This window comes from Myotis yumanensis, unplaced genomic scaffold (assembly GCF_028538775.1).
Source record: "Myotis yumanensis isolate MYYU_CA2020_CCGP unplaced genomic scaffold, mMyoYum1.0.hap1 SCAF_3, whole genome shotgun sequence".
Classification (NCBI taxonomy): domain Eukaryota; kingdom Metazoa; phylum Chordata; class Mammalia; order Chiroptera; family Vespertilionidae; genus Myotis; species Myotis yumanensis.
Genome location: NW_027223754.1, coordinates 15709253 through 15780992, shown reverse-complemented (window position 1 = coordinate 15780992; position 71740 = coordinate 15709253). Strand labels below are relative to the sequence as shown.

General features: G+C 44.5%; 2 protein-coding genes across 2 annotated transcripts; one reads left to right on the top strand and one right to left on the bottom strand.

Moving 5' to 3' along the window:
- The first annotated feature begins 15282 nt into the window (after nt 1-15282).
- Nucleotides 15283-57482, top strand: LOC139005852 (low-density lipoprotein receptor-related protein 2-like). Its single transcript, XM_070408062.1, has 32 exons — nt 15283-15343; nt 17695-17814; nt 18218-18457; nt 19263-19376; nt 20346-20465; nt 22795-22920; nt 23665-23868; nt 24965-25133; nt 25701-25869; nt 26675-26900; nt 27690-27815; nt 29413-29637; nt 34721-35032; nt 35698-35910; nt 37454-37648; nt 38596-38811; nt 41012-41250; nt 42083-42212; nt 42421-42605; nt 43438-43624; nt 44200-44418; nt 44800-44983; nt 46668-46869; nt 46958-47122; nt 47302-47502; nt 48272-48821; nt 49243-49368; nt 50470-50580; nt 52033-52269; nt 54532-55009; nt 56543-56651; nt 57424-57482. Exons 3-32 carry the CDS (start codon nt 18394-18396, stop codon nt 57451-57453), a joined length of 5832 nt encoding a protein of 1943 aa, XP_070264163.1. The 5' UTR covers nt 15283-15343; nt 17695-17814; nt 18218-18393; the 3' UTR covers nt 57454-57482.
- Nucleotides 57483-66599: 9117 nt separating this feature from the next.
- On the bottom strand, nt 66600-68939 carry CLDN23 (claudin 23). Its single transcript, XM_070407379.1, has one exon. The coding sequence runs from the start codon at nt 68352-68354 to the stop codon at nt 67473-67475; it is 882 nt and encodes a 293-aa protein (XP_070263480.1). The 5' UTR covers nt 68355-68939; the 3' UTR covers nt 66600-67472.
- Between the last annotated feature and the right edge of the window lie 2801 nt (nt 68940-71740).

Sequence of the window (71740 nt, the reverse complement as noted above, 5' to 3'; positions counted from 1 at the left end):
GGGTCCTAACTGCTCACCTGCCTGCCTGCCTGATCACCCCTAACTGCCTCTGCCTGGCAGCCTGATTGCCCCTCACTGCCGCCCCTGCCGGCCTGGTTGCCCCTAACTGCCTCCCCGACCAGCCTGGTTGCCCCTTTCTGCCCCACCTCCCGCCAGCCTGATTGCCCCCAACTTCCCCCCTCTGCCAGCCTGGTCGCCCCCAACTGCTCCCCCACCAGCTTGGTCACCCCATGGAGCCTGCTGTTCAGTCATCTGGTTGTCCCTCACTAACTCCCTGCTGGTCTGGTTGCCCCATGCAGCCTGCTGTTCAGTTGTTTGGTCGTCCCTCACTAACCCCCCTGCCGGCCTTGTCATCCCACACAGCCTGCTGTTTGGTCGTTACTGTTACTGTGACAGTGTCCCAGACAATTTGCATATCCCTCTATTATTAGTATAGATATACACATATATATGTATATATATAGTTTCTTAATTATTATTATATATAAAATGCCCCACAACTCAAACTTTAGAAAATCTTTCTACAAATCTTATTTATTTATTTATTTATTTATTTATTTATTTATTTATTCAAACCTATTTATTGATATCTATTGATATGTATTGATATCTACAGTGCGAGTCACTGGCCCGGGTAATTTAAGTGGACCCAAAATAAATCATGATTAGACAGTGACCTTGAATTTGTGATGTATAAGGGAGTCAGTGCGTTGTGAATAGAAGCTTTGCTTTATTTCACCTTAACAAGGACCCTGTGAAATGGGCAAGGCAGGTGTTACTTTATTGTTCATGACACTTGCCTGAGGCCACACAGAACATGCCTTTAGCCTCACACTTGATTGATAGTTTGGCTGGGTCTTGATTTCTGGTGAAATGTCACTTTCATTCAGAATTTTAAAGGCATTCTTCCTTTGTTTTCTTGTGTCCAGTGTCCCCATTTAAGAAGTCAAACACCATTTGGATTCTTGTTTTTTTAAAAATTATCTGTGTCCTGATTCTTCTAGAAAACTTAGATTTTCTTTGAATCTATAGTTCTGAAGTTTATTGGGGATGTGTCATGTCGTGGGTCTTTGTTGTCACAGGCACTCAGTGGGTCCCAGCCTGGAGGACTGTGTCTTTAGTTTGGGGGAGTTTGCTGCTGTGGGTTGTTTATCATTTCTTTGCACTAATTTGTCCATTCTTCTTTTGGGAATTCTGATTATTTTGCTGTTGCACATCCTGCAGTGATCTTCTCATTTATTTGCCTTTCGCCTCCTGTTATCTTTATCTTTTATCTGGGAGATTATTTTTCAGCACTTTACTGATTTTTACAAAACATTGACTGTCAGATTTTTAATTTTTATAGCTCTTCTTGTTCTTTAAAATACTTTACTGTTCTTGTTTCAGGATGCCATGTTTGCTTATTTCTCTGACCACATTCATTGCTTTTTCTACTCCTCCCTGCATAGTCTCAGTGTCTTCTGATTTTTGGTTCCCATGTGTTTGATGTGATCTCCTTTGTTTTGCTTTTATTTTAGATCGACTCCTCCAATATCTGGCAAGTTGTACCTGACTAAGAAAGAGTGAGGCATCTTTCTGAGCTGGTGGTAAATCATGTGTCTTATGAGGCTAGTGTCAGGTGGGCTCTACTGAAGCATGATTGGAAGGGACCCCATTGCTTTATTGGGCGACTTCTTATGTTCATATCCCCCAGACAAGGAAGCGTGTCTCCCATTTCCTGCCAGAGGGTGCAAGTCTGGCTGCAACTGCACAGAGCTGGGTAGAGGAAGGAGTTGAGTGGGGGGAGTTTCATGGTTTAACATATAGATTTTCACTTACATTTATTTTTTTATTTTTATTTTTAATTGATTTCAGAGAGTGGGAGAGCGAGAGAAACATCAATGATGAGAGATTCTCATCAATAGGCTGCCTCCTGCATGCCCCTACTGAGGATAGAGCCCAAAACCCATGCATATGTCCTGACCAGGAATTGAATCATGACCTCCTGGTTCATGGGTTGACGCTCAACCACTGAGCAACACTGACTGGGCAACTTACTTTTATATTTTGATCTGGCATCTCATTCTACCCATGGGGGGATCTTGATACTCATCTCTAAAGAAACATGTGGCTGTTCTGCAGGGTTCTTGGTGACTTATTCAGATACCAGTCTAAGCTTGTGTGCACCACACCCCGTATTCCCTGGACCCCAGTGCAGGGAAGCATTGGAGGGAGGCTGCTGGGGACCTCACACTAGGGAGCTCATTTAATATTTATACTCAGAGCCACTTAAATTTAGTCATGATATAAAGTAAGAAAAAATCAATAAAGTGCACTGCTCATCAGTATAAACCAGTGATGGCAAACCATGTCATAGGTTTGCCATCACTGGTTTATACTGACGAGCAGTGCACTTTATTGATTTTTTCTTACTTTATATCATGACTAAATTTAAGTGGCTCCAAGTATAATTTACCATCAGCTCAGAAAGATGCCTCTGACATGCGAACTCATTTTTTTTGGTTGATTTTTCCTTGTTAAATGGCATTTAAATATATAAAATAAATATCAAAAATATACATCTTTGTCTTACTATGGTTGCAAATATCAAAAAATTTCTATATGTGACAAGGCACCAGAGTTAAGTTAGGGTTTTTCAAAATGCTGACACGCCGAGCTCAAAAGGTTCGCCATCACTGGTATAAACTGTCAACCGCAATTATTTACACCTGATGAAATAGAAAGTCGCACGTGACAAAAGAGACAAATTTGTTTATAAATCTTTTTGGGGGGACATGATATCAAGAATTGGCCAAATAAAACTAGCCCAGCACCTGCAGGTATTGAAATGGACATCTGAAATGATGATGCCACCACTCCTGGCTTAGTTACTGAAAGTATAGGTTCATAGACCTGCCATGGATCCGAGCCCAGCGGTCTCATGCCTTCTCTTAGTTGAGTTTCCTTAAACTAAAGCTCAGGGTGGTAAACTAATTGGACTTTTCTCCCCAGTTAAACCTTATAGACATTTCACAACATAGGTTACTTTTTAAGTTGGGTATCTCTGCACCATTTACACTTTTGTGTGCCTAGGATTGGCCTTAGATTATGTGGTGCAATGAAATAACTTTCTTGAATACTTGCCAAATCTTAGAATTCATTGGACAGAAGACAAGGTTTTGCATTCCATAGTGCAAGATAAAGCTTGCAGAGCAAAATTCCTGAGCTCCTCCAACCTCTCCCTTTCCCCTGGCAAAAGCCCTCCAAGAGGCCCCTCACCATCTGCCCCCAAAAGCCCAGCCTCTGACCAGGTCTGCAATCTGACCCTGGACTTGAGTGAATGGTCCAGAGCCTTCACCCTTAGCTGCTCTGGGGGGTCATACATGTCTGCAGGACTCATTCCCCTACTGTTAGCCCAGCCACCTCTATTTCCTGCTGGTCCCCAGTCTGACTTCTTCACTGGAGCCATCTATGTCCTTTTGGCTCACGGTGACTGGGATGAAGCATGTTATATTAGTTGGGGTCCTCTGAGAAGTAGACACTAAGTTAGGATTCAATGTGTAGGACTTGCTCGGGGGAATGCCATGAAGGATGAAGAGAGTGGGAATGGGCAGGAGAGCCTGCAGACCAGATGTAGCCCTGGCTCCGGTGGGGAAAGGAAGAGGAGGGAGGGCTGGTGAGGAGGGGCTGGCTTTTGCTAAGTGCTTTGCATATATTATCTCAAGTCTTACAACAAAAAGTCTATGACAGTCACAGAGGCTCAGAGAGGTTAAGTGACTTGCCCAATGCCACACAGCCTGCAAGTTTTGTTTTCTCAAATAAATTTTAAGGATTTCAGGAACAGAGGATCCAATATATATTTATTCTTTAAAATGGGTTTAACTGGCAACTAGAGAGATATTTAGATATAAGGACACATCTTTGTATCTGCTCCAGCAGACAAAACACAGAAATGTTTACTGGCCTGCCCGTAGCCACCCTTAGGCCTTAGATCCAGAAGATCTTTAAGACAAGCATCATGTAACCTAGAGGCTTTGTCCATTGCTTATGCAGAGGCAGAGGTTAAAGCAGATAGGTCTGGACACTTCCAGCCAAAAAGGTCCATGGATGCTGAGTGCATGAAGGAAAACAACAAACAATAACCTGGAAATTTTGATGGGTACACACATAAAGAAGTTTTCCGCCTAAATGTTTACATCTATATATGGGTGCCCCACCCCCCAAAATATATACACAATTTAAATGCTGATAGTTCAATTTTGAAAATGAAATGTATTTTAATAAACACTACCTTTATAATTACTCAAAGTGTATGTATACATTTTGGGGGAACTACACACATACAGATACACCGGGTAGGGCAAAAGTAGGTTTACAGTTGTGAGTACATGAGCCATAAGGTTTATTCTTGTATTATCTATATACTAGAGGCCCAGTGCACAAAATTAGTGCACAGGTAGGGTCCGTAGGCCAGGCCAGTGATCAGGGCCAATCGGAGCCTTCCAGCTGCTGGCCGGGGCCTTCCTTCCTTGGCTGCCTGGTGCCAGCTGTGGCCTCCCTTCCCCGGCTGCTGGCCAGGGCCTTCCTTACCCAGCTGCCAGCTGCTGGCTGGGGCCTTCCTTTGTTCCACACCATCCCCTGGTGGTCAGTGCACATCATAGCGAGCGATCAAACTCCCGGTCTCCTGGTCAAGCTCCCGTGGGGACACTTTGCATATTAACCTTTTTAATATATAGATATAAAAGTCTAAGCAACTGAAAGACCAAACGACCAAATGACTGAATGACCGAATTGACTGGTCGACTGGTCGCTATGACATGCACTGACCACCAGGGGGCAGATGCTCAATGCAGGAGCTGCCCCCTGGTGGTCAGTGCACTCCCACAGCAGGGCCAGGATGAGCGGGAGCCGCAGGCAGGCAGTGTTGGACTGCTGGTTTTGGCCCGATCCCTGCAGGCTGGGCTGAAACGGCAGTCTGACATCCCCTGAGGGGTCCCGGATTGCGAGAGGGCGCAGCCAGGCTGAGGGACCCCACTGGTGCATGAATCCGTGCATCAGGCCTCTAGTTATTTATAAATAATTGTCTTATTTTCCATATGAACAACTGTAAACCTAATTTTGCTCCATTCTATATGTGTGTGTCTGTAGGAAGCAGAAAGGATGAAGCCAAACAAGGGAAAATAGGAAAAAATGCATCAAAAAGTCCCTCACTGTGTGTGACATAATCACATGAACACATTTAACATCGCATCAATTAAATAGAAAAAATAGGAAGACGTAAACTTTGAAGCAAATAGCAATAAACAGAAAGGTGTGCATCGTCTTTGGTATTCTTTGTAGTCTGAGGAAGACATCAGACAAGTTTGGAGAAGACAGGATATGAGGAGGGAAGAGCCGTAACTGACTTCCGATCCGTGTGTTAGATTCTAATGTATCACACTGTGCTTGCGGCGCCCTCACACCACTGTTTACGCAGCCGCTGCACTGCACTGTGGTCTGATTTATGGGGCTAACGCAGCTCCAGGAACATGTTGCCATGAATGAATGAAGCAGGTGTGAAAAACAGCGTTAAGGGGAAAGTGCAGTGCCCAGACAGAGACTGTAGGGGGCAGCAGAAACTCAAGCGTGGAAAGAGGCCGGCGCACAAAGCCTTCTGTGGATCTGGACGGTAGGGGGCCCTCTACTTGCCTTTAGGGACTTAGAAAAGGACCTGGGAGATTTTAGCAGCTATAATTTCAGTGGATTCAACACACCCTTTGAAACCATCCTGTCTGTTCTTCAGCATGAATGAAGCGATCTGAGAGCACGAGTACAAACTCTAAAGAATCATCTGTTCATGTTTCTTTATATATAAAAAAATTATAATGTCTGTCTCAGTATTAGGATGTTATTATTAATCAACATTTCACGACAGAAAGCTTTGAAATTAGGGCCTGTGACAGCCATCATCCATCATGAATGCTATTTACTCTGGAACAAATTTTCCCCTTTTGACCGGGTTGCCAAGGAAACAGTGCAGACCCTCCTAGAGGTAAACAGAAGCTGGGGGAGGGGTATGAAATGATTCTCATCACGGTAAACCCCCAGGCCTCTCCTCTGGATGATGTCAAAATCATTGCTTTTGGATTTCATTCCATCAGATATTAATTGGCTTGCATATGCCTGGCTTATTTTTACCCATCCCTTAATTTCTAACCTTTCTGTGAAAGTTTAAAGATATGTTTCTTGTAGGGAGCATGTAGCTTGATGTTATTTCCCATCCCAGCCTGAGAGTCCCCATCATCTGAGACTGGAAGGAGGCTGTGCATGTTTCTCCTGACAGATCGATGCCCTGCCTCCCTCCTTACTTTATGTTCATGATGGACTGTATCGATTGTTCATGCTCTTCCCTTTTCTAATGTCTTCCAACTAATCAGGATGTTTATTTTCCAAACTCTCCTCTCTGCCCTCCTTCCTCTCAAGCCACACACGTTACTACATCACTCTTCTATTTTAACTCATATTTGAAGTTAGAAGCCTCTATCAATATATTAAAGATCACGTAGTCACTTTGACTCCCTAAAATTTTAACATTCTCAATCCTCCTTCCCACCAAATTGGGACTTAGCACTGCTTTTGCTTTCTTACTTATTCATTCTCCATTCCTAATACCTATGTTTTTTCATAAAATTAGAATTTGTAGTTATGACTTTTAAAAACACTTTTTAAACTTATTTTACAACTAAAAAAATAAAAATAGTACAAGGAACATTTGTAACGCCTGTGACTTGGGTTTACCTATTGTTAACATTTGCCCCCAATTCTAAATTCTATCATTTTCTTTCTCTCTGTGTACGTACACACACACACACACACACACACACACACACAGATGTAATTCTTTTCTGAACCTTTTAAAGGTAAATTGCGTATATGCCCTTATATTTATTCAGATCCTTAAACATGTTAGTGTATGTTTTCTAAGAAGAATGATGTTCTCTTACATGCCCACAGCACAGTTATCAGTTTCACAAGTTTACATTGTTGTATGTTTTATCTAATGTATAATCCACATTCACCTTTTGTCAGTTGACTTAATGCCGTTTGCAACACCCCCACCCCTCTCCAGTGCAGATCCAGTCTCGGGGTGAGTCTCACATTGAGTTGTTTCTTTAGCCTCCTTCGGTCTGGAATGCTCACAGCCTTTCTTGGTATTTTATGACATTAACATTTTTTAACAGTAGCGTCTCCCTGACATTTAAAGAATAGATGTTGCTTGATTTGTGTTTTCGGGTGAGTCCACTGTGCTTAGATTCAGCTCATGGGCGTTCAGCTCACTGCTGGCCAGTGAGGCTGTGCTTCCCTCAGGGTCTCTCCTCTGCCCTCACACGATGCCTACCTGCCCTCCACTGGGGATGCCAGGTCTGAGCACCTCCGCAGGCTGCTGGCTGGCTCTCCACTCTATAATTATGGTTTTGTTTTTCTCCCTGGCAACTAATAAGCATCCGTAGTGATATACCTTGTTGCCATGCAACTATCATGCTCCTTATCAGCACTCCCGCTAGATGTACCATCCACTGATGATTCTTCCCTGATCCAATCATCACTTATGATCTTGCAAAATAGTGATTTTTCAGCTCTATTACTCCCTGCACATTTGCAGGCAGCTCTTGGCATCTTATTGTAAGCAAGAGCCCTCCCTAATCATATCTATCTATCATCTATCTATCTCTATCATCTATCTTTCTACCTATATCTACCTATGTCTATTTTTCATCTATCTACCTACCGATGTCTATCTATCTATCTATCTATCTATCTATCTATCTATCTTCTATCTATCTACCTACCTATCTATCCATCCATTTATATTAACCTACGTCTATATATCATCTATCTACCTACCTATGTCTATATCTATCTATCTATCCATCCATCTATCATCTATCTTTCTATCTATCTATCTATCTATCTATCTATCATCATCATCATCATCATCATCGTATATCTAGTCTATTGGCATGGAGTCATTAATCTGAATTTCAATGGTTTGTAATTCAGTACTGTACTTAATGATTTGGTACTTAAATTGTCACAGATTTGACAGTGAAAGTCACTTTTGTGTGTCCCTCCTTCCACAGTGAGAACTTGGTTCCCAGCAATATCAACATGTGTAGCTATTCGCTCAGTCCTTTAATAAACCTAAAATCAGTTCCAAGTTACTTATCTATGCTGCTAAAATAAGCAAACTACTAAAAAGGGTTCAGGACTTATTTTCAATTCCCCCCAGCCCCAATGGTCCTTACTTTTCTCAAGAGATCTGAAATAGGACCAATGTCCACCTTTCCATTTTATATATAAAGTCCAGAGAGGCTCTAAAGCTTAATAAATGTCATAGAGCTAATAAGTCGGGAGGCAAGAAAAGTAACTCCGGTCTCCTCATTTCTAGAGCCCTGCTTTCCTTCTCCACTTCACTGTTCAGATCTTCCCAGGCAGTGATTTTTGTTATTGCTCTATCAACAAATGAATACTGAGCTTCAAGTATTACCAGGACAAACCTAAACCAGAGCCAAATCAAAACAATAAAAATGACTGCCACAAAAGAGAAAGAGAAGAAGAAAAGAAGAAAAGAAAAGAAGTGGGGTAGTGGGGATGGAGGGAAAAAGACCTGGTAAATAAATGTTTAAACCAGACTTTCCAAACACTTATAAAGTCAGACAGCTCGATCTTTTTCTTAGTCACACTTTTGCAGTATTTGGTAAAAAGAATCAGAGAAAGAAAGTTGCCAAGTAAACCAAGATCTCTCCTTAATTGGGTGAAGTGGGATGTAAGCTGGCTTGTGACCACATCTGAGCCCAGCTACAGAGAAATAAGGGGCTCACAAACCTTTTGGTGCTGAGCACAGACTGCTGAGGTGGGTGTGTGGGAGGCACTGAGGCTGGCCGCTGGGGTGCTGGGGCGCTGGGGCGCTGGGGTGCTGGGGCGGGGCAGTGGGCAAAGCAGGAGGGGCCCTGCGAGGGAGAGAAAGCGGGATTACAAGTGAGCATCCGACTGAACAAAGGATTCCGAGGTTAGTACAGCACAGAGGACACCCACGAAGTGCTGTTTTCCGTGTTAGAAACTTGATATGTAAATACAACACACGGACACAGGCACTGTCCCCAAACATTTGGCTGTGGCTCTGAAGTCTTTCGAGGTCTGCCCCACGTGTGGTCCCTGCTTGTGATGATTTCATGCTGACATCTGCCACTGCTCTTTTAAAAGTCAAGACTAACACTGCGACACATGAAACACTAATAAGGTGCTGACTATTTTTCCTGCTCCATCACTTCAAGATCTTTTACTCTGAACCTCAGGTGAAGTTCCTGGGACACACTCCTTGGAGAAACACACTGAAAAGAGGTAGGATGACTCATTTTTCCCAGTGACAATAACTTTTCAATGGCTCTTGAGAAATGGCAAGTGCAATATTTAAATTGAAATCATAAATGACACCAATTTGGGCAAGGAGTAGAAAGCAAATGGATCCATGAAGTGGAGAGTCCCCCAGACACATGGCTAGTCATTGGTGAAGAAGGGGGCTGTCACTCAGGATGGGACAGGCACAGCAGTTTTCCGAATGTCTCCTGTCGCACCAGATTACATGAGCAATCTGTTCGTCAGATGGCACAGATGGACACCGGCGAGCAGGGCTTGGAAAAGGTGATTCTCTGGTATTTATGCTCAAACAGATGGATTTTTGCAGCACGATTCAGGTGGCCACATTGTCAAAGCAACAGCTAGGAAGTTTAACAGACTTGACTTGCTACGTAAATGACCTTCTGTAGCGTTTTTCTTTTTTCTAATGGCTGCTTACATTTTACCTCTTCTGTGAAATCTTTCCCGGATAATATCTCTTGGCATATCATCATTCAGCGCTTATTCCCTGCAGCTCTTTGGTACACACATGGACACCCACACAGATCTCTGCTATCCAGCCTGACAGAGAATAAGGTGTTGGTGAATCAGCTCACTAATGGAGACTCACGGTGCTTAAACATCCATAAATTAGCAAATTTTACAGAGTAAGAAAATAAAGTGCATATAACACTGAAAAAACAATTTTAGTATGTATCATTGATATAAAGCTTTATAGCAATTTACCCCATCATTTGTTTTTAGCTTATTTATTATTAATTAAACACTTGGGAATTTCTGCCTGACCACAGCATTCACAAAAGCACAATGTTCATTACATTACTGTTTAGATGTAGGTGCTGTGCTAAGTACACGCTCATGTTCTCACGAGTCAATTTTTGTGTGTATTCCATTAACCATGCTCTATTTTTTAGTACAAATTTATGTTTATCACCAAGTGGGATGAATATATCTCAGGAATGCAAGGTTGGTTGCACCGTAAACTCCTGACAATTAACTTTTTTGATTGTTTAAGTGCCTGACATTGAGCTTTTGGTTGCTGAGGTATCCACTTCAAAGACATTTATCTAGAAGAAAAAAAAAAGGAATTTCAAGAAAACTTCAGAGCATATGGCATTCTGCTGCCTTCAGAGGGTGGTTGGATGGGACCCGCAGTGCACATGAAGAGGAGGCATGATTTAAAAGGAAGCTGTTGGAGTAGTGTGTTGCAAATAAAATCTAAGCAGGCACTTTGCAATTCACTTCTCTGTTTCTATTTTTTCCTGGTGCTGTATTGCTGCCTTTCATTCCCAAACACTATAAATGTTCCTTGCCAGCTTTACATTCTAAATCCTAACTCCATCGTGTTCTCTCCAAGAATCTGACACCTATTCTCCTGGTGCATGGGCAAGAAGGTAAGTGAGGGGTGGGAGGGTGGTCTGCGCCTGTGCAAATGTGTCACTCACTCTCATTTGTATCCATCATCTCATCCCCGAATGGCAGCATGGGGATAAAATGACCTCTAAATCCCTCCGGTCCTACTGCGATTGTGTTTGACTCTGGTTTGGACCCATCAGTTTCGACCCATGTCCTTGTCCAATTGTTGATAAAAGCATCCCACTCCAGGCAGTGATTCCGACTGGAATCAGACAACGAATGGATCAGGGCTGCCTGTCACTACTTGTGCCAATTAAGCAGAGACAGGGTTGAGTCATATATGAGAGTTTATTACAATACTGCCAGCAGGATGGGAGAGCAGCAGGTCATCCACAAAAATCTGCTCAACGCCCCACCTCCCCCCAAGCCAGCTACTTATATTGGGTAGAAGGACAAAGATTACATGGGAAAGTAGGAATTACAGATGTAGGGAAGTAGGCAAGGTGTAATGGCTACAGGTTACAGGCAATGTGGGCCTGGAGTCACAAAAGACGGACACCTCTGGGACTGGCAACAAGGTTGTAAACCTTTCCATGATGATGGGCAGTTCTCAGAAAAGGAGAATGGACCGCATTTCTGGGGCTACAGCTCCCAGCCAGCTCAGATGTGCTTTCTCTAATCAGAACAGAACCCTCAGGGTTAACAGCAGGACTAATATTTCTTATAGCTCGTCCCCACTATTCAATTTCTGCCCCAGCAAAAGGAGAATGTGCTTCTCAGGCTGTTGTGATGTTACCCTTATTTAGTGTGCCGATCGCCAAGAGGGCTGATGTCCTAGATCTGTCCCTGCAGACCCAGCTCGGGAAGGCTGCATTCCACCCGGGTGGCTGGGAGGACAGAAGGCAGGGGCGTCCCCAGGGACCCGCAGTCACAGCGGTGCCCTCAGCCTGGAAGTTATTAAATCCTTGGTTTTCAAAGGGAGGTCTGAGGACCAGCAACAAAGTCCTCACTTATGAATATGTTAGCATCTCAGACCTCCTCTCTGTCCCCCAGATCTGCAAGATTAAGTGGAGCCTGCGTATTAGGAAGATTTCTGGGTGGTTCCTGGGCACATAAAAGTTTGAGACGCCTTCAGGTAAGTGTCGCTTCAGGTAAGTGGCCCTGAATTAGCTGAGAGTCTGCTGTCCCATGGCAGGAGGCACTCTCATCTCTGTCCCTCCCTGTCACCAGGAGCCTGGAGAGACAGACGGGAGACTCAGCGCGTCCCGCAGCCCCCGCTCCTTCCCGGCAACGCTCCCCCGGGGCCGCGCGCCAATCCTCCCAGACCCTCACCCGCCCAGCGGTCCCCAGTGAGCGGCGGCAGCGGGAAGGGAGCCCGCCCCGGGCGCCCCCGCGCTCCTCCCGGGCTGGGGTGTCCTCAGACAAGCGCGGCTCCTGCCCGGAGGCAGTGGCGCCCCGCGCGGGGTGCCCGGCGTCCTGTCCCCTCCCCGGCCATGGCCACGGGTCGCCGGGCGCTCCTGCTGCTCCTGCCGCCGGTGCTGGCCGCGCTGGGCGGCCTCGAGGGCTCCCGGGCCGGTGAGTGGGGCCCACGGGGAGGGATCGCACCCCGCTCTGCAGCGGGCAGGGGGCGCGGGCGCGGGGCGCTGCAGGGCAGAGGTGGAGGGGAGCTTGGGGGACCCGTCCCCCCACCCTCATCTGCTGAGACCTTTATCTGGGAGGGCCAGGCTGGCCTTCGGAGGGGCCGCCAGGTGAGTCGCGTGGCCCCCGTTTCTAAGCCCTTGACTCCTTTGCACGCCTGCCCGCGGGTGGGAGGCCGGGGCGGGGGACATAGGGAGGCTCAGGGGACGAACTCGGTGTCATCCCCTCCGTCCTCAAGCGCACACCCCAGTGGGGGCGCACCCTCGCTCTGCCTGTCCCCAACGTCCAGGCGCCTTGGGCGTCGCTCTCTGGCCCTGGTCTCCAATGGGCTCGCCCCAGAGGTTTCCCGGGCAGCACGCTGAAACCAGACCACGAAAGGATCAGGGCGGCCTGTCACTGCTTGTGCCCAAGTCCCTGGAGGCCGGGGCCCCTGGGCGCAGTGCCTCACTCCCCAAAACCCTAGGGGAGAGGTGCTGCTAGAAAGCCACTTCCTGTGGCACTGGGTACTCAGGTGCAGGCAGAGCCCATGCAGGGAGAGCTGAGTCCCAGTCCCAGCGGGATCGAGGCACCCACAGTCCCCAAAGGTCTGGGCTGGCGACTTGGGCCGAGTGGAGGAGATGGCCAGCGCCTGTCAAACCACTTGACCTGCAGACTCGCCCAGCTCTCCTGACAGGGGCCCCTGACCGGCCCCTGGAGGAAGGCAGGCTTGGAATCCTTAGTTTGGAGCAGGTGCCACTTCACTCCTGAGTGGCTTGTTTCCCAGGAGGGGTGTAGCTAACCATTAGACTACTGCCCCGCCTGGCGGGCAGCTCAGCGGTGACAGGAGCCCTGGCTCTGTGGGGTCTGGGGGCACCTCTCCGGAAAAGGGATGAAAGTGAGGAGGTGATGACTGGGCGTGCTTTCCGATGCCTTCCGGTGTGAAGACATCTTTATAATGTCTGATTTGGAGCCGCACCGGACCACTGTGCTTTGTATATTGACAGACTATGAGAAAGCCACCATGAACTCAACACATCAATTACTATGTTTATAAATAAGTTTGTTGTTTTTTTCACAGCAAGCCTCTGCCTAAATGTGGAAAGTAATATTTGAGAGCCATCTGCGGATAATGTGTAGAATCTGTATGCACATTTGGTCTCCAGACTGAAAGTCACCAGGGCAAAATATTGTCCAAGGTGTGACTCACCTAGCAGTGTGAACCTTTGAGGGCTGACTGCAATCCGAATGAGGGTCCTTCTAGAAAGATCTGCTGGAAGAGGGAGCAAAAGAATTAATGCTTTGTCAGGATGTATGTGGTGGAGACTGTGCAAGTGGCTTTGTGTCTGTTTAATCCTTGCATCTTCTTTTTAGGAGTACTTATTGACTAGCCTCATTTTATAGAAAACAAAACAAAACAAAACCAAGGTTCGGAGAGAGGAAGTAACTCACCCAAGGTCCTGGTGTTAGTGAGTGGTCTAACCCCAACCCCAACCTGAGTAGCCTGATGACTGAGCCTGGGCTCCCATATTCGTGGTTGGTATCATCAGCTGCTCTCAGTGTCATGGTCTCGGTCAAGTTAGGTGAGATCGCCTGGATGATATGTGAGTAGCTGGCAAAGTTATCAGCTACCCATTAATAGCCACTACTTCCTGAATCTTTTATTTAAAATGTGTGTTTTTTTATAAACTAGCCTTTAAAAAGTCAAACATTGAGTAACTCTGCTAAAAGCACTGTCTTAGAGGGATACATGCAAGGCTAAGATGGCCTGTTATCCAAGGAGATGTATCTAAGGAATGGCCTCCCATTGTCAATAACTGTTGCATAGCGTTGGGTACCACTTTCCATTCCATGTGCATCAAGTATCCCTGGGAGCAGGACTGCTGGGCTTCACTGCATCTTTCAGACACTCCCACTAGCATGGGGCATGTGGCTCATGTTTTCTGGGGACCAAGGAGTGCCTTTTGCTCTTTGAAAGTTAGGGCAGTGTAGTACATAAGTACAGCCAGGCTTTCCTGGGGCTTTCCGCTGAGGACCACATTCCAGAACAGGCTTATTTGGACCATTAATCATTCAGGGTTGATAAACATAAATTCATGACTCGAATAAAGCTGATAGTGTAAGTCAATCGCAGGCAAATAACTGAAAACTTACAAATTTTGTCACTAGGCTGTTAGAGACATTCTTATAAAGATGGTATGTAAGACCTAAAACTCTAATCTTATTTTAAGATGTACCCACACATATCTAGAAGTAAGCTAGACTGTGGAATCTCAGAGGGAATGTGGGGGGAGGGTGGGTGGGCGGGAAGTGTCAACCAAAGAACTTGTATGCATACACTAGTATGCATAACCCATGGACACAGACAATAGGGTGGTGAAGACCTGGGGTGGGGATTGGGAGCAGGCTAGATAAGGGTCAATGGGGGGAAAAAGGGGACATATGTAATACTTTCAACGATAAAAATTTAATTAAAAAAAAGATATATCTGTACAGGTCTAAAAGTAAGTTAGAGTCAAGTACTTTAAGCCTAGACCTCTAAACTTGCAACTATTCATACTCTGAGTCTTTAAGATGGAACCAGAGCTGGAAATATCCGTATCTCTTTAAATAAGTGTAAATCCACCCCAATCTAATAGGAAAACAGGGAGGCAAATGGCAGTACTCAGCAATAACACCTAAACACCAGAAACATGGTTCCCAAGGATCAACATTGCTGAACTCATGTGGGTTTTAGGGTACCGAACCCCCCTATTGTCCCAAGTATTAGCTGAAGAAAAATCTTCCAAAACCTCCTTTGACTGCAGCTTATCATGAAGAGGTGCTCTTTTGTACCCGAGGAAGCCAGGACCTCATGGCTTTGTTTCTTGGTCACCCAATGCAGATGAAGCACAGTGTAACATGACAAGGCAAGCTGCATGTGGTGACAGATGTATTCCTGTGGCCTGGCTCTGCAATGGAGAGCGAGAGTGCCCCGATGGGACCGATGAGCAGTGTGGTAAGCACCTTCCTCTATTGCAGCGGTTCTCAACCTGTGGGTTGCGACCCATTTGGTGGTCGAACGACCCTTTCACAGGGGTCGCCTAAGACCATCCTGCATATCAGATATTTACATTACGATTCATGACAGTAGCAACATTACAGTTATGAAGTAGCAACAAAAATAATTTTATGGTTGGGTCACAACATGAGGAACTGTATTTAAAGGGCCAGAAGGTTGAGAACCACTGCTCTATTGGGTCATGTACCGTCCATGTCTGGCCCTTACTACTACATACCTGGCCAACAATGACGCTGTCAGTTCTCATAGTTTTGCCCTCTTAGTGGGTATTTGTAAACATTAGGTATTCTGGGTTGTTGCAGGCTTTCAGTGGGTAAAGCCAGGGATGTCTCTTTAAGTGCTGAGACCACTGTTATCAAAATAAATAGAAGGCTAGCTGGGATGGAAAATCCAGCAAAAATCTGGTTCCTTACCTTAAATTCAGGCTTACACAACTGTGGCAGTTACTCAAACTGGAAACCCTTGCCAATCCTAGTGTACACAATTACTTTTAAAAATTATTTTTACATTCAGGGTACATTTATTTGAAGCTGGGGACAGTGAAACAAGGCAGGGCCTAGGAGAGAAGTCGCTACAGGGGAGAGCCTAGGTGGGGCTGCTTGGTTCTCTAAAAATGTTATTGGGAAGAGACCGTAGGCGGGGCTGCCTTAACTCACTGGGAAGTCAGAGAAAAGGGATTCTTGGGAACAAGTTCAGGGGGTTAGCCTGGGATGAGCTGCTACTGCCCATTGCTCCCCTGGTTGCAAGTCTCATGGGGACCCTTAGCATTTAGGAGATGCATGGCTGTGGTGGAAGAACAGTGTGGGTATGTTCCTAGGAGGGAGAGCGTTCACAATTACTTTTATATATGATAAACTAGTTCAACTTTTATGTGCTTAGAAATTTTATACAACTAAAAAACAACTTTGCAAAATAAATACAAAGAAAGCTACAACATCATGGAAGTCCAATTAACCACGTGGTAAATGGCTTGCTGAAATAAGGCCCAAAAACGTCTGTGCTGAAAGTGCTCAGAGCCCCAGAAGGGACACATGCGCACCTGTGTACAAGGAGGGCCTCCTAACAAATGCCTCACAACCTGTGCAGTGAACATGGAGGGAGAAAATTCCTCCTTAAAGGAGCAAACCTCCCCCCAAAGTACTTGGTGAGGGTTACATTCCTTTGCTATTCCCCAAGCACACATTTCTGGTAGTTACTTACTGTAATAATTTAACACAAAACCTTTGATATCAAAATGAGTAATATTACAGGTTAAAATAAAAGTTATACTTATAGAAACGCTCTGTGCTATGCCCCCCATACACTTCACCCAGTTCCCCAAGTTTTTATTTATATTTGTATATATATTTTAGAGGCCCGGTGCACGACATTCATGCACTGGGGGGGGGGGGGGGGGTGTACCTCAGCCCATCCTGCACCCTCTTGCAGTCTGGGACCCCTTGGGGGATGTCTGACTGCCAGTTTAGGTCTGTTCCCCATGGGGACATCCTCCAAGGGGTCCTTAGCGCTGCAGTGGAGGCGGGAGAGGCTCCTACCACCACTGCTGCACTCGCTAGCTTTTGGCTGAGTAGCGCTCCCCCTGTGGGTGCACTGACCACCAGGGGCCAGCTCCTGAGTTGAGCATCTGTCCCCTGGTGGTCAGTGCATGTCATAGTGACTGGTTGTTCCGCCGTTTGGTCGATTTACATATTAGCCTTCTATTATATAGGATATATATATTAGCTTCTGCCAGTAGGCATACTTAGGTGGAAATGTTTAAGGGTCTAATTAAATAAAAAACAAACAGTTCACATGATGTCTTAGATTTTAATATAATCTCAAATGTCAAAGGAGTTCAAAGAAGTCAACCTATAAAAGCTGACCACTAGCCACCTGTGATGATTTACATTTATTTAAATAAATAAAATAAAATTCAGTTCTTTTGTCATCCTAGCCATATTTTAAGTGCTCAATAGCCACATGTGACTAATGGCCATCATTCTGGACAGCACAGATATAAAAGGCTTCCATTGTCACAGAAAGTTATACTGGACATCAGTGTTCTGAAAGAATGATGGGAGGAATGCTTTATTAACCAGCTAGGGGACAGTTCCCTGGTAAGGTAAGGGCTCAGTGACATCATCAAGGGTCACATGACTATGGCAGGAAAGTTTGGGGTTGACTCCAGTGACAAACCAGGAATTGATTTTTCCAGCTGATGGAAATAGTTAAGATGAAGCACAGATTTAGTGTCCTGACAAACACCTCTTCTCTCCTGCCTCTTCTTAAACACCTCCTCGGGCCCACAGAGGAAATATGCCGTGGACATCCCGGAGCTTGGCAGTGTGATGATGGGAAGTGCATATCTCTCAGCTGGCTTTGTGACGGTGTTGGGGACTGCTTAGATGGCTCTGATGAGGTTGACTGTGGTAGGTACAACTAGGTCTTATCTTTAGTCATATTCTTTGTTTATTCACATCATTGATTGATATCCATAGTATTGGGTGGAACAAGCAAGTCACTAAATAGCCTTACACTATATGTGCTAAACCCAGATGTTAATTTGTCTCTAGTGTTACAGGTGACTTTTTACCCACTTCTTCATTTTTCAAAATCACCTAAAATAAAAAATTATTAGACTTATTGTTTTTTTGTCTAACTTCTTTGGGGTGAAACTTCAATATACAAAGCTGTGGCCAAATCTCCAAAGATTAACATCCATTTTGACTCTTGGTTTTCTATAAACAAAGCCCATGAGCAAAGCATAAATCCCTAAATAAACAAGGCCGCAGTGCAGCAGTGCTGTCTCACAGAGCCAACTCCTGCCTTTAGAGAGATTGACAGCATGTCCAGACCAAAAAGTCCGGTGTCCAGGAAGCTCTGAGTGCCGTGATGCTTGGGAACTCTGTGATGGCCCCGAGGACTGTGCAGTTGGGTCTGACAAAGCACACTGCCCCCGGGACCATTGCCTGGCCGGGCAGTGGCAGTGCAAGAACAAGGTGTGTGTCATGGAGACCCAGACATGTGATGGCATCAACGACTGTGGTGACTCTTCGGACGAGGACATCTGCGGTGAGCCTTGCCCTCCCACTTTTGCTTAAAGGGAAGGTTGTTCCAGGGTGGCTGCTTTCTGTAAGTTGTGTTTTAATTCCTGTGACCGAGACTAAAATCCCATATCTAAAAACAGGATGTTTCCTAGCAATAACCTAGATGTAGTTGCCCATAGAAACACACTAGTAGAGCCGTACTTGAACAGTAACTGCAATGGGCACTCAAAGCATTGCCTATGTTTCCATGATTCAATTATGGCCAATTCCCAGAGCCCCTAACAGGTGCCTCACATCCTGTGGAGCAAATTATGGAAGGGAAGAACCCTCTTTAAAGGGGAAAACCCCCAAAGCACTTGGTGAGGGCCATGGTCCTTTTCATAGACCACATGCACAATGTGGTGGAGCCTCCAACTTCTCGAGAAACCTCAATCCCATTCCATCTTTTCTTTCTAGAGCTAAATCTGCAATATTAAATATATTCAGATTCTAAAATTTCTATTATAAAGTATGAACCTGGTTTCTTAAGAGAATATATCTTTTAGGGCTAGTGTTGACTGGCTTTAATTCCGTTTTAATTAGGAGTGTTTACTACTAGTTCAGTTCAGTTTTAATACTATTTTAATCTGATGCCCAGAGGTCTTAACGTCTTTGTTATTGAGTCTTAAGCCCCAATTCCCTGGAAACTTTGCTTAAAAAAGAAAACTTTCTTTTCTACCTAGACTTGCTTTGGGTTTGTAGGCATGTTGCCATCTTACCCAGTGTAAGAGTTCTCTATTTCTACTCCCCCACAATTATCAGTGAACAAGAATGCCTATCTTCCTTCACAGCTTCCTGCCCAGAAGGCATGGTTGGCTGTGATAAAGGGAAATGCATCCTGGAATCCCTGGTGTGTGATGGGGAAGCAGACTGTGCTGACGGAACTGATGAGCCCACTACATGTGGTAAGAAACCAATTGCTTGGCTTTATAAGAGAGAGGAGAGACTGAGATGAAAGGATCAATGCCTTAGTCATCATCGGGGGTCCACTCTCTGAGAGAATGCTGGGGCTGAAACTCCGACACAAGCAATTACCCTTCAGCGATGGATCCCTTACGTTTTACAAGTTCTCCTCCTTGGCTGTGGTCTCCTGAGTGCTACCTGAGTTACTCTCATGTTTCTCTCTCATTGATGACTTTGCTATTGAGAAGCAAGTCATTTGTTCAAGACAAAATGGCCAATTCTCTAAGGATTTAACAAAGAAAAGACTGGGGAAGGCCGTTTCCAGGGGAGGAGGCTACTGAGCACACAGCTCCGGTCGTTAAACTCGTGCTTCTCACTGCAAAAATCACTGCTGCTTTGAGTTGGGCAGAGAGAGAGTGGGCATCTGCCTCCAGGTCACTTTGTCATTTTTCTCATATTCTCCACCCCTCTCCCCAAATCTTGTCTCAGACCTGGACGATGAAACCTCTTTAGTACTGTTAGAGGCTACAAATGAAGCTTTTTACTAAAGGAATAAAGATACTAAGAACATAAACAATGGGACAAATACAGGCTTCTGGTCCTATGTAGACATTCACTGGGGTTAGTCCATTTTTATATCATTCCTAAGGTAAGGGCTTCCAGTTGCCCACAAAGCCTAGAGGAAATAGAGAAGAGGCTGCTGGCCCCTCTGTGGGTGGACGATATACCAACACTTGAAACTGTCCAGCCCATCTGCCTAGAAAGAAACTCTTTGCCCTGATTCCTAACTTTCCCTTTTCTACAGCCTTGCCCCACTGCCTCCGCATTCCTGGGGAAGAGGTCAATGAGAAAAGTTATCCTTAACCAGTCTCCAGTCCTCATACAAGTAGAGGGTCATGACACATGCAGTTTATAAAATGTTTGCTCTTTACCGCGTTCAGCTGTACTGATCACTGTCCTGTCTCCACCAGGTAAAAGCTGCTCCCTGGCCAACGGGGGCTGCGAGGGACAGTGCAGCGATGCCAGCTGGGGTGCCCGCTGTTCCTGTGGAACCGGATGGCAGCTGCAGCCGGATGGTCAGGGCTGTGGAGGTCAGATTCATTCAGCTCATCTTTTTAAAAGAAGTTTTTATTGTTTAAAATATACATAACATAAAATTTATCATTTTAATCATTTTTAAGTGTACAATTCAGTGGTATCAAGTACACTCACAGGGTTGTGTAACCATTCCCAATATCCATTTCCAGAACTTTTCATCATCCCCAATAGAAACTGTACCCATCAAACAATCACTCCTCAAGCTCCCTTTCCAATCCCCTGATAACCTCACTGGACTTTCTGTCTCTATGAATTTGCTTATATTCTAGCACGACATATAAGTGGAATCATACAATATTTTTCCTATTGTGTCTGGCTTATTTCACACAGCATGTCTTTATAGTTCATCCATAATGTAGTATGTATCAGATTTTTTTTTAAGGCCAAATACTCCCTTGTTTGTTTTTATCTACTCATCTGTTCATTGACTCTTGGGTTGTTTCCACCTTTTGGCTGCTGTGGATAATGCTGCTATGAACATTGGTATACAGGTATCTGTTTGAGTCCCTGCTTTCAAATCTCCTTAGTTATACCAGAAATGGAACTGCAGGATTATATGGTAAATTCTGGATTTAATTTCACTTTTGGAGGGACTATCAAATTGTTTTCCACAGTGATTGTACTGTTTGACATTCTCACCAGCAATGCACAAGGGTTTCATTTTCTCTATTCTTGCCAATGCTCGTCATCATCCTCTTTTTGTGGGAATTGTTGACTAATAGAAAAATGTTGAATTTAGTATTTTTCTTTCATGGGACTTAAGGATTTTTGCCATAGAATAGATAATACCTGTCACTCATGGCCATGCCTAAGGTCTATGGCATGGGCAGCAGGACAGAGTCTGAAGTGGGAGCCCATTTGTGTTTATCCTTTCTTGTTCCTCCTAGCTGACCTTCTCTAAGTTACCTAGTCCTTCAAGTCTCATTTTCCCCCTTTGTAAAATGGGATTATGATGCCAGAATGACTAAAATAAATGTCATGTATCTTCACAATTCACTAGTAATCTGAAAAAGTTATGGCTGTTACTTTGCAGCTCTTGCCCATAAAAATATAGGACAATATTTTAGGCTAAAATGTGATGAGGAGGGTCGAAGAGTTATTGTTTTGATGTTTTGTCCAAAAGGGTAGATCAGCCCTGCCACCCTGAACCAGGTCAATGACCCCTGTTCAATAGCTCCCTCTCTCTTCATGGATTCCACCTGCAGTCCTATCCACTTAGGCAGAAAAGATGTAAGAGGAAAGGCCCTGGTTTATTAGACAGCATCAGAGTTATATTCAACAATTACTTGTATATGAAGAATTCATCAAGAATTGCAATGAGCCTATTCTAAATAAGACAACTAAATTTATTAATCTTCCATTAGACGTATGAAGTCTGTATCTGGTCATGACCTTGGAGGGGTCTGGGTTTTGCACACACGCCCAGACTACTGCAGCCTCCTTCTTGGGTTACGGTTCATTGTAGTGATTGGTTAGCCACTGAGCTTGACTTGTAGTCATATATTGATCATTCTTCCTCGGGCTAGGAAGGCATTATTCTACTTTAGGACCCTGTGGTTTTGGAGAAATAATTTTCCCTGGAAATGCACTCAAGGGACCATATTCCTTCCTGCTTAAAAAAAAAAAAAATCTGCCGAAACCGGTTTGGCTCAGTGGATGGAGCGTCGGCCTGCGGACTGAAGGGTCCCGGGTTCGATTCCGGTCAAGGGCATGTGCCTGGGTTGCGGGCACATCCCCGGTGGGGGATGTGCAGGAGGCAGCTGATCGATGTTCCTCTTTCATCGATGTTTCTGGCTCTCTGTTCCTCTCCCTTCCTCTCTGTGAAAAATCAATAAAATATATTTAAAAAAAAAAAAATCTCTCCTAGTCCTATGACTCATACTCTAAAAGGGTCCTGCCATCTGGCTTTGAGGAAATAGTTGTACCTAATTTAAATTCTGCCAGTTATACCTGTGAGGCATAAGCCTTTTCCATCATTTTGGATGAAATGTCCCATGGCACAGTAGGTCCCAACACTTGTCATTCTGAATTAAGTTCTGGCTGGCCTGACAAGTGACACATCTCCAGCCAAGAATGTTGCTAGGGTAACATAGATCTGTATTCTGTACAGACCAAACATCTAGCTCCCTATATTGATGTTTCTGCTGAATTATATTCATATACATGTGAATTCTATAGAGACAGGGACTGTCTATTCCAGCACCTGGCACAGTGACCTCCACATAATACATGTGCAATGAGCATCTGAAAAGTGGCCCAAACGAACAAAAATACTCAAGTGGTTTCATAGGCATTCTCTAACTTTTAGCTCTCTGTCATTAGATATAGATGAGTGCTCTATGGCATACAGTCCTTGTGACCAGCTGTGTCATAATACACCAGGCTCTTACTCCTGTGGGTGTACTCAAGGTTACCAGCTCTACAATGGCACCCGCTGTCAGGTTATAGGTGAGTTCCAATACCCAAAGCAAAGCCTAGTTCCTTCTCTATTCTCAGCAGTAATTATAAATAAAAGGGATATAGTCAGTTCACTTTAAGGTCTAGTGTCAGAGATGACTTCATTCTTTCTATAAAAAGCTGCTATTATAACATTCCTTGGCCAATTTGAGTGTCAGTTGCTATTAGGTGTCTTTAAAATGACTTACTCTATCAGCTATACAGCTAGGTGCTCCAGAAACCTAGTCAATGTAATCTTACTTTGGCCTGTGCTTCTTTAACGATGGGACACTTAATTACTTTGGCTGATATGTACAAAGATTAGAGAGGACTTCAGTCTAGATAAGGAGAATGGCTGAATCTGATTTATTATATTTATTTATTTTTTTAGAGAGAGATCGATTTGTTGTTCCATTTATTTATGCATTCATTGGTTGCTTTGCCCTGACCTGGGATCGAACCCAGCAAGCTTGGCATGTCAGAATGATACTCGAACTGAGCTACCCCACCAGGGCTGAGTCTAAAATCAAATAAGGCAGAAAAGTTCCAAAGATTAGTTTTAATGTGCCAGAGTTCAGAGGAGGAGTTGAGACGTATGATGGTCAACTAGATCTCCTTTGGATATACCTTAGTCCAGACTTCAGGGATAAGTAGATGTTGGCATGGGAAATAGGACAGCATCTTCAGTTAAAGAGAATGGTGTGAAAGAAAGGTGCAAAGTAATGTGTCATTACTTCTCTTCTACTTCTATTGCAGATGGAGCTGTGAGAATTCTCATAGCAGCAGATCGAGAGCTTGGTGTCCTGGATCAAAGAACAGGCATCTATGAGACTCTGATACCTATAAAATCGAGACCTACTTCTGTTGCATATGATCTTGAGAGAAACATGTACTTTTGGGTAGATGAATTCTTAAATATGTTTGTCCTTGGAAAACCAAAGTCTGTTTCTCTCTATCCAGGTATATTTCTTGATGTTAAGAACCTGAACTTCTTAGTGCTACTTAAACAAAGTATAAGAAGCATATGCATCCTATCCAGATACCTTCCCCTGTAATTCACTTACCATGAGTCATGATAGTACATAAAATCCCAATTTGGTATAAGACTCTGTAGTGTGTATGCTCTAAAGGAGCTTTGTATAATTAGACTAAGTTCTGGGACATGGGCGCAGGCCAAGGTTAGTCATAGCTCCCTCTCTAGGTATGTGACCTTGAGTAAGTTGTTAACCCCTTTGAGCCACCCTCCATTAGATGAGGGTAATAGTACATGTTTCACTGTGTAAGCATGGGGAATAAACTAGAGCAGGGGTTCTCAACCTTCTGGCCCTTTAAATACAGTTCCTCATGTTGTGACCCAACCATAAAATTATTTTTGTTGCTACTTCATAACTGTAATGTTGCTACAGTTATGAATCGTAATGTAAATATCTGATATGCAGGATGGTCTTAGGCGACCCCTGTGAAAGGGTCGTTCGACCGCCAAAGGGGTTGCAACCCACAGGTTGAGAACCGCTGAACTAGAGGATGCATGTGAAAAAGAGGTAGAGTTCATGACAATTCACCTGAGACTTCTGATGTAAAAATGGCTCCAAATTGAAATCACATTCTCTTGGATTCCTTGGTTATACTTTTGCTAAGGTCTTTCTCTTTCCCTGCTACCAAGTATTGGAAACACCCTTCAGTCACTTCCTGTATCCTATTTGCCTCATTGTACAGCTTGAAATTAGAAGCTGTAGAAAAGTTATGTCCAAGTCTCTTTTTTAAAGCTAAGATGGGTAGCCCTAGCTGGTTTGGCTCAGTGGATAGAGTGTCGGCCTGTGGACTCAAGGATCCCGGGTTTGATTCCGGTCAAGGGCACATGCCCCAATTGGGGGCTCGGTCTCAGTGGGGGGCATGCAGGAGGCAGCCAATCAATGAGTCTCTCTCATCATTGATGTTTCTAACTCTCTCTCTCCCTCTCCCTTCTTCTCTAAAATCAATAAAAATATATTTTTTAAAAAAGCTAAGATGGGTATAGAAGAATATAGGAACGTAATACTGTCTTCTGTGTCCCCAGAACTCAAAACAGTGAACAGTGTCTCTTTGGACTGGTTCACGGGACAGTTATATTGGGCTAGCAGCTTTGCAAGGGTCATCTGTGCTGGTTTAAGTGATGGCAGAGGCTACGTCAGAATCCTGGAAAAGGATCTTGTGCCAGAGCAGCTAATCGTGTTTCCTGTAAAGAAGTAAGTAGTGTTTCTTTGGGAATATATCCAAAATCATTGCTTACCTTAGATATTTAAGTTGATAAGAGAACATTTCAACTTTATTTGTTTCATGATGACAGGAAGAGAATTTAATCTCTATTTATTTTTTTAAATATGTTTATTTTTAGAGAGAGAGGAAGGGAGATAGATAGAGAGATAGAAACATCTATGAGAGAGAAACATCATGGATCAGCTGCCTCCCGCACTCCCCTCTGCCCACCTCAACAGGGTCATGTGCCCTGACCAGGAATTGAACTGGTGACCTCTTAGTTCGTGGGTTGACACTCAACTGTTGAGCCACATTGGCCAGGCCACTTCAACCTTTTCAATCTAGGTTTCATTTTCTCCAAAAAATGAATCGATTTTGAAGTCTAAATTGAATATATGCAGCCAAACTTTTCAAAGTCTAAGAGCAGAAATCTCTAGCATTCTTAGCAGTGCAATCATATGAGATATGTATGACAGAGCTGAGGGAGCCTGGCTGTTAAGAATAATGTATGTGCAACTGAGGGGGTTCTCTAACACCTGTGCTTCTGCTTTTCTCAGGTACCTGTACTGGGTAAATCGAGGTCAGAAAGGCATGGGGACTATTGACACTGCAGGGATGGATGGCTCTGATAGGAAGGTGCTTGCGGTTGTAAACATGGAGGACCCTATAGGACTGACACTTGACCATGTGACTGGCAGGCTTTACTGGATCAGTGCATATAAAGAGGTATCGTGGAGAGGTCAGGAGGAAGAGGTAAACCCTTTTAGTTGGGACTTGGGATGACTATGGGTAAGTACAAAATTCTCTTAAGTCTCGTATCAACTCAGTGAAGCATCTTCTGGCCATGAAAACTGAGAAAAACAAGTTACAATTGACCAATATCTGGACTGTATCAGCATGGGTTGGGTGATTTAGTGGGACTTTCTTCAACACTCTATAGTCAAACTTAGCACTGGAATCTCCTGGTAGTATAGGTCATGTTCTATGTTGTACCTAGGATACAAAACCTTTAAAGATGGCAAACCACTTCTTAAAAGCATATAGTTACTTAGGTACTTCAGTGCCTTGTACTCATATTTCTAGTTCTTAATATTGCAGTTCACGTTATTTCATTTTTTGGAAGCATCAAACTAAAAGACTTGGTGGCTAAAGCATAGGCTTGGGATTCATGTTTTTAAGCCTATTACTTCTGGCTGTGATTTTGCCTACTTGTGGTGTCTCATTAATCTCTCTGAAAAGAGATAGAATCCCTACTTCAGAAGGCAGTTGGAGAATATAGTGAAAGGATCTGGTACAATGTGTGGATGCGGACAATAAGTTATGGTAGCTTCTTGTACAACATAAATTTGCACAAGAAGCAGTTCAATACACTGGCTTTGACATTCGCCTCCATGAATCTAAGATGAGTTCATCCCTATCATGATATCATGTGAAGATGTTTAATTAGTGTCCAAGAAACTGAGGTGCACTAACATTGTCAGCACCTGTTGCTCATGCTTCCATGCTCTCATGAGACACTCTAATCCTTCAGTCCATAGAGACGGTGAACGTGGATGGCAGTGGCAGGCACACCTTTCCTCAGATCTTCTTGGAAGATGAAGAACCAGTAGGACTAGCTGTATTTGAGAACTCTTTCATCTGGACAAATAAAATACAGCTGTTTCATACTTCACCCCACACCCCAAAGGAGAGAGTGGTGCTGCTAAATGCTTCCGTCTCTGCTCTCTCAGTCCTCCACAAATCCCAACAGCCTAAGAGTAAGTCCAAGGCTTGCTTCTGAAATGCTTAAGAGACAGAATGCATACTAAACAGCAAGCAGAAGTTACCTAAATTACTATTGTGGCTGGTGTTGGAACTTGCCATTTTGAGGCAGGGGAAATGTTCTGGGAATGATTCCAGACTTATACAGGACTTCTCAGTAAGATGAACTGAATAAAAATGTCTACTGGGAAACTCATTCCAAGCATGTACCTTGTACTTGTCCAGCACAGTGACAGATATTTAATGTCTGAAACACACAAAACAGGGTAGTAAGCTATTCACAGAAGGGCTAGAATAGCTTATTCACTGACAATGTCAACTGATAACAGAAAATTTAACCAAATTTATAGAAGGAAGCAAATATTGATTGACTTTGAGTTAAAAACTTTTGTTAATCTGAAATTCTATGTCATATTCTACTCAGATAATGCTTCTTTATTGGGTCCAAGAAACTAGCCAAAGTAGACATCCTAGATCGCTATTTACTTCTAAACAAGTCTTCCTATAAGCAAGTTAGACAGTCATTTTGTCTTAACTCTAAGGGAAAAGATGCTGTTTGTTGAAGTTTTATTGGCCTGAGCTTAATATAGGTAGGAATTGTCATTATCTGAGAGATAGGAGACCATGGGAGTTCAGAGGTCGGCATACCTAACCTAGACAGTAACAAGTATTTTGGTATTCCTATCATTGTTAAAATGACTTAACCCCCCTTGAGTATTAATTTTTGAACTAGTATAGATTAATAAATCTGAGATTGTATCTAATCAATTTCTATTTTAAAATAGGCAGATACCAGGCATGTGCACCAGGTTCTTGTAGCCACTTGTGTCTCCTGTCCCCCGTCCATCCCAAGGGGTATAAGTGTGTTTGTCCAGAGGGAATGTCTCTTTTACCTTCTGGTTCTTGTAGTGGTAAGTATCCTGGGTGAAATGGGCTTGGCTCAAGGAGACATGTTCTATGATAGTCCTGGAAATAATATAGCTTCCATTTTTGTATCAATCACATTTATACTGACAACCTACTTTGATAATGTTTTGTTATCAAAAGACCTTGATTAGGTGGGGTTTTTTCTTTGTGCTAAGATATACATAACATAACATTTACCATTTTAACCATTTTAAGTATATAGTTTAGTGGTACCAAGTATATTCTCATTTTTGTGCAACCATTACTGCCATTCATTTCCAGAATTTGTCATCTTCCCAAACTGAAATTCTATACCCACTAATTAATAACTCCCATTTATCTCCCCCCTAACCCCTGGCAACCATCATTTTACTTTCTGTTTCTGAATTTTATTACACTAGGTACTTCATATGGGTGGAATCATATAGTGTTTTTCCTTTTGTGACTGGCTTATTTCACTTAGCATAATGTTTTCAAGGTTCATCTACATTGTAACATGAATTTTCTTTCTTTTTAAGACAATAATATTCCATTTTGTTCATTCATTTATCCATTAATGGGTTTTATTAGTTTTCATACAGAAAAATAAATAGCTTATACCATTCAGTTTTGCATGCAAAGCAACAACTAAGTTGGTATAAGAAATAAATCCTCTATAGTCTTTTTAAAAAATATATATTTTATTGATTTTTTTACAGAGAGGAAGGGAGAGGGATAGAGAGGCAGAAACATCGATGAGAGATGAGAGAGAAACATTGATTCAGCTGCCTCTTGCACGCCCCCGACTGGGGATGTGCCAGCAACCCAGGTACATGCCCTTGACGGGAATCGAACCTGGGGCCCTTCAGTCCGCAGGCCGATGCTCTATCCACTGAGCCAAACTGGTTAGGCCTCCTCTATAGTTTTATGACTATTATGTGCTCTGACTTAAGTTTGTTAAATAGTGTCTACTTCAATATAGTCCTTCATGCTGCTATTTCCACTTTAAATATTAAAGGCTACATAATCAATGAACATCTCTATCCAAAATACTTGACTTTTTTCTATAAGACATTGAGATTTTAAGAATAAATAACATAAATGTGTTCATGTCCTAATTACCTTTAAGTAACACAATGCATAGGTAGCCATGGGATGAAATCCTGGTGTAATAAGCTGTTGTGTCAAACTCAAGACTTCAGCTTAAGTTGTATTTTGAATATTCTATGTACAGTTCAATACCCAATTAACTTTCCTTTACCTGGGCAATAGAGTTTGCAATTCTCTGTGCTGAGACTTGGGTGCTATCAGCAAGGATTTGATGACATCACTGGATCAAATGGAGCAGCACTCCTGCCCTAATCCTCATGCTTCTGAGTTCACCTTTCAGCAGAAATTCGGAGTCAGTGCCTTGGGAAAGCTGAGAAATACTTTCTTTTGCCCAAATGACTCCTTCTCTAAGGAAGATAGGGCAGTCATGTTGTATGTGTGCTTTAGCAGTGAACTTTATTAAGGTCCCTTTCTAGGAATGCCTCAGCTTGAGAGAGGGGCATTGCTCAAGATGGGAGCGTGGGGCTTATCTGACATAGGGGTGAGCAGTGAATCTCTCCTTTCCCCTGGTAGACTTAAAACTAGTGTTTTCTTCTGGCAAACGGCTCTACTTGTTGAAAGTTGGTTTTATGGGAACTGCGATAGAGAGAACCCTAGTTCAAGAGCATCCTAGGAACATCTATCTACTGGATATTGACTGGAAAAGAAACCTCATCTACTGGACAAGTGCCCAGGGACATCTGTTCTGCTCAACTGGCTATTCAGGAAAAAAGCAGGAGATTTGGACAGAGCGTGCAGGTCAGTTGGGAGGGCTGTTTGGGATTTGTCCTTTTTTTTTGGGGGGGGGGGCTCTAAAATTACTAAGAACAAAAACAAAAAACCCCCTACCTGATTCTGATCTGAATCAACCTTAATGCCAAAGAGTGATTTTTAACTAATTAGAATATTGTGTTTCTGATTTACTCTTCTTCTTATAAGAGGAGTGCAGACTGGTAAAAGGCTACCACGATTTGGGAAGTCCTAGGGTCAGTAATAAGGTTTAAAATTTTTTTTGCTGGCCTTAAGTCTGAGTAGGATAGAAATGAACCTTAAATACTTCAATTTTGCATTACAGATTTTCTTCCACTAATTTAGAAGTGATTTGCAATGCAGATTTCAGAGAGAACTAGCAAGATATTTTCTTAATATGGTAATATATACTTTCTCTCCCCACCCACACTCCTAAATGCCACTCCCCGACTTTAGCTCCCTGTTCTTGGCCTAAATGTAAACATCTATTTTATAAAGGAAAACTGAGACTTGAACTCTTGGGTGAATCATTTGATCTCTGAATGTGTGTGCTTTTTGTATTCTTATTTTGTTTTTTCTTTTTCTTTTTCTTTTTTCTCTTTGTACTCTTAAGTACCAAGGATATTCTTTAGTGAAAGAAGTGCCGTATAGAACTGCATGTTACTGTAGAGCAGTAGACTCTACCCAGAATCCTGTGGGCAGCACAGTGCTAGCACTTAGGAGTTCTAGTACCTGACTCAGAGAACTTTCAGGAGAAACTGAAATGGACAGTGGTCGGTGACACTGATGGCTATTTGGAAATTCCTGATCATGAATTACTTCTTACTTCATTTAAATGCTAATTTCCCTCAGCTGACTAGTCTTTGCTAACTGGTTTCTGTGTTGCAATTATTATATCAAGGAATTGTAAGAGGTTAACAATTTCATTTGAGCTTCCTCTAGTGTTGAATATTCAGTCCCTGTGGTAGGCAGATGTGAAATTATATAATACATATACTAGAGGCCTGGTGCATGAAATTCATGTGTAGGTGGGGTCCCTAGGCCTGGTTGGCAATCAGGCCAATCAGGGCCAGGCCAATCAGGGCCTGCTGGCTTGGGGGAGGGGAGGAGGGAGGGGCCACGGGAGGTTTGCTGGCCAGGGGGAGGGACTGTGGGAGGTTGGCTGGCTGGGGGAGATTGGCTGTGGGAGTGCACTGACCACCAGGGGGCAGCTCCTGTATTGAGTGCACATCATAGTGACCAGTTGTTCCGGTCGTTCTGGTCATTCTGGTCGCTTAGGCTTTTATATATATAGATGTCTTTGCCCCGAGTTTCTGGAACAGAGTTCCTTAGACCTTTTAATTCCTTGAGTGATAGGAGCATCTGACACAGAGCTCCCAAATCCCTTGGAATTTGCTGGGCAATTCTTGGTGGCTCCTGGATGAGGGTTGGTCATCACAAAGAACAAGCCAAGATTAGAAGCTTGGAACTTTCAGCCCCACTCCTCATTATCAGGAGAGGGAGCAGGGCTAGAAATAGAGTTAATAATCAGTCACACAAATGTAATGAAGACTCCATAAAAATCCCCAAAGTATGGGGTTCAAAGAGTTTCTGAACTTAGAGCACCTTTATGTGCTGTGAGGGTGGCACACCCCAGCGCCCTGGGGACAGATGTTCCTGAGCTTGGCCTCTGGACGTTCCCATATATCCCTTCATGTAGCTGTTCATGTGTATCCTTTATATAATAAACCAGCAAATGTAAGTGTTTTTCTGGGTTCTCTGAGCCACTGTATCAAATTATTGAATCCCAGAGGGGTTTGTGGGAACCCTGATTTACAGCCAGACAGTCAGAGTATAGGTGACAACCTGAGACTTATGAGTGGCCTCTGAAATGGGAGAAGTCTTGTGGGACTGAGTCTTCACCTGTGGGATCTGATGCTACTCCAGAGAGATGCTGTCAAAACTGAATTGAATTGTGGGACACCCAGCTGGTGTTACAGAATCACATGGTGTGGGGGAATAATCCCACATGTGTGGTGCCAGAAGAATTGTGGGAGAGTAAGAGACACACAGTGGGTGAACAGCTTGACAAAGCCAGGCAGGCCTTTTATAGGTGGTAATCAGCTCAACCCCTGCTATCTAGGCCTGCTTACAGATCTCAGGGCCCCCTTACAACTCACAGAACATCAGCTTTCAGCGTCTCCTTACGTCAAAGTGTACTGACATCCATGTCGTGTTAATCTTGTCCTCTTATGGAACATTGAGGCTGGAAAACACTGGTGAAATTCCTAATAAAAAATGGGAGGGCTTCAAAATTCTGTTTTAAACAAGGGTGGATGTCTTTAAGACCCGTGTAGACTTGCTCAAAGAACATTCTGTGACTGACACTGGATTTTCAACCTTGAACCTGAGTGGGACCAAGGTTAAATCTAATTCCAGAGAGAGGACATGTTCTCTGCAGATGGCAGAGCCCAACAAAGAAGAGAAAAGCTGCACCGAGTGTGGCCTGTCTGTTCTTATTAATGTGTCAATCTTAAGTCAAGTCTTTCCTGGGCAAGAGTGACTTGAGGAATATGGGGAGAATTCAGAAGCACAATTCTAGGCAAACGTGAGGGACAATAAAGGGATGCTTTCATGTTAACACTCTGGAAGCAGGAAGAACTTACAGCACCTTATGGCCTGTGAGCACTGGCTTCTCTATTGCCCATGCCCCGCTACCATGCCTTGCCTATTTGTCAACTTCCTGGTAGTTAACATTTGAATTCTTAATAAACACCCAGGGTGCGCTGGGATATATTTAACAACGAGCTCTCTAGGGAGAAAAGGTGTGTGTGTATATAGACCTACATATGTTTATAATAAAGCTTACCATTAAAAAGAATATGCAATACAACTTACAAACAATGAGATATAGGACATTCTTTATTTTAACTTTTATATAGCCAACTAATTTTCATAGATTGCTTTCTTATTCGGAATTCTTGGATCTTAGCCAATCTCTGGTTACAGTTCAATCAAAATTTAACAAAATCCAACTATGAAAAAAGAATTTAACAAAATCCAACTAAAAGCTTGACTTCTGATGCATTATTGAGTGACTGTAGTCTGGATGTGAATGTTGTTGTTGCTTGACACTTGTTTCCAAAAATGAGATGAAAGTGAAGCAATGGAGACTAGTTGGAGTTAGTTCATCAATGGACAAGTGACTTATATGCAGAACTGGATAACAGTTTTCAGATACTAGAAAAATATATTTCCTTATTTTTTGTGGTATGTAAAAATGTAATAACACATATAAATTTAATCTTAAATATTAACATTCTTTTCTGTCATTTTAAGTCTAGACCAGGAGTTGTTAACCTCTTTCTGTGAAAGGCCAGATAGTAAACATTTCAGGCCTGTAGGGCACTCCACCATTGTGTCGCCAAAGCAGCCATAGACAGTGTGTATGTGAATAGCCATGGCCACATTCCACTGACAATAAGCTGATTCAGACAATAAGGGCCATTGTTTGCCAGTGTCTGGTTTAGAAAACAAAACCCAAATCAAACTCCAGTGTGTAGGCTTTGCCAGTTTCTGTGGTATAAAAACTCCCACAATGCCAGATTTTACTACGTATGTGACATCACTAAACCTGGAGTTGGGAGGGGATGTGCAGTAGCAGACCTTTCTGTAGTATTTCCACCATACAGATGCAATAGGTGCCAATAACTAAGAGCATAGGTAATCTGTAAGAAAATAATTAAGCGATGGCTTACATATTTTAGTTTTGTTTCTGCTGGAGGCTAAGTCCAGCATGTCATAATAAATTTGAGAAGTCCTCAAAAGGTTGAATAGACTCTTTCAGCAGAGCTGAAAGTCTGCATGTTATTACCTGCTGTGGAACAGCTGAAGGCAATTCCCCTAACCTGATGATCCATTATTGTTTACCGGACCTTACCTTTGATATGTATATCTGCTTTGCTAAAGGGCAAAATATGTGAATAAAAAGCCGTGGGTCCAGACATTCAGAGAGCTTAGTCACTAGAGGTAAGCCTTCCCCAGCTCCCTCAAAATGCCTTTCAAATTTATATTCCTTGTCTAGTATTATTCATTTATACAGAGCCCTTCTCCAGATTCCTGAACCCTACCTGTGGAAAGACCCTGGCATGTTTCAAATATGATTTAATTTACTTTTTAATAGTGGCTGTATTGAACAACAAGCTTACAGAATTCAAGAATTTATCAACTTGTTTTTATGAGTTTGTGCAAGCTAGTCCCAGAACACTGTTCTAAAGATAATGGACATTATTCTAAGTTTTTCACATGTCTTAACTCTAATCCTCCTAACAGCTTTATGAGAGAAGCACTGTTTGCTATCATACATTTGTGGAAACTGAGGCACAAAAATTAACTGATGCCTTATTTTGGAACAGTGTTTCAAACAAGACAGTCTAACTTGCTAGCCTAATACTGAACTTAACTTTTATGCTATCCTGTATCCCACAGTGGTGATATCTAGCTTAGACTCTACTGTACAGCCAGCTATATTGGTTAGGGTAGGAGTTGGGGAGTGCTTTGTAGATTAGTGCTTAACTCTGTTAGTCACACCTAAAAAGCAACACTTCATAACTTTTATAAACTTGGCCCTTATCTGATCTGTGCCTTCTAGTTGTAGATTTCCTCGCTCTTCATCCTTTGTACTGATGACCTTCTATACTATTGTCATGGTGTCACATTAGCTCAATTTCTGCTTTTCTATAGCAATTTCAGTCCTAGTCACTTGTCATGTAATTTATTGCTTTTCATAATTAACCTTTGAAGAAGAAGGATTGTGAATGTGAAGTTGCAGCCCTGCACTCAAATGCAAGCCTTATCACTTAGATATCTAACTTATAAAATGCAATGAGCATCTTACTGTGCTAGATGGTTGTAGGATTAAATGAGCTCAGATGACAGACATGGTGCTGGAACCAGAGTAGGCACGATGGGAAGTAATCATGCAAACAAGGTGTGAGACTTGTTAGAGAATGGTCTTTGCAGCTTCCAATGATCTCCCTTCTATCCTTGACCCAAAACTTAAGAAAGGGCATTTGAGTGCCCTTTTTAATTAGATTTATTTTCCTCCTTATAGTCTGCTCAGCAAATGTGGACATATCAACTGGGAACTTGTTCTGGCTGCCCTGTGACAGAAGTATTATTCAGAAGACTAGAATTACTGGCCCAGACACACAGACTCTCTACAGAACGAGCAGCATTATACTTCATCTTCTTCTCGATTGGCCAAGGAGGGTGCTCTACTGGGTAGAAAGTGGAAAATACTTGCAAAGTATGACTCTTGATGGCAAAAACAGACAGGAAGTCTGGAGAGGCACCTGGACGGCGGACACTCAAATGACCTTAGACCTCGGCTCATCCAGCATCCTCTGGACCACCAAAGAACAAGGTAAGCACCACACAACCAGTGCAGTTGGAAGAAGCTGGAGGGGATGGGTGAGATCTTGCTTTTAGTAGGATTATTCCAGTTATTCTTAGAACTAGGTAAGCAATAAGCTCAAATTCTGATTGTCATAGTCAAAGGTTGGATACGAGTCACTTACATCAAACTCAGCTCTCATCTATAAGTCCAGACTTAGGATTTAAAAAAGAAAACTCCATAAATAACATGCTTAATAGCTTTTTGCAGTTTTCAAAATTTGTTTCTATCTCTATAAGAAGAAGTAATGGAACCAAACTTCCATTGCAAATGAAATACAGGTGCTTCAGTTATAACTTGGTAACAGGTACAAGTTACACCGTGTAGCCAAATGTAATAGTCTTCCCACTGAAAAGCCATCGGCGAGGCCTAGCAGCTGCGTGCTGATGACCCGTGGTTTAGTGCACACATGGAAGATGATAAAGTCCCATCTGATGTACCCACATGGCAGACCTACGCTGCTCTCTCTCCTGGAACTTTAAATACTTTTTGGACCATCTTTAACTATGAACCAACAAAGCTTAATAGGAAGAATCTGTGCTTATTTTCAATTTGGGGTCACTGAACCTCAATCAAATCATGCCCCACAGGTTATTTGTGCTATATCAGCTTGTAAGAACTCGACTCTTCCCTAGGGTTGCAAAGTCTAAGTCTCCTAAAAAATAGAACATATACTTTGAACAAGACCTGGAGCGACGGCATTATTGCTGCCCATGAGCCCTACCTGGTGACGATGAATGGAGCAGCGCTTATGCTCTGGAATAGGAAGACGCTGAAGCCCTTCTCCATGTCCAAAGAGCCACACGTAAAGAAAATAATCATCTTGGCAGAGAACCAGGAGGTTCCAGGTGAGTCTTCCTCTGTGAGGTTATTCTATGAGATCCACTTTACCTGGCTCTTCTCAGAGTGTGTGCTTTTTAAAAATATATGTTTATTGATTTCCGAGAGGAAGGGAGAGGGAGAAAGAGAGAAAAATATCAATGACGAGAGGGAATCATTGATAGGCTGCCTCCTGCACACCCCCTACTGGGGATCGAGCTCACAACCTGGGCATTTGCCCTGCCTGGGAATCGAACTGTGACCTCCTGGTTCATAGGTCAATGGTCAACCACAGAGCCATCTGCCTGGGCCAGTGTTTTTATAGGATAAAATCCTGGGCATCTTTAGGTTTGTATGGCTGTTGTCCCAACCCCCAATTCAGCAGGCCTTCTCCTTAACTTGTCCGTGTCCCAGGAGAGTAAGGATCTAAGATGGTTCTCAAAGTTGCTAAATGACACAAGTCCTGGGACGATACTTGGAGAAGTCTGCCCACCACAGCCCCTTCTGAGAATAATCTTGCACATTAGCATATTAGAGCTCTTAGTCTGGCAGTAAGGACAACCATTGAATTTTCTCTAAAGAAGTTTCCCAAACTGATTTTACTAAGGAGCCCCCTCTCTCTATAGTGGTAACATCTTTTGGAGAACCCATGCGAAGCTGCCCTGGGGTTGTGGATACCAACAAAAGCAGCACTCGCTTTCTGTGGAAGCTGCACCTAGTCGTTCAGGGTGACCTGCCTAAGGCCGGGTCACCTTTGTTTCCTCATGTAAGCCTTGGACACAGAATCCAAAAGACTGATCTTGGATCTTGAATCTTGAGGCAGAAGAAATCCTATCACAGGAGTCTGGGGGCTCTGCTGACAGAGCAGCTAGAAGTCCGAAGGAAGAGTAGAAATGAAAAGGGACAGAAGCATTTCTCTTTTATGTACCCAATCCACAAAGTCTCTCATCTTCCTTTTTTGTCTAAACTATTTTACTTTTTGATTCGTTGGTTGGTTTAACCTGATCTTAATAAGAAGCATTAGGCACATGAACATATTTCTGAGGTGGTAAAGTGTGTCAATGAACAGTTAACTTTTTGGTAACAAATCCAATTTTGATTAGTCTACTGTGAAATCTGTTGGGTTTCTGTGATAGGTGCTGAAGAGTATGAATTGGTAATTTTGCATAGTGTAACTTACACATCTTAACAAATGAGTGTCCACGTTATACTGGCTCCTGTCCTAGACCACAGATGGTATAGCAGGGAACCAAAAAGAACAAGTCCCCATCATGGAACTTACTTTATATTTTGTTCCCAGAATATAGCATTAGGTGGTGAAAAACAATTAAGGTTAAAGTTAATAGACCTGAAAGTGGAAAGCAATTGGTCCAAATTCAAAGCCAGTAGATGATGGGCGAGTGTCCCACACTTAATCTAATGATCTAGGCTCGGTTTCACTTTTCTTCCTATGAGGCAGAAAGGTATAGCTACCCAGCCATGACCTGATTTTCTGAAGGAGGGGACAGCAAAAGCCCATCTCCATTGCTAAAATCTAATAGACTGACTTGCTGAAGCAACTGCTTATTCTAGATCCCGGGGTTGAAGGAGCAGCCACAATCACCCCTTCTACTCTTCCTCCACCACGCCCTCTACTTTGCACCCGATCCTCTGTTCCCTGTCGGAACGGGAAGGAATGCATTTCTCGGGAGCACCTCTGCGATGGTGAGCGTGACTGTCAGGATGGCTCCGATGAAGAGAACTGTTCCCATTTGTGCAACAGACCAGGTCTGTCATCATCTCCTCTTATCAGTCTTTTGTTGCAGGTACACTGAGCAAAAGTATGATATGAATTGCCAGGCTGTTTATTATAATCACTAGGGGCCCAGTGCATGAATTCGTTCACCTTGAAAGAAACTGTGGGCCGCGAGGCTGCTGAGGGCACAGGGGCAGGTGTCTGCCCATCCTCCACGCCCCCGCCCAGTCCCTCCCACTGCAGCCCCTAGTCCCCTCTCTGCTGGCAGTCCTGCTCCCACTGCTGCGGGCCCCGCTCGCACCCACTGACGGTGTGGATCAATTGGAGCTGGCACCAACAGCAGTTGAGAGTAGCAGCTGCTGCCCCAATCGCCCCTCAGGAGCAGGGGGAGGTGGAGAAGCCCTGCCTTGGTCTGGCACCCCTACTCACCTGCTCCATCATCCTGCCAGCCAATGCTCGCCATGTTCTGTGTGCGCCCCCTGGTGGTCAGCGCACATCATAGTGACCGGTTGTTTGGTTGTTCCAATGTTCAGTCATTTGCATATTAGAGTTATATATATATATATATATATATATATTTGCTAGATAAATTATCATAGATAAAAGTCATAGACTGTTTGAATACTGATTCTGTGAGCTTCCACTGCTTCTTTGCTTCCTCAAATTTGCTTGAGTGTTCCAATGTTTGTCTTAATATAGGCTGAACTACAGAGTGCCCTAAATGGCCACTTGGTAGTGTTATAACAAGTCATTAAAATAATGCAACAAATATGAGGCCATATTTAAGCAGCCCAGGCTGGCTAGCTAACTTAATTGACCAGAGCATTTTATTAAAGTTTGCTTATGGATCACCTGAGGTATAGAGTTCAAGTAAGATGTGGTCTATTTATCCTTCTAACTCCGGAATGAGGGTGAGTTCATCTAATTTTGAACCTTCAGTTTGACTGAGTGGTGCTAGCTCTCGACCCTTTCCATTAAGGGATCTTCCAGTGTCTGGACGGAAGCAAGTGCCTTGAGGAGAAGTACCACTGCGACGGGGCTCAGCAGTGCTCGGATGGGTCTGACGAGCTGGACTGCTGGAAGCCCACTGAAGACTGCTCTGTACGTTGTGACAACAAGACCCGCTGTGTCCCTAAGAGCTGGCTGTGTGATGGCAATGCAGACTGTTCTGACAAAGAAGATGAACAAGGATGTAGTAAGTTCCAGGAAACTTCCTTGGAGTATTTTAAGCTACATTTCAGTTGATTTTCCTTATTCCTGGTAGTTAGAGTCTATAAAGTTGCTGTGGACACTGAATTAGTGGATATGGAATCATTGCTCTCAGAAAAAAATAGAGAGTGTGGTTTCTACAAGTCTCTGGTCACATGTTGGTCAGCCAATAAATATACAACCCTGTTTTACGTGTTTCTGTTTAAAGGCAACTTTATATACATTGTTGGCTCATTAATATTGAAATCACAGCCATCAGCACTGTATCTCATGCCTGGGCAAAGCTCAGCTAACACATAATTTCTCCATAAGGCACACCAAGACTGACTTCTTGCGCTTAGGAACACTAGCCTGAACTTCAGCACTTTGCTGGGGGCAATTATCACCAAAATCAGAGCAAAATCACCAAAAAGTCTAAAAATGTGAAAATCATGGCCCTAAAGAGACTGAAAATAACACACTTATGCACAGTATGGAAAATGAAACCAGAAGATAGAGCGTTGCCTTCCTCCACCTCAGCTGGAATGCATGTGTTGGACAAGTCAAATTTTTTTTTTTCTGCTTTGCTGTATCTCAGCAAATGACCATGAAAGTGTGGCAATGTTGCTTTTGGGGGTTCACAAGTAAATTTAAGCAAAGGGGTAAATGTGCAAACACTGAATCCACAAGTAATAAAAATCAGTTGTAGTTACTACACAGTTACCAGGCTAACATGAAAGTTTCTGAGTGAGAGGATCCTTGAAGGTCATGCTATAACTTCCTTTTTCCATGATAAGATTTCCATTAATAGAAATCCAGTCTACTACCAAAATAAAGTATTATTTCTTGTTGCAATAAAATCACCCTCCCTGAAGATTTTAACTTTGGTCCTACATCTTCCTCTGGGATGGGCCATCTCATTTGTTCCCCTCATTTGTATGAGATACACAATCTTATATTTGTTCTTCTTAATGACATGTTTAAAAGGCCTTAATCGCATGTTGGATTAGGGTAGAAGAGAGAATGTAAAGAGTGGGTAATGGAAGATGATATATTTGGATGTGGAGGCAGCTGGGTACCTAGAGGATTTGACTGCACTTGGGGTTATCCTAATAAAAGGGTAATATGCTAATTGACCCTCACACCATTGCAAAAAGATGGCAGCACCCACAGCCAATATGAAGGGGATATGCTAATTGACTGTCCCACCTTCAAAGATGGCAGTGTCCACAGCCAATAAGGAGGGAATATGCTAATTGACTACCCCACCCTTAAAGATGGTGGCGCCCACAGCCACAGATGGTGGTGCCCAGTCCCCTCAGCTCTGCTGGGGCGCCTGCCTCTGGAGTCCCCCAGTTTCCTCAAGCCCCCAGCCACCCAGGGCCGGCCTGAGGCACAGGCAAGCCTCAGATGGCCAGTCACTATGAGGTGCACTGACCACCTCTTGGTCCCTTTCCCCAGCCGGCAGGCTCTGATTGCCCAATGGCAAACGGGGAACTAGGGTTCGGGGGCAGGGCCAGGGAGCAGGCAAAATGGCTGACCTCTTGGTCCCTCCCCCAAGCCAGCAGGCTCCCATTGCCTGATGGTGAACGGGGAACCGGGGGTGGGTTGAAGCGGGGCGTGGGGCCGGCTGCGGGAAGCCGGGGAAGATGGCCCTGATCACAGGCCAGGCCTAGGGACCATACCCGCACACAAATTTGTGCGCCAGGCCCTTAATAAGAATATAAGGAGGAAAGAGACACAGGAAGGAAGTAGGGAGGCATCCAAGGTATAATTTACTTTTTAATACATACTTACAGTTTTGCTGAGGAACTGATCCTTTTTCTTGAACCAAGTCAAGCAACTTCTGTCTATAGAATTTGAATCTAAGAACATAAATTATAGGGTGTGTTGGATATTGGGAGGGAATTTCTTTTTTCATGGATGACATTAAGGTCCCAGAGGAGGATTCCACTTTCCTTCCTATCCCAGTGTCCTTCCATCCCTGTCCCTCTGCCATTGTTCCCCAGGACAGAAGGGTTTTCTGGGCCAGTTTAGTAGGCCTTGTCTGGCCTAACACTGCTCAAACCACCTGTCTGCCCTAATACCTGCTGGGGCTTCGTTCCCAAGATGACAAGAGAAGACCAGGAAGTCTTCAAACCACTTTATTTTCCATCAAATCACTTCTACATCTTGTTGAGTTCTTATCTAAAGCTTTTATTTTTCAGTTCATGAAAAATGCAGCATATCTGAATTTAGATGCAAGAACGGCCAATGCATATCTTACTCTCTGCACTGTGATGGGAACCGAGACTGCCTGGACCGCTCGGATGAAGAGGGCTGTCCTGTTGCCTGGCCCCAGCAGTGCCCCTCGGGGGAGGTGAAGTGCCCAAGGAGTGGAGAATGTGTGCTGACAGAGTGGATATGTGACCACGACTTAGACTGCAAAGATGGAAGCGATGAGAAGGTAGTTGCTGTTCTTCCAGAAAGATAAAATAGATTTCTCATCACAACAGGAACACAGGCTTCCCTGTAGGAAACTTGGGAAAACACAAAAACAGAGAGGTCCACCATGATTACTAGCCAGAAAGCCACTTGTAGCTACACCAAAGTGTCCAAAGTGTTAACATCCTCCTGTTGAAAGTCAAATTTCCAAGAGGCTTTTATTACAGGTTTGCAAGTGTTACGTCTTGGTGTCCCCCTCAGAGGTAAGCTCTGAAGGTCTGCTCAGTGGTCACGATGGAGCAACTAAAGCTCCTACTCTGTGCGCAAGGCAGCCTGGGCTTGACTCCTACAGCTTGCACTTGACCTTAAGGAAGTACTTACTCCCTCATGTTGTATTTCCTCATCAGTAAAATGGGTATAAGATATGCCTTGTTGTGTCCGAAGGGTTGAGCGTGGATCTGGGGTATAGCAGGGGCACGGATGTCCCTCCCTTCCTCTTGCACATCCTGCCCCAGACCTGCGTATCCAAGTCAATTAGGTGCAAAACAACGATCAGCGAACGCGGTGGGTGGGAGGACTCCCGGAGGAGAGCTTCCAGAGCGGATTCTTTTGCTTATGCCTCTTAAATGAAGACTTTCTAAATTTCCAAAAGAGACATTTCTTCCTGCTTCCCACTCCTATCTGTGAGCTCCTCGCCTAAACTCCAGCCGGCGTTTCACCGAGTGTGTAGGCTCTGCCCAGCCTTGTTGCAGAAGGGCCTTGAGGATTGTCCCCTAAACGCAGGCGTCTTCCTCCGAGAGCCCCTGCCCGGGTGCTGATTGCCAGTGACACTGCGTCCCCCTCTGTCTCCACAGAACTGTCACCCCCAGGAGCTGCGGTGCGGCCCCAGGCAGTGGTCCTGTGCCAGTGCGGACCAGTGCGTGCCGGACTCCTGGCCCTGCGACGGGCAGCGTGACTGTAGGGACGGCAGTGACGAGGCTGCGTGTAAGTGCGGGGCTCTCACGGAAGGGCAGGGCGAGGCTGATGGCAGCTGCTCGTGCTGCTGTGAGAAAGCAGCTCAGCTCGCCCCTGCTGCAGGACCTGGAACCTTCCTTCCCGAGAATGGAGGCCTCCTGCGCACAGGGAAGCGTGGCCAGGGGAGGGGTGGGTGTTTGTGGGTCTGACCATCACGGCCGGGCATCATCCTCTGCAGGCGCCCCCGAGAAGTGCGGGAGTTCTGAGTTCCAGTGCCGCTCCTCTGCCTGCCTCCACCTCAGCCTGGTGTGTGACGGGAAGGAGGACTGTGCCGACGGCTCGGACGAAGGTGGACAGTGCTCGGCGTCAGCATGCGGCCAAGCACAGTGCTCCCACACCTGCTACCCGTCCCCCCGAGGCCCTGTGAGTGCACCAGTTATGTTCCCAGCAGCTCCAAACGTGGTCTAGGGAAGGCCGTCCCTGACCGCTCCCTAAGCTCTCAGTCTTAGTGGCAGAGCAGTGCTGACCCACCCACCGGTGTCCCTGCGCCTGAGCTATTCTGGGCTCCTGGTGAGTCCTGTCTCCTTCCTTTCCTGTCTGGTGATTTCTGCAACCCTACCAGCCAGCCTCCCCAAACTCTACCACCACGGTCCTTCCCACCCCAGCTGTGAGCTCGGGGCCACACTTAGGGCTAAGCAAGATGTTTCTGTGGTTGTCCCAAGAGCCAAGTAACCATCCCTTCGTGCTGCAGCTGGGGAAGGGGAGGACCTACCCATACAGAAGTCCTTTCCATGTGAGTCAGATGGAATGCGACCTGCCCTCAAATTAAGAACTGCCTATGCTCTCATCTAGCATTATTAGTTGGCCGAACATAGTGACCTTGATTCTGATGGGCAAGTAGAAGAAAGCTGAGTTCTCGTGCCTGGTTGTGGTAGCACCTCTGTTGGGAGACGGCCAGTTCAGTCGGGTCGGCGTGCCTCTTCACTTTCTGATTGTGCTGGGCTCTAGCTGTCCTGTGCTGAACTTGGACACCTTGTTAGCTCAGGACCCATGGTGGTGGCAAGGGTGTGAGGTGTGTGGCAGGGCTGATAGGAAGAAGAGAGTTATTGTATTCAAAATAAAGTTGGTCCTAAGAGCCATTTGAGCAACTGACATTGAATGTATTGCCACGTGCTTTTTATGGCAAGATCGAAGCCTTTTTATCAATCTTGTACTGTGTTTGGAAAGTCGTAATGCTTTCCTCAACCTCTTTCAGATATGTGCTTGTGAGCAAGGCTTCGAGCTGAAGAGCAGCGGCGGAAGCTGTGAAGATGTGGATGAGTGCCAGAGGTTGGGTGGTCGGCCTTGCAGTCAGACCTGTATCAATACCGAGGGCTCCTACCGCTGTACCTGTCATCCTGGCTACTTGCTGGAGCCTGATGGCCACACCTGTAAAGCGACAGGTTAACTGGAGCTGGGACTATCTTCTAGGCTGGGTCACAAGCTTCAAGGTCCTAAATCTTCCAGGAATACCAATACAAATCTCCTTTTCAGGTCTTAAATGCTCCTGGCAGCTTTGTCTGTCTTTAGAGCAAGATTAGCAGAATCTCAAAACACTCTTTTTAAACCTCTTATTTCAGACTGAATTTGAATTTGAAAGAGTCTACCAATAAGGCATTATTATAACAAAACCATAAGTGTGGCCTTGTACCCATGAGTCAGCCTTACCTGAAGCTAGAATAAGTGTCTGAAGTCCTAACAAACACTTCTTTCCTGCCCACCTACCCCCAAATATTTAGTTAGAAATGTGGTTTTCAACTTAAGCCAACCACGCCTTTATTCTAAGTATCTTCAAATGTGGGTATCAGCTTAGCCAGTACATCAAGGGAAGAGCTACTTAGATACCAGATAACTGGTATCACAGACCTGGCGATGAGAAGGCAAAGGCTACTTTGTCCTCTGATTCCTTAGCCAGTGCTGGGGTTTACTGTTGTTCCAACTCCTTAAAACTACACTGAAAGCAGTTCTTATTCAACAGGTACTGAACCGATCCTGCTTGTGGCCATTCAGTTTAACCTGCTTCTCTATGGACTAAGGAGCTTGAAAGAAGATATTCTGGCAGCTACAGACAAGAACCTGGTTATTTTCTCTATTGACTATGACTTACTGGATCAGAAAGTCTTCTGGACAGAGCTCGGTGCAGAGAGTATTAAGTGGATAAGCATGGATGCAAAAAAGAAAGGGACTGTAGTAAAAGGTATGTCCCCTGCCCTTACTAAATACACATGGCATTGAAAACGAAATGAGTGGCCATTAACGTTCTAAACATTGGCTTAGTCGTATCTCCTCAATTAAAAAGGGTCAAGGCTTGCTAGTTGGTTGAAGTGGAAAGATGCATTGTCATCTCAGTAGACTGGGGAGTAAGCCATACTACCAGCCAGTGACCAATCTGAGCAATGGTCATCTTCCTCTACAAATACTACTTTGGAGCATTTTTAAGAAGACTACTTTGATGGAAATGCATGTGCCAGTTGAAAAATTAATTAACATGGCATGCTAGTCTGATGCCTATGAACTAAAAGCTAGTTAAGAGCTATAATTTAACCTAAGTACACATGTTGAATGGTTTCCTCTCTAGGAATAAAGTCAGACTGTATGGTGGTCGATTGGATTGGGAGGAATCTCTACTGGACAGATGGCACAGCTGGCCAGATTCTGGCAATTCAGTTGACTGCTGTGTGGCGAGGAAAACCTGAATACACAATTGTCCTGGATGATAACTTAAATCAGCCACGGTCTTTGGCTTTAGATCCCTTAAATGGGTGAGTCCAGGCATAACAGTGTCTGGTCAAGTCCTTTAAGTGTGTTATTCCTCCTTAGTTCTTCTTTGGTTGTGTCCACTCACCACAGAACAAGTGAACTGAGGAAACCTTATCTGCCTTTATATTCTATGGTGATGTAGATCAACCACACATAGTAATTTTAAAAGCTTCTGGAGAAAGTCCTGTATCTCAGTAAAGTGAGCTGTAAGTTGTTCACTTGGTAGCACACCTATACTTTCTTTTGCCAAAATAAACAAATATACCTCTGAATAGAGAATTTTTATGGTTCTAAAATTGCAGGGGGATGGAGAATGGAACTAGATATAGTATTTAATTTACAATAACGTGCTTGGGGTTAGGAGGCAGGATAATTGTATCTTGGAATTAAACCTGGGTTCTTCATCTAGTGTCCTTTCTCTGGGAACTTAGAAACATTTCCTACTTGGCAGAGCCAAGCCCTCATTGGGATGGGTATATATATAGTTAATATGCAAAGTGTCCCCTTGGGAGTTCAACCAGAGACTGGGAGTTCGATCGCTCCCTATGACATGTGCTGACCACCAGGGAGCAATGTGGAATGAAGGAAGGCCCCAGCCGGCAGCTGGAAGGCCCCGATCGGCCCTGATTGCCAGCCAGGCCTAGGGATCCTACCAGTGCATGAATTTTGTGCACCGGGCCTCTAGTGTATATATATATATATATATATATAATGAAAAAATAGCTGGGCTAGTGTGGCTCAGTGGTTGAGCATTGATCTATGAACCAAGAGATTGCAGTTCAATTCCCTGTCAGGGCATATGCCCAAGGTTGAAAGCTTGATCACCAGTAGGGGGCATGCAGGAGGCAGCCAATCAATAATTATCTCTCATCATTGATGTTTCTTTTTTGTTTTGTTTTGTTAATCCTTCCCCGAGGATACTTTTCCATTGATATTTAGAGAGTGGAAAGGAGGGGGACAAAGAGAGAAACATTGATGTGAGAGAGACACATCAATTGATTGCCACATGAAGCTTCACCATGGCTGGGGATTGAGCCTGCAACTGAGGTACATGCTCTTGACCAGGATTGATCCCAGGATCCTGATGCTCTAACAACTGAGCCAAATCGGCTAGGGCTCATCATTGATGTTTCTATCTCCCTCTCCCTCTCCCTTCCTCTCTGAAGTCAATAAAAATGTATTTAAAAATAAAAAATAAGACAGAACAAAACTTAGGATTCAAAGGGAACCCAGATTGGGTATCCTTCCTGTTTTTCTCACCTTTTCAATATCTTCAACCAGGAATCTGTTAATATGGTCCTCAGCAAAATGACAGTAGTTTTGATGCAGCTAATGGCTTGTGGCCAAGAATAAGGTCTGCGGCACATGTCTGCCCATGGAGCTAGCATACTTTCCAGCCCACAAAAGATTGTCAAGTTTCCTGAATATTTCCATGGCTTAGGGACTAATGTATTCCTAGCCTTCTTACTCAACTATCATGATATTTTACCCACAAATGAGGACTAAACAATCACCATAAAATATCAAGAAAACCTCTTACTACTTTACAATTTTGCTTAAGGAATAGACCAAGTTTACATTTGAAGAAAAAAATAATTGGGCTTCAAATCACTGTTTTAAGGGATGAATTGATGTTATTTTCTCTGAGGTAGTACTTTATCCCAAAGCTGACTTTTATTCACATAGGTTAATGTACTGGTCTGAAATTGGAGGAGAACCTCACATAGAACAAGCTGGAATGGATGGTAGCAGGAGAAAAGTACTCATCAATAAAGGTCTTGGCTGGCCAACCAGCATAGTTCTTGACCAGTTGAGTTGGAAGATATTCTGGTCCGATGACAAATTTCACTGTATTGGCTCTGCCAATCTAGATGGCACTGGAATTAGCGTAAGTGTTCTTTTGGTATTAGATTTGTACAAAATGTCACGTGTCTTGTGTAAAACTCATCCCAGAAACCTCACCTTCCCCATTTTAGATGTTGCAGTTAACACAGATCAAGAGCCCCTTTTCAGTCGCTGTATTGGAGGATGAAGTCTTCTGGTCTGAAACAAAGACAAGAACAGTACAGCGTATGAAGAAGATGACAGGCAAGAGCAGGGCTGTCCTCATCAAGCGTATTGAACAGCCTTATGGACTCAAGGTCTATAATGCACTCTTCAAAGTATCCCCTTCATTCTCCCTGAAAAAGCTACATATGTGAACTTCCCAAAGTACAAACTGGAGTGACATCCCTCTATAATGATTAAAAAGGAAGATTTATTCATCGGCTATGTTCAAGGATTCAATAAGGTATACTGACATCTAGCTGTTTTCTTCCAGATAATGCACGAAGTCCTACAGCCCAGGTCTTCTAATCCTTGTCTGGACACTGGATGTTCTCACTTGTGCCTTCTGAGCCCACGATCCAAGGGAAGCTGTCATTGCCCGGTCGGACTCCTGCTTGCAGATGATGGCATCAACTGTGTCCCTGTCAAGGAGTCTGCCTTTCTGTTCCTTGTGTTGCCCACGGTTATCATACAGGTATTGTCCACAAGAGTCCTCATGTGTCTGTGCTTGGGCTACATCCTGTTTCAGACAGTAATCTGAATTCTTCATGTGCAGTAATAAATAGTAGGAGCTCTTTCCCTTGGAATATTCTTTACACATGACTTAAATTTTAGTATCCACTGTGTGCTGGGAACTATCATGACCAAAATAAAGTAGATATGAAATAAGAACAAGTTCTACTTAAAATCCTTTAGGAAATACTTAGTACATCAGAACACAGTGAGATTAGTTTAATTTAGTTTAGACAATTTTGTTAAGTTGTCCAAGCACCTGGATAATGATGTAGATTCCAAATACAAACAGCTTGGTTCCATCCTAATCTGGAGGTGGAGGCAAATACATTTTGTGAGGGAATTTTCTTAAACCATAAGGAGATAAAATGTAGTGACAAGCAAGTCACCCCTAACTTTTAATATCTAGAGGACTTGGCATTTAAAAAACAAAACAAAAATTTTGGGGTGGAAGATAGATTTTAGCTTCCTTAAGATCTTAATAGTCAAAGCTCACTTAAAGGGGAGGGTCTTTAACAGAGGAGTAAATCTTCAAAACACCCAAATTCAAGGAATTTAAAGTCCTTGATGCTCCAGGAAAGGAGAGAAATAACTGCGGTCTGCTTTTAGAAAATAGAATATTTGAAAATATGGATTTAAGTATTTAATAAGAATTTAACATTAATGCAAAATCAAGGTAATGAATTAGACTAGACTCAACTGGTACCATCCATTTAACTTTTTCCCCATAGATTTATCTGAAAAACATAGAAACTTTATTAGGACAAGCAACTTTACCAGAACATAGGGTACTTCCCTTTACCAATATGAACCAGCTGGCATCAGTGGACTACCTTGTCCAGGAAAAGACACTCTACCTTTCAGAGTTGGATAATGGTGATATCAGACTACTGAGGCTCAAAGAATCTGGAAAGCTTTCTTGGAGGAAAATCTTATCTGCGAAGGGGACAGTAATCGACCTTGCTGTGGACTGGTTGAGTGGAAACATATATTGGATTGACAGTGAAAACCCGCATATCAATGTAGCTTCATCCAAAGGCCAGTATTCCACTGTTTTGTTCAGCAACAATCTGTCCCACCCAACCTGTGTTGCACTCTATCCACCCACTGCAATCATGTGTTTTGTGGATCTGGGTTCCCAGGATGGTGGTGGGCGTGGTTCCAGCATCGACTGTGCCTCCATGGATGGCATCAGGAGGAAGGTGCTGTGGCAGAAATCCCAGGTCCCGGTGGGCCTGACCTTTTCAGATTCAGGGACCCGAGTATACTGGGCTGATACTGGTAAGTAATGATTACCTCCACCCTAAATGGGAGTCCGAGGGACCTTGGCCAGAGTGAAGTAGAAATGTTCAGTTTTCTGGTCTTCAGGCATAATAACTTCAAATAACTTTTAGGTTTGTGTTTATATTTTCTGTACCACTTTCTAAACAAATACAATCATTCCCCATCCTGAGTTGCATATAACAGCCCATAGTCATGCAATAGCTCCTTTGTGAAGGCATAATATCAAGACCTTAAAAATATGCAAGAGCAAATATTTGTGTATCATTGTTAAAGTAGAATAAATGAATGAAGAATTGGCCTTCAGAGAATGGATGAAGATAGTCTCCTCCTGGAGAGGAGGCAAGACAAGATGTAAAGAGTTGAAGGAGAGAACACAGCTGTTTGGGCTAAATAAAATAAACAGAACCTCTCTTTCTAGGGAGAGGACTCATAGAAAGTATTCAACAAGATGGCTCTAGATACAGAGTAGACCGAAAAGGAATTCAGGGCCTTAACCTCTTTACATATGGCCAAAGCATGATGTTCTGGACAACAGTTGATGATGGTAGGTCTGAACTCTGTATCTGATTGTCTTTGTGATGTGCATTTACTCCTGGGGATCTAAAGCGAATCTGCTACTGCTTAGGACTGATCTCTGCTGGTGTCCTTCTTTTAGAAGAAGAGCCAAACAACATCCCTAACAGAACATGTATGTGTAACAGTGATTCTGTGACTTGAGGGAGCTTTAACTTTTTTTTGGTTATTCTTTGTATAGTCCAGTTCTGCCTGAGATTTCTAGCATTTATATGAGGCTCTCTGCTTTGGAGGACACCTATTATGGTAGAGAGAGAACTGGACCAGAAAATGGAACTAGGCTGTATAACTGCTCTGTCAGTTAGTAGCTAGTGGCTAACACCTTACCTGTAAAATGAAGACAGTACCTGTTTCAGTTGACTAAATACACATGAAAATACTAGGTAAAATATAGAACATCTTACACTTGCAAGGTATTTCTAGTATATTCAGAGAGATTGTCGTAAATCATAGTGCTCTATCTAATATATTGCTTCTGGTTAGAATCTAGACTTGCTAAAACCAGAAAATGCACAATTTATGTGTTTAAAATAAATGTGTCTCTTTATATTTTCCAATTCTGGTCCATTGACCAGTTGGGCTGGCCACATCAGAATTTCAAAGACAAATGGTCAGATCCTACCCCAGAGATGTTAATTTATTAGGTATGTGAGAAGGCCTTTTCCATCTATTTTAAGATTCCCCTGGTGACTCTTGTAGCAGAGAAGCCATTTTCAGAAATGTTCTAGAACAATGTTTAAAATCATTATCCATCATGTATGGGCTGCATCTAAGCATCATATATCCTAATTTCCTGTCTTTAGATATCTGATCATATATGAATGTTCTCAACATAGCTTATTAATACCTGATTTTATTTTGGAGGAAGGCATAGAATGTTGTCTTTTATTTATCTGAAGTTTCTTCCCAGAAACATGATTTAGAAAAATACATACCTCTTCTCTAAAGCTGTTGTTCCTCAACTAGAGTTTATGCAAACAAGTGACAGTTTTTACATTGAGCAATATTCTTTGCCCAAGAAGTTGTTTTAATTTCACTTTTGTTAAGGATTGCTCATTGCCTTTTGTTTCAGCCCAAATCACTAAAGTTTGGTACAGCAAGGCAGAACTTTCAGAAAACCGGTGGTTCCAAGTAGACCTGAAGATTGTGGATTTAAAAGTTTACAGTAAACTTTCTCAACAGGGTAAGTGACTCTGCAACGATTATAACAGCACTGAAGTCTACTGGATTTCCCCATGGAGGGGATGGATGCTCCCTCCTACATTATTGCCTTGAAATATCTTTGAAATTTCCATTAAAATATTTCCTGGCAAATTCCTATAGGTCTACACAATTCTCTTGTCTTTATGCAGTTATATACAGTCTGGTCATGGTGTGTAACTAGTTCTGTTACTTGTTTAGGAAACATAGTAGTGGTAAGTGTATTGGACTGGAGTTTGGTACACCTGGGTTCTATTTTCAGTTCTATTATTGTAGGTTAATGACAATTATGGTATAATAAAAAATCCCTTTTAGCTCTAGGGTGTCTTCATTCTACTCATTGTCACTTGTATCTACTTGTGATGTCAACTAATCCTTGAAATATCAACTGGGAGTGGTGCTCAGATGTTTTTCTCCACATTTCTATGGACAGAAATGGAGTGCCTGCCTGAATTTTGGGGGAGGATGATGATGAGCTTAGTTGAAGTAGTAAGAGAAGTGATCTGTTCCTAGTGGAGATTAACCCCAACAATGTGAGCTCAAATAGTTCATCATACCTACCATTACCATGGATGATTCAGTATACACATTAGTCTTAAGAGAATGCTGCCCCACTGCTTTGTTTTTGAAAGCTAACCTTTCTAGCTGATATTATTAGTAGTCATGCTTAAACTCTAAAGTCTTGACTTTGCAGGATGAACCTTTTAGAATTATTCAGTGTGATAAATGGTCACATCATAAAAGCGATGATAATCTGTTGCTTAATTCTGAGAACCAGAAGGAGGGTCTCTGTCACCCTTAAAGTAGGTTTTATCTATACTACATGCATACCTATTCCACAATTCCTAGAATATCTTAAAAGGTAAACCCTCACTTCTAGATATAATATATAAGCTTTGAAGAATTATGGGAAGCTATAAATGGCTGACTTAATCAGACTATTCTCTCTCTCTCTCTCTCTGTCTCTCTCTCTCTCTCTCTCTGTCTCTCTCTCTCTCTCCCAATTCCCCCACACTCTCTAGCAACCACCAATCTGTTCTCTATCTATTATTATTCTTAGAGGGATCATAGAAACCATAGCCTCCATATTTTCATCTAAAGAGAGCTTTATTTGTAAGAACCTTCTAGCTCTGATGCCGGGTGCTTGGTGTGAGGGGAGAAGAGAAGTCACGATGGGATTTTGAATGAATCAGAGTTTACCTCAATTATTCTTAAGCCCATCCGTTGTCTGAACTCCTAGGTTCCTATAGCCATTCTTATCCATGAAGAAGAATCACCAATCACGTGGTACCTAGTTGACTAAAAGAAATTAAGTTAATGAGATGTATCCCGTGGGGAAAATATCTGGATCCTATAACTCTGATAGTCTATTTGCAGAAGACCCTTCTGAAAAAAAATCTAAATCAGTATATTTCGGGGGGTTGGGGATCCACAGGTAGTAACAGCTGCTCAAAAGACAATGGAGGATGTAGCCACATTTGTTTACCAAACCCTGAAGGACAGACTTGTAAATGTTCCAGTGGCTACTACTTGGCTGACACAAACAGATGTATTGAAGCTGTCCGATGCTCTGCGCCATTGCAAGCCTGTAAGGATGGTCAGAAATGCATTTCCATGGAGCAAGTGTGTGATGGTCATGCTGACTGTCTGGATGCATCTGATGAAATGGGCTGTGAGTAGCTCCTATTCATCACCATGACTGGCTTACTTTTAGTAATATCTAATTCCTCAATATTCCTTAGGTTTTTATTCTCTAAATGATTACATCATTATCACTGTACACTCTTTAAACTGAGCAATAGGACACTTCCGATGGGGCTGTTGGATGTAGATTTGAACCCCTTGTGAAAAGCTGATGTGCCCTCTGTACTGATTTTAGAACAGGTAATGTGATAGTGAGCTCCGAAGGGCTAGACAGTTTGTATGTTGCCTGAAAGAACACTCATTTAACCTAGATTTTTTTTTTTCTAAATATATTTTATTGATTTTTCACAGAGAGGAAGGGAGAGAGATAGAGAGTTAGAAACATCGACGAGAGAGAAACATCGATCAGCTGCCTCCCGCACATCTCCCACTTGGGATGTGCCCGCAACCCACGTACATGCCCTTGACCGGAATCGAACCCGGGACCCTTCAGTCCGCAGGCCTATGCTCTATCCCATGAGCCAAACCGGTTTCGGCAACCTAGATTTGACTCAGTACATTTTCGATCACTTGGTGAGCATAGGCAGGGGAAGTTGGTTAGGCAAACTATTTATCTTGTCTTGGGTCCCTCTTTTTAATGTGGAAATAGCACTTTCTACCTCACAGAGGTGTTAAGGAATACAAGAGAATGTGTATAAGGCTGCCATACTAGTACTTAAATGCTAACTGTAAATGGCTGTTACAGAAATACTGTGCCAAATAGTGCCTTCATGGAACAGCGTTTTCATGGCCAGTCATCTGAACAGCTATATCTAATTCTACTTGTAACCGCCACCCTCTAATCCCATAGCTCCAGCTCCAGTGATATCCAAGTCCTATAAGCATAGAATTGAAGAAGCAGTGGGCTTGGTACTGAGACTGGTCATAACTAGTAAAGAAAAAGATTTGGAAAATGAATCTTACAGGGAACAGTTCTCATTACTTCTCAATTTAAATCCTCATCTTCTAAAACCCGACTGGCTGGAAGACAAATTATTATCCCTTATCACTTCATTTTAACTAGGAAAGACAAAGACCAAAGACCAAGAGTTGATTCTATGGTCTTGCCCTTCCTGTGTAGGCAGTGACTCAGAGTGGGGAGTGTCAATGAGTGAGACATTTATCACCCTCATCACCTGGTTTTAAAGCCAAACCAGAAATCTAACATACCTTCCCTTGCTCTCCCATCCCTGGTGACCTAGGCCCAAGAGTTAACTCTTTTCCTTAATAATGATTTCACTCTGACTTTTACATAACTTGTTTTGGAGGGGGTGGTACTGGGTGCATAAAGTTAGATTGGCTTCCTCTGGATATACCTTACCATGAGGGACCCTAAACTGTCCAGGAGTGGAAACACGCCTGTGGACCAGCTTAAGAAAGAAGCAAGAATAGTTTCATTGCTAATATTTACTTTGGTCTTTAGTGTTCACATGAGGAATAACACCTGTGCCAACAATGACAGAGAATATGGTGAAGTGCCTTAAACACAAAGTTAACTTCAGATTCCTCTGTGGTTAAAAGCACCCTGTTGCCTACTGCCTGCCTAATGCGTGCCCCTCTACCACCACCATGAAATCTGGTTCAATACTTGCGACTTGTAGATCCTGCTAAAACCTACAGTATACTTACATTTTATATATATATATATATATATATATATATATATATATATATTGATTTTTTATAGAGAGAAAGTGAGAGGGATAGAGAGTCAGAAACATCGATGAGAGAGAAACATCGATCAGCTGTCTCCTGCACACTCCCTACTGGGTATGTGCCAGCAACCAAGGTACATGCCCTTGACTGGAATCGAACCTGGGACCCTTCAGTCCACAGGCTGACGCTCTATCCACTGAGCCAACCAGGTTAAGGCTATATACTTACATTTTAAAGAAAATCTTTCTAGCCTATACATTTACTATTCAGATCTACCACACTAATTCTTATAGAATAAAACATAGTAATTGATGGAATCTACCTTGGCTAACCTATACATACCATCATCTAAAAGTAGATGGGTATGGTCAATAGACTGTTCCTGAAACCAAACATTTTAAGTGCTGTAAGATATGCAGTTTTTAATATAAATTTCAATAGATTTTTTTATTTGGCCCCAAGTAATAGTAGTGATTTATGATTTTATAAATTCAACCATATCTGGTTTAGTCTGTTAGAATTCTTGTTCTTCTGACATATTTCTTAACAGACAAATATGTGTGTATACCCATACTCCTACCTACTGTTTTCGTAGGTGCCTATCCAGATAAAACCCATTCAACACTAACACTTGGAAAGCTAGAGGCTGGAAAAAGGGTGACCCCTAAAGCTGCCCAACCTCTCCAGGCTGCCAAGCCCCCCAATGCTAGATATCTGGGTCCGGAAGGGACGAATTACCCTGTCAGAAAAAAACTGATCCCCTCGATTCCTGATAGAGAAAGCAAGACCTCAGAAACCAACGAAAGAGGGAAGCTTGTTCAGCCCAAGGACCCAGAGGGGGCAAAACATCTGCCCTGTGGCAGCGATTTCTGTAATGGGAGGGGAATCTGCACCGTGGAAGGAGAGCGGAGAAGATGCAGCTGTCCCATGGAATACGGTGGGGACTTCTGTGAAGAGGCAGCGCGTGGACCTGGCCCGGGCTACATCGCCCTCAGCTTCACCATCACCTTGGCAGTTGTTCTGGTAGCTCTGGGAGCATTTGTGTATTTCAGAAAAGAACGTGAACGAAAAAGGTGAGTAGCTCTTAATGTCCTGATGGGAGAGTTTTATTCCCAAGAAGTCGCTTCTAAAATAAGAGGAATGGGGTTGGAGGTAGGAGTCCACTCTAGAAATTTGTCCTCTGAGAAAGGCTTGAGGTGATGAAGCAGCCTCCCCTGTTAGATGACCTGAAAAAAATAATAATTGGGACCATCTTTTTGAGTGATTTCTGGGGCAGATACATCTGCCTCTACAGTTGTCAGTGGCACAATCTCTGGAGGATTGAATAAAGTGAGGAGATTCCCCATCAATGAGGCAGAGCTGATGCCAATGATTTTTGGAGGAAGAATTTGTTAGGAGAGGTGTATTAGTTTGCTCGGGCTGCTGTAACAAATACCATAGCGTCAGGTATTAAACAACAGCACTGTATCTTCTCACAGTTTTGGAGACTGGAAGCCTGGAATGAATGTATCAGTGGGGTTGGTTTCTTCTGAGGCTGAGGACTGGTTTCTCCTGGAATTGTAGATGCAGGCTGCTCTGTGTCTTCCATGGTCTTTCCTCTGTGCATGGCCGTGTCCTGATCTCCTCTTCTCGGGCACCAGTCATATTAGATTAGGGCCCAAACTTATGACCTCCTTTTAACATAATTACTTCTTTAAAGACTACAGTCTAAGCCTTAGACTCTAAGTTAATGAAGCTTATGACTTTGGCATATAAATTTGGAAAGGGCACCACTCATCCCATAACAGGAGGTGAAATAAAGAAACTCAGGAAAGATTTAAAGCAAAAACATTGTTTTGTCAAAGAGCTAGGGAATCACTGGATTAAAGAAACAAACAAGAATAACAAAAATCACGATTTAAATGGACACAGACATTGGAGGGGGCTGGGCGGCGGGGGGTGGGGTGGGGGGTGGTCAACTGGGGTAAAAGAAGACATATGTAAGACTTTAGACAATAAAAGAAAATCACGATTTAGAGTAGGAATGATGGCAAAATAAGCTTTAGAGTGGGGAGATATTGTAACTGAAGAAACTGATTTGATAAGTAGACATTAAACAGCTTATGTATCAAGAAATATAGAGATGACAAAAGTTGTAAAAGTTACATCTCTGCCCAGCCTTCATGTTACAGACTGAAGGAAAGGCCAGGAGAAGTGATTGTTTTTGCCCAAGGTAGCAATGGTTAGTTAATAGCTAAATGGTTAATATTAAGATGAATGAGATGCTACCCTTGGGGTCTGATTGTCACCACATTAACTTGCCGCTTGTGTCCAGGTGCCACTTACCTGTCCTTGGATTCAGTACGCATTGCCTCCCGTTACCTAGTTCCCCTCAATTGAGACGATGTATCATTTCAGAAGTTAAATGAATGCCTAGTAACAAATAATAATTGACTCAAGAGTTGCCCATTCTAGGTTGTTTGCGTTGTTAAAGAGACAATCAAAACTGCGTAATTCCTTAAAAAATAACCTTGACTAGGGCACACGTTGGCCCTTTCTAAACATTTGCCAATTCCAACTGCTACCTCAAGGAACAACTCTTTTGACTTTGTTTCTTTGATTTCTAGAAATAGTACAGCCTCATCAAGAAATTTGAACAGCCGTAAAGAACATGACCAAGAAGAAGAGAATCTAATGAGCAGTGAGACTTTTGTCAATGAAGCCTATGATGAACAGGTATGCCTGGAAGTGTCTTTGAGGAAAACAGATTCTTGAGAGAGAGCTACAGAATGACCCTTCTGAAAGATCCTAGGCAGGTGAAAGGAGGCAGTGTTAACTAGAGAATGATGCGATTATGTATATCAAATGAATGGTCAGTAATTTTTTGTCTTTAGACTCTGTTCCATCTTTAGTTATTCAAACCAGAGTGAAACATGCATGAAATAGTAATCAAGAAATTCAGCTTTTGCCCTAGCCAGTTTGGCTCAATGGTTAGAGCGTGGGCCAGTGGGCCGAAGGATCACAAGTTTGATTCCCAGTCAAGGGCACCTACCTCAGTTGCAGGCTTGATCCCTGGGCCTGGTCAGAGCATGTGTAGGAGGAAACCAATCAATGTATCTCTCTCACATCAATGCCTCTCTCTCTTTCTCTCTCTCTCCTCCTTTTCCTCCTCTTCCTCTTCTCTTCCTTCCCACTCTTTCTTAAAAAAAAAAAATCAATGGGAAAATATCCTCAGGTAAGGATTTAAATAATAATAATAATAATGATAATAAATAGTGTTTTAAAAAATTAAAAAGAAAAAGAACTTCAGCTTTTGGTGTACTTCCACAAGGAGTCCAGTCCTATCGTGGGGTGGGCTTGGGACGTTATCAGGGTTAGCTGGAATTACTCCTGAAGTTTATAACTCCCTGTGATTTCTTCTAACTTCTGTATAGCTCAACCATCTCTTTGTTTTTGCTTTGTTTCAATGTAGTGCATATATTCTAACTTGAACTCTCTTTTCTTACAGGAATTATTGACCTCTTTGCAAACTGATTAATCTGATTTTTTTTTAAAAGGAGCGGAAGCATCTCAATAAAAACTGTTTATACATTTCATTGTGTACTGTTTTAACTTCTGGAACAGCTTGTGGCCAATGGTAACTCTTTATTCAAAGAACTGCTTTTTCTTTCTTTCTTTTTTTTTAAGGACAGGAAGAGACTTTGAGAGGTGATGAGTCATGTTGACTATCTTTCATTGTTAATATATTTTTATTGATTTCAGAGAGGGAGGGAGAGGGAGAAAGAGAGAAACATCAATGATGAGAGAGAATCATTGATCAGCTGCCTCCTGCACGCCCCCTTTTGGGGATTGAGCCTGCAACCTGGGCATGTGCCCTTGACCGGAATCAAAGCCAGGACCCTTCAGTCCACAGGTAGACACTCTATCCACTGAGCCAAACCGGCTAGGGCTGAAATAGCTGCTTTTTCGATCGGAGGCAGTCATCTGGTTTCGTTAGTGGGTATTGATTTCAGAATGATCTCCATGTTACTGAGGTCACGGCTTATCAGCAGAAACTTTTTGATCCCAGTACCGGCCCAAAACTAGTCAGGGGTTCTGGATTTGAATCTTGGTTCTGACGATAACTTTGAGCTACTTAATTTCTCTGAATTTTTTTCTCCATCTTACAAAAGGGAATGATTTATCTTAAATCTTTACCTTTCAGGATAGAGGTCAGGTTTCTGCACTGCAGTAAATGTGCAAGGGTTAGTTCCCTACCACTCCCTCTCTCAAATTTTGCTGTGAAGTTAGTACTCACTTTTTCTGAAAATTTGTAAAATCAGCATCTTTCTTATGCTTTCATATGATTTTAAAACTAAGTACAGGTGAACTACTTTTCAGACGTAGAAACTCAGATTAATGATTTGTCTGACTTTGAAGTAAAGTGCGTGGATACTGTGGGCACAATGTATGGAGTTATGGTGTGGATCGGGGCTCATGTCAACTAGCTCTTGCCGGCTGGGGAAACATTCAGATGCTACTTAGATCCCACGTCCCTCTGAAAGCTTGTACCTCAGCTTGTCTTCCTGGATCTACTTTACTCACACCCACATAAGGAATCAGGGCCATTGACTCTGATAGGAGACAGGTAACCAAGCAGGAGTATGGTCTGGAATTCGATAGGAGCAACTTGGGCAAATCACTTAATCATGAAACTGTTTTCCCAATGATTAAAATGGGATTAACCGAACCTACATCAGGCCAACTGGGCATCGAATGAACATGCCTGTGTGCTTAGACCTGAGTCTGACAACATGAGTCCCAATGATAATAAACACAACTTGACTTGGAAGACTTTTCTTGCTTGGATCTGGTCTAGGCCACTCATAGTTTCTTGCAGAATGAGTCGTATGGGCTTCCAAGCATAAGGAGAAGTCCTAGACTTATGACTGAGGGTGTAGTATATAAAATAAACGGTGCTTTCCAATCAAGTGTAAACATCCCCCAGCAGGAATCAACCTGACCTGAAGACCAAACGCTGAGGCTCCACCTTCCTGGAGGCTGGGAGATGCAGCAGTGGCATTAAGTTCCCTCAGGGGCCCAGCTATCTATGACAGAAACCATTTTAGCACCATCGTTCCTTCCACCCCTTCTCATCCACAGGGTGAATCTTAGGTGTATCTTGCTACCCGCTCCCAAGAGCCATCCTCACTGCCAAGTTTGTCCTTGGCAGGGCTGTGCCTCTCTCTGTGCAAAAGTGCATAGAAATGACACAAAAGAATCCAAGCCAAAGGCACATGTGAATGATGCACAACAGTATTTCCACTTTCTGGACATGCTTAAGCAGCTGCCGATGTCTCCCTTCCTAGTAGCCCCTGAGCTCCATCAGACTTCCAGGCCTTGTGTTTGTCTCACTAGCCCAGCCTGCTTTCACATTCCAATTCCTCTCAGCCCCACCCTTCTAGTCTACAAGCCCCATTTCCTACTTTGCCCCATAAACACCCCCTATTCCCTGTTCCTGGGAAAAAGAAAGCGGACTGCAGCCGAATCTTCTAGTAGGTCATGTGTGCAGCCTTCTCACCTGCTGCTTTTTTATATCTTTTTCTATCGTTGGTTTCTTAGGAATGTCTGCCTAAGTGTCATCCTGCCTGAATCTGCTTAACACACCCTGTTATGCTTTCCCTATTCAAGAATTTACAAAACATACCGAATGTCCTTTCCAAACAGAAGGACTTAATTTCATAAATGGACACTTAAGTTTTGTGTGTGTGTGTGTGTGTGTGTTAATCCTCACCAGAGGATATTTTTTCCATTGATTTTTGTTTGTTTAGAGAGAGAGAGAGTGGAAAGGAGGGGGATAGACAGAGAGAGAAACATTGATGTGAGAGTGACATATCGATTGGTTGCCTCTCGCATACACTCTGACAGGGTCAGGGATCAAGCTTGCAACCGAGGTATGTGCCCTTGACTAGAATTGAACCCGTGACCCTTCAGTCTGCGGGCTGACACTCCAACCACTGAGCAAAACTGGCTAGAGTGAATACTTAAGATTTTATATTTAACTAGAGGTCCAGTGCACGGATTCATGCACTGATGGGGTCCCTTGGCCTGGCCTGCGCCCTCTCACAATCCAGGACCCCTCAGGGAATGTCAGACTTCCAGTTTTGGCCCGAACCCCACAGGCCAGGCCAAGGGACCCCACAGGTGCATGAATCCATGCACCTGGCTTCTAGTGTGCATATAAGATCCTTGTTTAATCTCCTCCTACCCTACCTCTTCCCCTTTCCCTGTGAGATTTATCAGTCTGTTCCATGTTTCCATGCCTGTGCTTTGAGCATCTGCCCCCTGGTGGTCAGTGCGCATCATAGCTGCTGGTCCAATGGTCACTTAGGCTTTTATATATATAGATAGATAGATTAATAACCACCCCTATCCCTTAAATTGTAATATGTCAATTTACCTATTTGGAGCAACGACATGCTTTCAACTTATAAGAGCCTTCCATTGCGACAATCTCTTTATAAGATGTTAATTTCTTACTTAATTTCCCTCCACCTAATACATGGAGCAGTAAGTCTATAGCAGACATTAAACTTGAATTCCTTATAAAACCTCAGGTATGGATGTTGGGAGGGTGTATCAAGGTCCTACTACTTTAACTACTGGGAGGTTTATGAAATTCAGAGAAACCTAGAAGTAGATCATGGAGTTTGTTGCTATCAGACCAATTACTAATTTTACAGATCTATCCATTTCCCCAGCCTTCACTGTTCACATTTCATGTTTCTCCTCTCAGCCTCATCTAATTCTTAACCTGCACTCTCAGAATATTACATTTAGACAGGCCCTCTGCTAACATCCAATCCAGTCTTCCCAGTTGTACAGGTGAGAAAACTGAAGTTCAGTGAGGGCAGGGCTTAGGCTATTAGTGCTACCGACAGGAACCAGGCCTGGAGCAGGTCTGCCTCGGCTGGCCTGTAGTGTGTGGGTTCTTGACTTTGTGTGGGAAAAATTTCACACTAGTTTCCCTCTTTTATTTACTTTTAGAGTTTAAAGTGAAAGCAAGTTTATGAGTGAAGCAGTGAAACTGAGGTGGCCATTCCACAGACAGAGCGTCCTCGCTCCCTCTTTAATTTCTCTGCTGAGTATCTGACCACCTTCCCTAAAATATCGTCCTTTTCTCCAGCCCTTGACCCTGGTTTATTATTCATTTTCCTTGTATGCATCTCTCACACTAGACCGTGTGAGTTCCATGAAGGTGGGGCCTGGAATCGTTTGTTTTCCAGGGTGTCCACCAAGGTGCTGACAAAATGACAGGCGCCCCAAAACTTAGGAGATGAAGATCAATAAATAAAGAGGGCGGTGGCTGAAGCATCTCTGATAGTTCCTCCCACAGCCTCCCCAAGAGATGGACAGTGTGTGCTAAAAACCTCACCCCTCCTAAGAGAGGGCGTGCAGCCAGACCTGCGAACGGGTAGAGCAGGCGCTGTGCTAATGCAGTGTCGGCTCTGCTTTCACACTCCTCCCTCCTCCAGGCATAGCTTGAGCAATCTTGAGAAGACTTCACCCATTCAATGAGAACACATATTTTGTATGCAATTAGGATTATTAAAAACGAGTTGCGATGGCATATGATAGGTATGAAGGGCTTGAGGCAAGGTGGCTGTGCCATTTCCCATCATTGTCTCCACTGTGGTGTGGTTGCTGGGTAGCTGGTATTAAGTTTAGGGTGAGTTTTCACCCACAACAGCAACTCCTGAGCTGCTGGCCTCCTCCAGCGTCTTGAGTCTCAAACTCATCAGTTTCTGTGCTGTGGCAGAGAATGGCCCTGAGGCCCAAACCAGACCAGTCTGGACGCAGGAGTCTCTTTCCATGCCAGCTTGGATATTTTCAGGAGCAAAAAGATGTATGAGGGGGCTGGGGGCTGGAAGGAGTAAATGGGGGAAAACAAGAAGACATGTACTTTTGATAGGGGGACCTACAACTTGATAGATAGAGCACCTAAATTAATCTGAAACGTAATCATATTATTTTAAATTTTAGAACACATACATTTATGTGAATAGGGGGTTAAGTTTCTTATATGTGAATGAGAGGCCCAGTGCACGAATTTGTGCACAGGTGGGGTCCCTCCCCCTGGCTAGCCCCAATAGGCCCCAATTGGGGCCAGCAGGCTGTGGGGAGGGACTGCGGGAGGTTGGTGACCAGATGAAGGGAGGTTGACTATGGGAGTGCACTGACCACCAGGGGGCAGCTCCTTCATTGAGCATCTGCCCCCTGGTGGTCAGTGTGTGTCATAGCAAGCGGTCGACTGGTCATTCGGCCGTTCGGTCGCTTAGGCTTTTATATAGAGAGAATATATAGATTAGTCAGCTCAGAGAGCCATAGCAAAATATCATAAATTTGTGTGGCTTAAACAACAGAAATGTATTTTTTCAGTTCTGAAGGCTGGAATTTTGGGTCAGGGTACCAGCATAACATCGTCCCATACACCAGAATGTGGTGGATTGATTATCAGTCAGGACACATGCCCAGGTTGCAGATTCAATACCCAGTCCAGTGAGTGCGGGAAACAATGTTTCTCTCTCGCATCAATGTTTCTCTCTCCCTTCTATGAGATAAATGAAAATGAATGATAAATAATGTTCTATAAGTATGGTTTTAACAGGAAAGACATTAATGATCTATGAAGTGAAAAACTCATTATAACATGTATATACATCATGACCCCATTTAAAAAATATTTATTGATTTCAGAGGAGGGGAGAGGGAGAGATAGATAGAAACATCAATGATAAGAAAGAATTACTGATCAGCTGCCTCCTGCACCGCCCCCCCCCCCCCCCCCCGCCCGCCCCACACTGAGTATCGAGCCTGAAACCTGACCAGGAATCAAATCATGACCTTCTGGTTCATAGATCAATGCTCAACCACTGAGCCCTACCAGCTGGACCCCATTTTTATCAATACCAGGCACATGAGGTACATTGGCAAGATCTCACTCCTAGACGAGAGTGCCAGAGGTCAGAGGCAGTGCCCAGTGACCTGTTTTGTGGGAGCTGGAAGGCACTTGCGGGGGCAGCAGTTTCCCAATCTCCGGGTCACAGCTGTGCCAGAGTGTCCTAGAATTCAGTTGTGGCTGAGGGGGCAGCTCCTCCCACTGGCCAGGGAGTCTTTCCTGGGGGCCCAGCCTAATACCCACTCCTCCAGCTTTCCGATGATTTCCCAAGCACCAATTCCCTGTGCTAAATTCTTTCCTGCCTAAAATAGCGAAGATCTGAAAACATTTTGGATCCTCTACTTTCAACGAAAACAATGCTGCACAGGGTCAGGTCTGAAAGTGGGTGAGGTGTTGCAGAAGGCTGCCTTCTTTGAGTCTCAGCTTCCTCTTCTGTAGAACAGAGACCAAAGATTATTATCTGTTCATAGTTTCTGAAGACTGTGGCAGCTGTGTTTCCCGAAGATGGCCACAACATTTCCCATCCCTCCTGTGGCCTTGCCACTTTCTACCATGTCCTCTCTCTTGAAGCAGGGCTGACCTCTGACGCCCTGGTAGCTAGTACACTGGTCACCCACAGAATTCCAAGGCCAACGCTGAAAAGATGCGGGTCTGCAGCCCTGCCCACTCCACCAGGGTTTCCAGCCCTGCCCATGCCACTTGGGGCTCTGGCTGGCACAGGCCCTCGCCCTCCCTGCTTGCTTTCCCTCCATCGGCCGAGCCACCCCAGCGCCTTGCTGCACACCATGGCCCGCCTGCTGGTGCTGCTGGGCCCAGCAGGCAGGTAAGCACCCGGGTTGGGTCTTGTGCCTTCTGGCTCCTGGGCGCCACCCCCTGTGCCCTGCTGTGGCTGCTCTGACTGAGGCCAGACGCCTGGCTGCTGTGCTGTGCGCGGCCTGCGGGGACTGTGGCAGCCACCAGGCAAGCCTCCCCACACCATCCCCAACTCGGGCATCCTGATCCCGGGTCCACTTGCGCCAAAGGAGAGCTTTTCCCATGCAACTGCCTGAGACCGAGCACCTCCAAGGTCCCCAGACCCCAAATTTCTGCCAGCCAAGGCAGTTGGCCAGCTGGCCCTGCCCCCAATCGGGGTGTTGGGGGCTGATTGGGGCCTGGGCTGGCCGGGGGTGGGGTGGGCGGGGTGGAGGACTATGGGGACCTGGATCAGGCTGGTTGGCTGCCTCAGTGCGTGTTATAGCCACTGGTCATTCTGGTCATTCCTCTGTAATGGTCGCTGGGCTTTTATATGTAGACGAGAGGCCCGGTGCACAAATTTGTGCAAGGGTGGGGTCCCTCAGGTGGCCTGTGGGAATCAGGCCTCAGCTCGTGCCCCCAGCCTCACAGCCCCGCAGCCCCACCTGGCACCCTGCCTTGGCCTGGTGCTGCCCCCTCACCTGCTCCACCATCCCACCTGTGGGGTGATCGGCAGAGCGATTGGGCCCCTGCTTGCACTGCCTTGGCTTGTTTCCACCCGCTCAACTGCTCCACCATCATGCTGCAGTCCTGCTCTCATAGGGGCCCCATTGGGGCCGGCAGCACCTCTACTGCCACCCGCTGCCAGCGCTGCATCGCTGGCACCCGCCATGTTCTGCGCCGCCCCCTGGTGGTCAGCGCATGTCATAGAGAGCGGTCGAACTCCCAGTCTCCCAGTCGAACTCTGTCTGAAGGGACAATTTGCATATTAGGCTTATTATATAGGATAGGAGGTTAAGTTTTTCTTAAAGTTTCCTTTTCAAGGTCTGTGCAAAGCAATTGAGGAGGTGACTCAGCTGTGAATCCAGAAAGCAGAACCAATAAGCATGGTCAGGCCGACCCATCAGGAGTCAAAACATCATCTCATCAACATCATCTCATCGTCAGCTAATTTCAATAGCTGACGTCTGTGGACCCTCAGGCCTGCATGTAGCTGCATTCCTCACCCCAGCCCCTTCCCCTTTATAATCCTGTCCCTTGAATCTTGCTGGAAGGCAGGATCTGATGCTTGTAAGTGCCCTGTCTTCTTGGTTGGCTAGCCTTATCAATAAACGCCTAATATGATTCAACCCTGCCTTCATTATTGGGCACAGCGACAGGCAGCCCGAGCCCAACTGTAGTTTCCTGGTAACATAATAAAGATTAAACAAGAAGTACGTAGTTTTTAAAGTGAGTTTTGGTTTCAGTTCTGTTGGTAGGGCAAAAATAGAGTTTTCTTGGAAGCAAATCTTAATCTCCAGAGAGGAAATATTTTGAATATAAGCCAGTGGATAATTGGGGAGGAAGGAAAAGTAAAAACATACAAAACACCAGTTTGTTTCTATCAGAGCTTCCCTAGAAGTAATAAGGGGCATTATGAAGCAGAAAGGACTCAATGAATTTGGTACTTGCCAGAAACCCAAAGTCCTTATGTCATCTGCTAGATCCTGGTTTCTCAGGTGCCTAATCCCTTTTAAAAATATATTGTACTGCTAATTCTTCCCTTTTGCCCTCCTCTTCAATCACCTCCTCCTCCTCGATCTTGGAAAATTCATAACACACTGTTAAAACAACCCTATGCAGAGAAAAGATTTTGGAGAGAATCACTCCCTAAACTACAAGAGTGCTAGTCATTTTTTTAAATCCTCACTCAAGGAGTGTGGATATTTTTCCATTGAGTCTAGAGAGAGTGGAGGGAGTGGGGAGAGGAAGGAATAGGGGCGGGGGGAAGGGAGAGAGAAAAACACATCAGATTGGTTGCCTCCCACAGGTGCCCCACCAGGAGTGGGGATCAGACCTGCAACCCAGGTACATGCCCTTGACCGGGAATTGAACCCGTGACCGTCTGGTGCACAGGCTGATGCTTCTAACCATTGAGCCATGCCAGCCAGGGCTCTAATCTGTTTTGAAGTGTTAGCTGAAAAAAGCAGTGTTGCCTTTTCTCCATTCTGCCTCTGTTCCCTAGAGGGTAGCCCTTAACTCAGCTAGAGGGCGAACTCTCAAAGGTCTGATTATGTGCTGCCGTGGGACTGAAATTTGAGTGAGGCCCAGGCCCAGTGAAAGCCTGGCAGCCCCAAGTGGCGGCCAGGAACCATCAGCCTTGGCATCTCTGGGGAGATCTTAGGAAATCAGTCTCAGGCCTCACTCCAGACCCATTAAATTTGCATTTGAAAAAGATCCCCAAGGGATATGCCTGCACTTTAAAGTTTGCTCACAAAAAGATAGAAACAGGTAATTCCAGTACAAAATGGCAAAGGAAGTGAATCTGAATTATTCCTCCCACGGGTACTGAGCAGCCTGAGCTGTTCAGTTAGCTCTCCAGCTCTGTTATCACTGCTTGCTGAACTGATCCTTCCTACCTCTGAATTGGCTACCAAGGGCAGGTTATAAAGACGAGATTCGGTGCAGTTAAAAGCACCTTGAAATCAATCACTTGGAAATTTAGTCCTGCTCATGTACACATAGCTGCCTACCTGTGACGAGGCATCACTGTTACAAGGGGAAAAGATTTCTAGTCGCACCTCATGTGGAAACTGGTGCTTACAGTTTTTTCAACAATAGACTTGGCTTTGCACAGAAAACAGCGAGAACCTGGAAATAAAGCAGCCAGGCATTGAAGTGGGGCCCCGTTGGCACCTTTCAGTAACCTTATGCTAAGAGGTGTGAAGATCTGATGGCTGGATTTCAGAAACAGTGTTAGTAATGAAGGCTTGAACTGGAGACAAAAAACGTCTGTGGGCGTACTGAGAGTCTTACTTTCAAATTTTATTTATAAGTGAGAAATACATAAACACATGTACTTTAACCTAAAGTGATCAACATGTTCCATTCTGCACCAAATGTTTAATCCCTCGTCCTCTCTCTCTAGGGTGAGGTAGCCAAAGGACACAACAGTATAGCATTCTTCTTTGGCTTCTAAAAGGGAAACTCTGGTGTGACCTCAACTTTCACACCAAACATAAGTAATAAAAAAAGATAAATGCTAGGTGTACATGAAGAAACGTGAATATAGGTTAATCAGGTCATTTCATGCCATAAAAGCCACTAACGCTGCTGGTATATGCATGGCTCTGCATTTATTTCTAAGAGCCTCATTCATACATAGCCAGAAACACACGGGTCTCTGAGCGTTTGCTTGAAAAGTAATTATACAGCAGGAAGAAATTAATAATGTTTAATTACGTTGATGCAAAGTTCATCGGCATTTCAGAATATTGTTTCAAGATGTCAGATAGTTTTTGAGCCTCTAAATTTGCTGATGTGGACTTGTTATTGTCCCCAGTCAACACGATGCAAAGTCGCTCTCTGTCCTTCAGCTAAAAGTAGGAAAAGTCTGTCACTCTATGAGAGGCCTCTGGTCCCTCTGGAGAGAAAAACTAACCTCTGTAAAAAGAAAGCCCAACCCACCCTGAGTCCATCGTCCACGGAGTCCAATTTGGCTGCAGGAAAGGACGATCCCCCTCCAAACCATGTACAGGAACAGGAAAGGGGTCCAGGGGTCCGACTCCCAGCCAGATGTTCCAGCGGCAAGGTAGCCAGGTGTTCCCAGTGACAGGGTAGCCAGGTGTTTCTAGGGCTTACAGCTGGACGGTGGCGGCGAGTCCCCCGTCAAGGCTGGCGGGCGCCGCCTACAGGTCGGAGTCGCAGGGCAGGGAGCTTTGGCAGGGCCGGGTGCTGCGCGAGGAGGCGCCCTGGGAGCCGGCCCCCGCCTCCCCGTCGAGCACGTCCACGGGGTTGGTGTAGGTCTTGGGCGGCGGCCGCGGCATGGGGAAGCCCACCCTGGGCTTGGCGGCGGCGGGGCCGGCCTCGGCGGGCCGCGGCCGGTGCTGGCCGTCGCTGTAGTACTTGATGGCGGGCGTGAGCGCGGGCTGGGGCCAGTCGACGTACACGGTGCTGATGCTGGGATGGCGCGGGCTGGTGCGGGCCGCCTTGCGGCGGCGGCGACAGCACTCCTCGCACCAGGGCGCGAAGCTGAGCGCCAGCGAGAGGCCGCCCAGCAGCAGCAGGCAGCTGCCCAGGTAGCCCAGCACCAGGCTGTAGCTGACCTCCACCGTGACCGGGCTGGCGGGCGCGGGCAGCACGGCGCGGTCCTGCAGGAAGTGGTTGTACCAGGACACCGGGATGAGGCTGAGGAGGCCCGCGGCGAAGAGCGCCACGCCCGAGGCGCCGGCCAGCACGTAGTGGGGCTCGTCCGCCCAGCAGCGCACCCCGAGCGACGCCAGCAGCAGCCCCAGGGCGGTGACGGCCAGCGAGGTGACCATCAGGCCCCGCGCCACCAGCACCGGCTCGGCCTGGAAGTAGCCCAGCTGGTCCTCCTGGCCGCACTCGCGCTCGCGGCTGCTCTGCTCGCGGCACATGTCCCACAGGCCCTGGTACAGCACCACGTCCCTCGGCTGGTCCAGGAAGCCCTTCACCAGGCGCCAGCCGGGCGCCAGCGTGCCGGTCAGGGTCAGCAGCAGCCCGCAGGGCGCCAGCACCATGCCCAGCGTCATCACCGCCGGCGTCCGCATCTCCGGGCGTCGGGCCGCGCTCCCGCGGGCCGCTCACCTGCTGCCTTCCTTCTCCCCCGACGCCTCCTCCACCGACGCTTTCTCCCCCGACGCCTCCTCGGCCCCGCGGCCCCGCGATCTCAGGCCCCGACGGCCCCGGAAGCGCGGGGCTCCGGCCCCGAGGTCGGCACCGGCGCCCCGCTGTCTCCGGCCCGGTCGGCGCGCTGGCTGCGGGACGGTGCTCACTCCCGCGCGCCCCCAGATCCCTCCTGGCGCTCCGGCCGCTCCGCCCTGCCGACCGGCCACCGGCCGCAATCGAAACCACTCTCGGGCGGGTGTGACCGAAACCGCGGCCCGAGGTGCGGGCGTCCAGAAGCGGCCGCCGGGGCCCAGCCGGTCCGGGTGGGAGGGGCGAGCAGGAAGCGGCGCGGCCCCGGAGGGCTCGGGGTTCGGGGGGCGCCAACACCTGGCTCCGCGGCCGGGCTGCTCCGGGACCGAGCAAAGGTCGCCCCGCCTCCGGCTCCTCCGGAGGCTCCGCGGGCCGTGGGCGGGGAAGGAGAGAGGCGGTGCCCTGGGACAGCGGAGTCGGCTCAGTGGCTGCGCCGCTTTTATGCTTCTCGTCTAATCTCGGCTGGCGAAGTGTTTCTCCGGTCCTGGCCCTGGCCCGGGGTGTGTCCTCCCCTCCCTCCTCTCCCGGCGCGCACGGTCCTCCCTGAAGTTTCACGCTGTGGTCTTGCAGCCACGCCCAGCCCAATGCGCGGTGCCTCCGTTCTCCTCAGCCTGGTTGCTGGGGGCACGCGTGCACCAGGATCCTGAGGCGTGTCCCGGAAGATTGCACTGGATCATTCTGTTCAATTAACCGGTTTACTGTGCTTGCTAAAGGCTCAGTCGGTGTGGCTCAGTGGTTGAGCGCTGACCTATGAACCAGGAGGTCACGGTTTCATTCCCAGTCTGGGCACATGCCAGGTTGCGGGCTCAATACCCAGTAGGAGTCATGCAGGAGGCAGCCAGTTGATAATTCTCTCTCATCATTGATGTTTCTATCTCTCTCTCCCTCTCCCTTCCTCTCTGAAATCAACAAAAATATATATATTTTTAAAAGGCTCCATAGTCCAGATTAAGTTTGACTCAGAATCAAAGCGAATGCTTTTCTGGAATGAGGGATTATTTTCTTTCATTTCTCAGACTCCTGAAAGATTTTGAGGCGCACACAAAAGGAGAGGGATGTTACTGGGTGTCCCGTCTACCACACTTTTCAGATCTAACTATATAGGGCCCTGTGGCCTTCCATTGTTTTTGAACCATTTTACAATTCTGTGAATTGTAGAAAACCTGTGTAGTCCTGCAACTGATTTCTGTCCATAGAAATGCAAATGAGTTTGTCAGTAGAATGTAAACTGACCAGTTTGGCATGGATTTCTAAATTTATTTTAGCATGCCTGTTTGCCTACATATATTCATTATTTACATTCTTTTTTTTGAACTGGCTGTAACATCATACCAGTTTCATTATTAATAAGAAGATAAAAATTTTGACATGCTTTCATTTTATATTGTGTCATAATTTTACATTTTTCTAAATATTCCCTTTTAGCAATATTTTCCTCATAGTCTATATTTCTCAAAATGTAAGTATACTATCTTTATAATTAGTTAAAATTAAAATGTTCTAAAAATCCAATTAAGCATTTGTTTGAAATAATTCAGAACATTTTATTGTTTAATTAATTTTTTCAATTGTAGTTTACATTCAATATTATTTTGTATTAGTTTCAGGTGTACAGCTAATTCTAACCATTTTAGGGTGGACAATAGGAATCACTACCTTTCTTGGAAAAGTTTTAATTAAAAAATTATGGTAAAATAAGGAAAGCATAGAATTTACCATCTTGGACCATTTTTAAGTGTATAGCTCATTGGCTTTAAGAAAATTCATATTATGCTACTGTTATCGGTGGAGAGCTCTCCTGTTTCCACCTGGTTGCTGGTGGGAGTGGGCTTCTTGCAATATCCAAAGAAAAAAAAATTGCTGAGACTTAGAGTTGCAGTCTAATTCTAAGAGTGAGATATTGTAGAAAGCTTTATTTCAGTGGAATTACACCCCTAAGTTTCCAAGGTCCCACTTCCCTCTATGCTGCAGTTAGGGCTGGGAGTGAGAAATAGAATAGTGGGGACTAGCTATAATGATAAGAAATATCAATCATACTCTGTTAACTGTGACTGTTTTGTTCTGATTTAAGTACATTCTGACCTGGCCTGGAGTTGTATGCCCCAGGACCTGGGAGTCAACCTCAAAATGTGGTCCGTTCTCCTTATCCAAGAACTGCCTAGCATCATGGAAAAATAACGGCCTTGTTGCCAAAACAATGGACTCCCTAGAGGTGCCCACCCTTTGCAACCTCCAGACCACATTGCTTGTAACCTGTAACCAAAATAGCCATTTTCATTCCTTTTGCCTGTTTCCCCATGTCATCTTTGTCCTTCTACTCAATATTAGCGGCTGACTTATTGGGGGTAGAGGGCATGTAGAGCAGATTTTTGTGGATGACCTGTTGCTCTCATGCTGCGGCAATATTGGAAAATGAAAATGCTTATATATGATTCAACCCTGCCTCTGCTTAGTTGGCTTACCTGCTAACAGGCAGCCTGGACCCATTCATTGTCTGGTTTCCCTGCCATAGAAGACGCGCAGTGTGCCATCAATAGGGCTAGAATTAAAGCAGTGGCCCAGAGTTTCCATTCCACCTCTGCACAGTCTAACCCAGCACCAGGCTAGCTTAGTTTGTGCATCCCACTGCAGTCCATCAGTCCATTGTGTGTGGGGTCTGCAGGGTCACATGGTTATGGAGGGAACATGGGCAGGAACAAAACTAAAGGAACCAGAGAGCCAAGAGAGAGAGCTCCTTTGTCTAAGGAATTATGTATTCCCAAATTTGGGGGGCCTGCACGGGCTCCACCCCCTCTAGCCAATCCATGGTTTCCCAGGCTAGTTTGATAGGCAACTAACTTCTCTATGTTACCCCAACTTCACATCCATCTTCTCCTTTGTCTGGTGCCTTCTCCCTCTGTAGGGAGTGGACCCATGGTTCCTTGAGGAAATAAAACTGCAGCTTCCTGGTGAAGCTGCCCAAATGACATGCCCATAATGTCTGGCCTTCCTTTTTGTTCCCTCCCTATTCTATATAATCCTATATAATGAAAGGCTAATATGCAAATAGACCCAATGGCAGAATGACAGGTCGCTATGATGTGCACTGACCACCAGGGGGCAGACAGTCAATGCAGGAGCTTCCAACTGGTGGTCAGTGTGGTTCCACAGGGGAGCACCGCTCAGCCAGAAGCCAGGTTCATGGCTGGCGAGCGTAGTGGCAGTAGTGGGAGCCTCTCTCACCTCCGTGGCAGCACTA

Bases quoted from the DNA above. Each gene is read 5' to 3' on its own strand.
- LOC139005852 (XM_070408062.1), top strand. From the start codon at position 18,394: ATGGAGACCCAGACATGTGATGGCATCAACGACTGTGGTGACTCTTCG. The intron at 20,466-22,794 runs GTCAGATTCATT...CTCTGTCATTAG, and splicing joins GGATGGTCAGGGCTGTGGAG to ATATAGATGAGTGCTCTATG. The intron at 52,270-54,531 runs GTGAGTAGCTCC...CTGTTTTCGTAG, and splicing joins TGCATCTGATGAAATGGGCT to GTGCCTATCCAGATAAAACC.
- CLDN23 (XM_070407379.1), bottom strand. From the start codon at position 68,354: ATGCGGACGCCGGCGGTGATGACGCTGGGCATGGTGCTGGCGCCCTGC.